At 42.1% G+C, this 72,089-nt stretch overlaps 2 protein-coding genes across 2 annotated transcripts in view; both read left to right on the forward strand.

Moving 5' to 3' along the window:
- The first annotated feature begins 21,683 nt into the window (after nt 1-21,683).
- On the forward strand, nt 21,684-43,328 carry PPP2CA (protein phosphatase 2 catalytic subunit alpha). Its single transcript, XM_082835490.1, has 7 exons — nt 21,684-22,003; nt 34,541-34,750; nt 37,504-37,677; nt 38,256-38,345; nt 38,852-39,013; nt 40,257-40,375; nt 41,162-43,328. Exons 1-7 carry the CDS (start codon nt 21,902-21,904, stop codon nt 41,232-41,234), a joined length of 930 nt encoding a protein of 309 aa, XP_082691616.1. The 5' UTR covers nt 21,684-21,901; the 3' UTR covers nt 41,235-43,328.
- Nucleotides 43,329-60,844: 17,516 nt separating this feature from the next.
- SKP1 (S-phase kinase associated protein 1) overlaps nt 60,845-72,089 on the forward strand; it is a 16,275-nt gene continuing 5,030 nt past the window's right edge. The window contains exons 1-3 of the mRNA XM_082837347.1: nt 60,845-60,990; nt 63,720-63,816; nt 69,624-69,697. Of these exons, the coding sequence (XP_082693473.1) occupies nt 63,720-63,816; nt 69,624-69,697 (171 nt within the window). The 5' untranslated portion in view covers nt 60,845-60,990. The remainder of the gene's footprint in view (nt 60,991-63,719; nt 63,817-69,623; nt 69,698-72,089) is intronic.

Here is a 72,089-nt window from a genome sequence, read left to right on the forward strand (position 1 = left end):
TCCTTTTAATGTGCTGTTGGCGTCTGTTTGCTAGTATTTGGCTGAGAATTTTTCCATCTGTGTTCATCAGTGATATTGGTCTGTAGTGTTCTCTCTTTGTGACATCTTTGTCTGGGTTTTGTATCAGGGTGATGTTAGCCTTGTAGAATGAGTTTGGGAGTGTTCCCCCCTCTGCTATATTTTGGAAGAGTTTGAGAAGGATAGGTGTTAGCTCTTCTCTAAATGTTTGATAGAATTCACCTGTGAAGCCATCTGGTCCTGGGCTTTTGTTTGTTTTGAAGATTTTTAATCACAGTCTGAATTTCAGTGCTTGTGATTGGTCTGTTTATATTTTCTATTTCTCCCTGGTTCAGTCTCTGAAGGTTGTGCTTTTCTAAGAATTTGTCCATTTCTTCCACGTTGTCTATTTTATTGGCATATAGTTGCTTGTTGTAATCTCTAATGAGATTTTATTTTATTTTTATTTCTGCAGTGTCAGTTGTTACTCCTCCTTTTTCATTTCTAATTCTATTGATTTGAGTCTTCTCCCTGTTTTTCTGATGAGTCTGGCTAATGGTTTATCCATTTTGTTTATCTTCTCAATGAGCCAGCTTTTAGTTTTATTGATCTTTGCTATTGTTTCCTTCATTTCTTTTTCATTTATTTCTGATCTGATCTTTCTGATTTCTTTCCTTCTGCTAACTTTGGGGGGGTTTTGTTCTTTCTCTCATTGCTTTAGGTGTAAGTTTAGGTTGTTTATTTGAGATGTTTCTTGTTTCTTGAGGTAGGCTTGTATTGCTATAAACTTCCCTCTTAGAACTGCTTTTGCTGCATCCCATAGGTTTTGGATTGTTGTGTTTTCATTCTAATTTGTCTCTAGGTATGTTCTGATTTCCTCTTTGATTCCTTCAGTGATCTCTTGGTTATTTAGTAACGTATTGTTTAGCCTCCATGTGTTTGTTTTTTTTACATTTTTTTCCCTGTAAATGATTTCTAATCACATAGTGTTGTGGTCAGAAAAGATGCTTGATATGATTTCAGTCTTCTTAATATACTGAGGCTTGATTTGTGACCCAAGATTTGATCTATCCTGGAGAATGTTCCATGTGCACTTGAGGAGACAGTGTAATCTTCTGTTTTTGGATGGAATGTCCTATAAATATCAATTAAATCTATCTGGTCTATTATGTCATTTAAAGCTTGTGTTTCCTTATTAATTTTCTGTCTGGAGGATCTGTCCATTGGTGTAAGTGAGGTGTTAAAGTCCCCCACTATTATTGTGTTACTGTCGATTTCCTCTTGTACAGCTGTTAGCACTTGCCTTATGTATTGAGGTGCTCTTATGTTGGGTGCATATATATTTATAATTTTTATATCCTCTTCTTGGATTGATTCCTTGATCATCATGTAGTGTCCTTCCTTGTCTCTTGTAACATTCTTTATCTTAAAGTCTATTTTATCTGATATGAGTATTGCTACTCCAGCTTTCTTTTGATTTCCACTTGCATGGAATATCTTTCTCCATCCCCTCACTTTCAGTCTGTATGTGTCCTAGGTCTGAAGTGGGTCTCTTGTAGACAGCATATATATGGGTCTTGTTTTTGTATCCATTCAGTGAGCCTGTGTCTTTTGGTTGGAGCATTTAATCCATTAACGTTTAAGTTAATTGTCGATATGTATGTTCCTATTACCATTTTCTTAATTGTTATGGGTTTGTTTTTGTAGGTCCTTTTCTTCTCTTGCATTTCCCACTTAGAGAAGTTCCTTTAGCATTTGTTGTAGAGCTGGTTTGGTGGTGCTGAATTCTCTTAGCTTTTGCTTCTCTGTAAAGCTTTTGATTTCTCCGTCAAATCTGAATGAGATCCTTGCCAGGTAGAGTAATCTTCATTGTAGGTTCTTCCTTTTCATCACTTAAAATATATTGTGCCACTCCCTTCTGGCCTGTAGAGTTTCTGCTGAGAAATCAGTTGTTAATCTTATGGGAGTTCCCTTATATGTTATTTGTTGTTTTTCCCTTGTTGCTTTCAATACTTTTTCTTTGTCTTTAATTTTTGTCAATTTGGTTACTATGTATCTCGGCGTTTATACTGTTGGGACTCTCTGTGCTTCCTGGACTTGGGTGGCTATTTTCTTTCCCATGTTAGGGAAGGTTTTGACTATAATCTCTTCTAATATTTTCTTGGGTTCTCACTCTCTCGTCTCCTTCTGGGACCCCTATAATGTGAATGTTGTTACATTTAATGTCGTCCCAGAGGTCTCTTAGGCTGTCTTCATTTCTTTTCATTCTTTTCTCTTTATTCTGTTCTGCGGCAGTGAATTCCACCATTCTGTCTGCCAGGTCACTTATCCGTTCTTCTGCCTCAGTTATTCAGCTATTGATTCCTTCTAGTGTATCTTTCATTTCAGTTATTGTATTGTTCATCTCTGCTTGTTTGTTCTTTAATTCTTCTAGGTGTTCTTTAATTCTTCTAGGTCTTTGCTAAACATTTCTTGCATCTTCTCGATCTTTGCCTCCATTCTTTTTCTGAGGTCCTGGATCATCTTCACTATCATTATTCTGAAGTCTTTTTCTTGAAGGTTGCCTATCTCCACTTCATTTAGTTGTTTTTCTGGGGTTCTATCTTGTTCCTTCATCTGGTACAAAGTCCTCTGCCTTTTCATTTTGTCTATCTTTCTGTGAATGTGTAAACCACCCTGTATTAATGTAACATTCTTAAAGGAACATTTGTGAATCAATCATTACAAAGAAATATAGGGAATATGTATATATCTCTTAAAACAAACCCCCCTTTTTTTACAGGACTCTGCTTTCTCTTCTAACCCTTATGAATGCCACTAAATGTTATTATATCTCCAATAAATTCCTGAAATATTTCCAAAGAAATAGAAACCAGTAGAATTAGGCATTGGAAAACTCTCTGACTGTTGCTTCTGGGCTGTGCTCTGGATCTACAAGTAATTCTGTGGCTTAAGATGCTTGCTCACATTCCTGAGCTGTATGTGTAGTTCTGAGGCAATGTGTGACACAGTGACATGGGCTAATTACACAGTCTCAACTTGTCCAAAGGGAATCACGCATGAGAAGGCAGGCTCTCTCATCTTCCTTTCAGGAGGATTTCATCCCATGATTCCCCACCCAGAAGTGCCGAGGAAACAAATAACAACAATTAGGTTGACTGTGAGACCTCAACCCACTTTCTGGGTCTTATCAGCAAAGCTAGAAGCATGTCCTATTTAACCACAGAGCCTGTGGCAATGACTATTTCACATCTCTATGGCTATGGGGATATTTCACCTCTCTCCACTGGTCAACATTTTTTACTTGCTCCCTAAAAGATAATCACCTGTACAGTATGGAATTATTAATTTCAAATGTGGGAACAATTATGTTAAAATGAGTTTTTGTCTTTTAGAGATACATAATGAATATTTATTGATGCAACTGTACGATGACTAGAATTTGCTTCAAAATGGCACAGGATGGGGGAAGTCAGTGGGGGGTTGTAGATAAAATAATAATGGCCATGAGTTGATGATTGTCGAAGCTGGATACTGGGTACATGGGGAATCATACTATTCACTATATGTTAGTGAATAATTATTAGCTTTATAAAAGGTCTACTTTTTATATGTTTTAAATTATACGTAACTTTAAAATGAGCACTCTTTAGGTAGAGGGCAGAATTAGCAATGTTTAGATTTTGGGTTGAGTATTGTAGTGAAAAAGGAGAAATGCTGATGAATTGGTTCTAGAAAAATGTGCAAGTCCAGTAATTTCTCTTTGTAATGCATTATACACTATTCTGTCCATCACCTGCCTCCAAGGCTACACTAACTCTGTAGAGCTATGATTAATGTCCTATGCATTTGCCTGCCTTTTATCTGTATTCCTAGAGTTTTTTCACCTTTGCCTTCCCTCTTGCATTAGATAAGTAATCTCATCATGTCAGGACATTCCATGTAATCAGCCCTTCACTCCATAGCACTGAGTACTATGACTTTCCAAGAATGATAAAATTTAAAAGGATAAAATAGGAGATCAAACAGTGTAAGCCAATATTTTTCAAAAGACTTGCAAAAGGATGGTGATTATCTAAATGTTGGTTTATGTGTCAGAAACAGCTGAGTTCACTTAGTCACCAACAGTGACTCTCTTTGAAACTAAGGGGAATACATTATACTTTTTCTTCCTGTAAAACAGAAATAATCTAGTCTCAGAATGGGAAAGGGAGAGGAGGGGAAAAGGAGGGAAACAGGGGTGAGAATGGCAGCAATGTTCTCCAGTCACCCAGTGATTGTTCCAAAATTCATTCCTAAGTGGTAGGGACAATGGACCTGTCCCCAGGTGGCTGTGCCCACAACCCTGGGTCTTGTTTCTTATTGGTATGTCTCCAACACAGCTTTAACTCTTCTGAGTAGGTGAAATTGCTTTCAGAAATCTTCTGTAGCAACTGCAGCCTCTTTTCCTCTTTTAGCATAGAGTTCTAGAAAATTTTACTGCTGTGAAAGGCCATAGCATTATTTTTAAGGTTATCCAAAGACCCTGAATGTGCAGGGTCTTGCGCCAGGTATATACAGCACGGCTGATACCAGAAGCCGGGTCTCAGTTCTACCAGCCAACCTCCCACCTCCACCTAGGTCCTAGAGATCTACCTTGGAGGTTTGTTTTGAAAATTTTAGTCTGATAGGATTCAAGGGATAGATTGAGTGCCCCATTTAAGAGCTATAATCTCTAGTTCTGGCTTTCAAAAGGAAGTTTGAGGAGGGTGACTTTCCTCTTAAGCAATGTGCTAAGATAACGGAGTGAGCTGCTGTGGGGAAGTGGTGATGTTGTCAGCCCTTTCTGGCTTCCACACTGAAACTGCTACTCTTGGTTAGGAAGTAAAGGAGGGAGTGAAGCAGATTCATCATTGCTTAAGGAGCCTGGTATGTGCAGCTAGGATTTCCTAGCTGTTGGCTGAAGCAACAGGGGGAAACTTTTTCATACACTTGCTGGGCCCCAGCTGAGAAGGGCTGGGGAGCCGCTGGCTCTTAGGATGGACCTGCTCATATGTGTTCTCCAAGGAACTCATTAGGAACTGCTGTGATCTCATTTTTTCTGTGTATGACATTGTTCAATACCTCCAGGAAGTTTTCTTTAGGAGAAACCTTTTATAGCAGCTCTACATGGATAATTGGTAAATATGGCTGTGATACAACAGGAAAGCTTCGATTATTTGAAAGTTTCTTCCACTAAATGGACATTAACTTTTAAGATTCCCCTTCCCTTGGCCCTGTAAAAGTGGTTAAGAAAATGAATAGTGACTACGCCCATGCTCCAGGGGTTCCAGAGAGCAGACAGAGCAGGTAGTCTGAGCTCTTGGACTCCTAGCCAGGCTCTCAGCCCTCCTTTATCCTCTAGGAATAGGTTCTTGGTCAGTTGTTAAGAATGAAAAATCCAGCTTGCTAGAGTATCTAGCCACTCTGCAGAAGTGTTAACAGATCTGAAAGGCACCTTGGCCTTCCCCTGCTTGCAGACAGGCATGCCTCGAGTCTAGACTAGGCAAGGTCTCCTGCTCTTTCTGTTCCTTGAAGGACTCTGGAATGAGATGACATTTCCATCTTCCTGCCCATGGCCTAGTCCAGCCTGTGTTTCCTCTTTTGTGAAATACTTCATCAGGAGCCAAATTAAATCTCCCTTGCCTTAATTTGAGCCCATTTCTTCTTCTTTTTTAAAAAAATTAATTAATTTATTTGTTTATTTTTTGGCTGCATTGGGTCTTTGTTGCTGTGCGCGGGCTTTCTCTAGTTGCGGTGAGTGGGGGCTACTCTTCGATGCGGTGTATGGGCTTCTCATTGTGGTGGCTTCTCTTGTTATGGAGCACGGGCTCTAGGCACGTGGGCTTCAGTAGTTCTGGCTCTCGGGCTCTAGAGCACAGGCTCAGTAGTTGTGGCGCGTGAGCTTATTTGCTCTGTGGTATGTGGGATCCTCCCGGACCAGGGCTCAAACCTGTGTCCCCTGCAATGGCAGGCAGATTCTTAACCACTGTGCTACCAGGGAAGTCCCCGGCCCATTTCTTCTTGATTAGTCATCTGAGATGACACAATAACTTCTTTTTTAAAAAAAGTTTATTTTATTGAAGTATAGTTGATTTACAGTGTTGTGTAGTTTCTGCTGTATAGCAAAGTGATTCAGTTATACACATGTATATATTTTCATATTCTTTTCCATTATGATTTATCACAGGATATTGAATATAGTTCCCTGTGCTACACAGTAGGACCTTGTTGTTTATCCATTCTATATATAATAATTTGCATCTGCTAATTCCAAACTCCCAAGTCATTCCTCCCCTACCCGCCTCCCCCTTGCCAACCACAAATCTGTTCTCTATGTCTGTGAGTCTGTTTCTGTTCCATGGAAGTTCATTTATGTCATATTTTAGATTCCACATATAAGTGATATCATATATGTATAATATCTGTCTTTCTCTTTCTGACTTCATTTAGTATGATACTCTCTAGGTCCATCGATGTTGCTGCAAATGGCATTGTTTCATTCTTTTTTGTGGCTGAGTAGTATTCCATTGTTTATATGTACCACATCTTTATCTATTCATCTGTCGATGGACATTTAGGTTGCTACCATGTCTTGGCTATTGTGAATAGTGCTGCTATGAACATAGGGATGCATGTATCTTTCCAAATTATAGTTTTGTCTGGATATATGTCCAGGAGTAGGATTGCTGGATCATATGGCAACTCTATTTTTAGTTTTTTGAGGAACCTCCATACAGTTTTCCATAGTGGCTGGACCAATTTACATTCCCACCAACAGTGTAGGAGGATTCCCTTTTCTCTATGCCCTCTTCAGCAATTGTTATTTGTAGACTTTTTAATGATGGCCATTCTGACCTATGTGAGGTGGTACCTTGTTGTAGTTTTGACTTGCATTTTTCTAATAATTAGTGATGATGAGCATCTTTTCATGTGTCTATTGGCCATCTGTGTGTCTTCCTTGGAAAAATGTCTATTTAGGTCTTCTGCCCAGTTTTTGATTGGTTTTTCTTTCCTAATTAATTAATTAATTAATTTTTGGCTGTGTTGGGTCTTCGTTGCTGTGCATGGGCTTTCTCTAGTTGTGGCGAGCGGGGGCTACTCTTCGATGCGGCGTGTGGGCTTCTCATTGTGGTGGCTTCTCTTGTTGCAGAGCACAGGCTCTAAGCATGCGGGCATCAGTAGTTGTGGCTCACAGGCTCTAGAGCGCAGGCTCAGTAATTGTGGCGCATGGGCTTAGTTGCTCCGCAGCATGTGAGATCTTCCCAGACCAGGGCTCGAACCCATGTCCCTTGCATTGGCAGGCGGATTCTTAACCACTGTGCCACCAGGGAAGCCCTGACCCAGACGTCTTTAAAGGGAACATCAATAAGCCAAAGATATGAGTTAGTAACTCCTAGAATGTAAGGTTGGCGAGCTAACCAAGAGACACTGAGGCAAGAGGCAGGCTCCAGGGCACTGAGGTGGCAGTGTGTCACAGGTTTGAGGTATGGAAGGGGATGAAGCATGCTGGAACCATTTGAGAAGGATAACTGTGTACAGCCCAAGTATACAGTGCTCGAGCAATATGGCACTACTTGGTCACATTAAGTATACACATATCCTATGATGAGATTTCTGCAGTCTGTTAACACCCTCCCCTTCCTGCAACAATCAGGAGTGTTGTTCAAAAGAGTGGAAACCTGGTGGAAGTGAGGATGGGGGAAATGATTTTTGTCGGAGCCACCTCCTACAGTTGTGCAGATTGTGTCCTGAGCAAGGCTTCTACTGAGGGGGCCAGTAGGGGCTGAAACCAAGCCTGAGCTCCACCTTGCCAAGCCTTGTGCAAGGGCTGTGTCCTCCAGGAGGAAGAGGTGCCTTTTCTGATGCATAAAAAGACACCACATGGATGAGAAATTGTCTAAAAAGATTGCCACATGGGTCCAAAATTGGACACACATGAGGCTGCTCATGGCAGCATTGTTTTGGGTGGCACCAGGAGTGCCCATTGCTGGGGAGCAGAGAGGCCACATGCCGTGTGTACATGGTGGAGTCCTCTGCAGCCGTCAGGAATGGTGGACTGGAGTGCACATGGCAGTGTGGATTGGTCTTAAAAACAAAGTGCACAGTGGAAAAAGTAAGACACAGTGAGATCTATATCACAAGGCTATGGATGTAAATTAAAATGCATGCAACCCAGACAACAACACACACTCCCTTGAACACATACAAGCCAAAAAATGGAATTAAAGATTAAAACAGTTGCCTGGGATTTCCCTGGGGGTCCAGTGGTTAAGACTTCATGCTTCTACTGCAGGGGGCACGGGTTTGATCCCTGGTTGGGATCCTGTATGCCGCACAGTGCAGTAAATAAATAAATAAACAAACAAACAAATAAAATAGTTGCTTGTGGAAAGGACAGGAGTGAGGAGTGGTCATAAGAGGAAATACATGCGTACATACATAAAAGCGCAGCATGAACTGAAAAGTGATTAACACTCTGCACCTGAGGCCTAATAAGTAAAAAAATAAATAAATAAAATTAAATTAAGTGCGCTGAGCCTTGCGGTTTGAGGCTTTCTGTGGACCACCAGCATGGCTTGATCAGCATGATCACAGCTTTTTAATTATCTCATTTACAAAGATTTATATCTGGACTTTTGTGAGCTGCCTTATAACACACCTGCCTTTGTCAAACTCAGAGGTGTCTGTTACTGTCCTGGTCCTTAAAGTCCTTGGAAATTCCTTGTCTTACCTATATTATTTTATTTTCCTGTTAGCCATAAACAGAAATGAAAGCATCTACTTCCCTGGGGATTTAATCAAACTATAAAAACTATATGAATGAAGAATAGGGGCTGCAAAGAAGAAAAGAAAATCCTCAGTTCTTTTTGGCCTGGTTCCTTATAAATCCTGCATCCACTTTTTGCATCCAGCGAAGGCTAGCAGCTGATGGGTCAGACTGGGCCCTCAGTCATTGAAATACAGTGTCTTGGCTTCTTCAAAGATAGGTCTAGATCATTCTAGACCAATGCAGTCATAAAGTACCTAGTGCTAAAAACTTTCACCATTTAAAAAATATAATTTTTATTTTTGAGATATTTCTTGGCCAAGTGTGTGTGCAACTTTAACCAAAAGAAGACCTAATATTCTCCAAGTTAGCATGTGTTCAATCAATAGGTACCCAATAAGCATAAGTTAGATTGAATGATCTTTCAAACCTGCACCCTCTGCAGTGAAAGTGCAGAGTCCTAACCACTGGACTGCCAGGGAATTCCTAGGTTGAGTGATCTTTTACCATCCATTCAGGGACACCTCTTCCCCGTATGGAGTCTTATGTGTATTAGAAATGTGCCTCTTCTTCCTGAAGACACAACCCCATAGTCAGGTACAGGTGTGGCAAGTGGAGCTGCGTTGCAGCCCCACTCACCCCCTCTGCTGTTCAGGGCACAATCCACACAATGGTAGGAAGTAGCCCTGCAAACAAATAAACTCCCCTCTTCTCTCTTCCACTAGGTTTCCACTGTTTGTAACATCTTTGCTTGTTGGTCTAGGAAAGGCAGGCCTTACTGACCATCCTAATTGCCAGGTGGAGCAACAGTATCTCCCATCCCACATGCTCTTGTGGAACTTTGCTCCTGCCTCTATAAAGGTGGAGACTAATTCCACTCTCCTTGAGTCTGGGTGAGCTTGTTGACTTACTCTCAACCAACGGGACACAGCAAAAGTTGACACTGTGATTTCTGAGGTTAGGTCATAAAGAGTGATACAGCATCCACCTTGTTGGCTGGAACGCTTACTTGCACTTGAAGCCCTCAGCTGCCATGTAAGAAGTCTGACTATGCTGAGGAAAGCCAGGCTCTGAGGAAGCCATGCCATATGGAGAGGCCGCGTGTGGGTGCCCTGGTCAGCAGTCCTAGTTTTTGAGTGCTCCAGGCTCTGACATCAGACATGTGAGAAAACAATCCTTCGATGCTTCTAGCTCCCAGCTGTGAAGTCATCATCGGACTTTGAATTCTTCCAGCTGAGGCCCCAGACAGCTAAGAGCAGAGAGAAGCCATCCCCACCATGCCCTTTCTGAATTCCTGACACATAGAAGCCATGAGCACAATAAATTGGTGGTGTTCTATGCCACTAAGTCTGGGGTGGTTTGTTACACAGCATTAGTAACTAAAATATCCATTATTTTCAACAACACCAAAATGCAGAGCAGTAAAAGAGGAAGGGAAACTGTTATAAATTAAATATTAAAAAATTATCAACTAAAAGAGACAGAAGAGACATATCAACAAAGACAAATGACATTGCTTGGCTCCTGATTAGAATAAAGTATTACAGAAAGATACTTGGGAAAATCAGGGCAGTTTGACTTTTGACTGGATACTAGATGTATGAAGGAATTATTGATTTTTTAATAAAAGAAGGGATTATTGATAATTTTTAAAATGTGATACAGTAGTTATTGAAAAAAAGTCTTATTTGTTACAGATAAATACAGAAGTATTTAAATATGAAAATATCCGTCATTTGCTTTAAATTGGTTTTAAAATAGAGATGGGAGGTACAGATGAAACGAGATCGCCATATGTTGATAATTGTCGAAGCCAGGTGATAGGTACATGGGGGTTTATTACATTATTATCTCTAGTTTTGTACATATTTGAAAACTCCCATAAGAAAAAGTTTGACAAAAGAGGATGGTAGGTCCTCTGTCCTATTCTTCCAGGCTGTGGTTTTGTGCTAACAGGTGCCTATGGTTTAAATAGATTGCTCCTCTTATAAACATGATCTCTGTGCACTTCTGGGGGCTTCTTGAGACCCAGGACCCTACACTAATGTGGAGGTTTCAGGCAGAGAAACGGACTAGCAGAGGAAAGCATATTCTTAGGTAAATGTTTAGGCTCTCCTCAAATTAGTGTAATTTTTGGTGGCTAGAATTCCCCTTAAAGACAGAATTCTCTTCCCTGACGATACCCAGCGCAGCACTAGGTACACAGAGGAGATCCTATCAAATTGATTTGAATTAAGAAACCTGATTGTTCAGGCTTAATCCATCAGCTTACTCCAAAAGTTAGGTAGTGTTCAATTTTGAACCTTGAAATGTATGTCAGCAGAAAAGCAGGCAACAAGGCTGCATGTTGCTATACAGATGACATATCTTGGAAGGTCCTTCTGTTTGCATGTGAGTTCTCTTCTTGAAGAAAGACTATTAACTCATGCTGCAGCCTGCTGCTCTCTGCTTGGTTTTGGCTATGTCACTAAGCCCATCAAAATAGAAAGTTCTTTTACTGCAAAGCAGGGAAAGAGGTTTAAATTTATCAATTCAAATAACAAAGGGCAGCATTATACTGGCTTTTCTTGGGTGGGGGTGGGGAGAGAGAATGCCTGCTTCATCAAGGAGAAAGAGTGATCTGACACTGGCAGAGGCCGGGACCAGGAGACAAGCATACACTGTGGTGAGTTGGGCTTGTTTCCCATCCTGGCCCCCCTCACTCTTTGCAACTGTGTCACCTCTTTTAGGACATGGGAAAGCAGCTGAGCCACTGGGGATTCAGTCCCAGAAATGTCACTGAAGTTATCAGACTGGAAACAGTTCTCTGAGCCAAACCCCTTCTCTCTCAGCTTTTAGTGGGGTCAGTACCTTGTCACAGAGTTAAACAGCAGGGAGATATTTTTTCTTGTCAAATGGTCAAACATTTTAAATGATCTCTAGGGTTGGAAAGAGTTTGGGGGAAATTGGCATTCTCATACGTTGCTGGAAGGAGGTAGATTGATCCACCCGTCTGGAAAGCAACCTGACAAGATGGATTCATGGTGTAGCAGAGAATATAGACCCAGAGGCTCTCCCACCTACAGCTGGTGGAAGTATAAACCGGCTCCATAGACAAACTCTTGTGCAAGTACAACAGGGGACATTTACAGTAATGTTCATAGCAGCAATGTGAACAAGAGCTAAATCCTAGAAACAATGCAGTTGCCCATGAGTGGAAGAGTGGATGGTAAACTGTGGTGTATTTACGCACTGGGGTATTTTACACCAGTCAAAATGAACTACAGTAAAATGTAATGATATGGATGAATTTTTAGCAAAGTAATATTAAGTGAAAAAAAAATCCTGAAAGATTACATGCAACATGATATCCTTTTTATAAAGCTAAGAACAATTTTAAAAAATTACTCTTTAGGAATATATACAAATACAGTAAAACCATATAAAAGGAAAAGCACAGAAATGAACATCTGATGCAGGTTCCCTTGGTTGGGGAGTGCAGGGAAATGAGGGGGAAGCCCTTATGGGTTAAATATTGGTTATTGTTGAAGTCCTAGCTTTTGTTTGAGGTTGTGGATTCACAGGTACTGGTTACATTATTGAAATGAATTTACCACCTAAATTAACAAAATCAGGCCATCCAGTAACAATTATGATAATGTCATGAACCAAAGATTGTGGTTAATTCAATTCTGAGAACCTGACATTAAAACAAAACAAAATAAAATAAAAACAGTCCCAGAAATGTCACTGAAGTTATTGATACTTGGCACAGTTATTCTATTTCTAAACATTTATCTTAAGGAATAAACAGAGATGCACACAAAAATTTATGAACAAGGACATTTATCACGGTATTTACAAATATAAAAATAGGAAACAATCTAACTACCAAACTAAGGGATTAGTTACCTAAGTTGGGTTACATCGATACGCTTGAAAAAAAGGTAGTCTTTTTAAAATATTCTAAGAGTATTTAAGTACCAATGTATGGAAAATACTATATATCAGTTGAATAAAATGGGTTACAGAACAGACGTACACAATATGAACCCAGTTTTTTTATTTCCTGTAAGTATATGTATATACACACACAGAATAACTGGGAAGACTATACATCAGAATGATTATATCACTCTTGCCTAGATGTTATGATTATTTTTTCCTTAAACTCTTCAGTAGTTCACAAATTTTCTACAGTGATCATTAATTCTTTTACAATCAGAAATAATTTTATTATAAAATTAGATGTTAATAGTAGTAGCTAATGTAGATGCAGTATTTGTCATGTGCTAAGAGCTTTACTTGGGTTAATTTATTTAACGCTTAAAATAACCCAGTGAGGATGGTACTATTATGATCCCTATCTTACAGATGAAGATACTGAAGTTTAGCTTAAATAACTTGCATGAGGACACAGAAGTCCTAAGAAATGGTGCCTTGAATCAGGCTTCTAGGGGGCTCTTCAAAGAGTAGGCCTGATGGAAGGGTCTTGGTCTCCCTGGCTCAGGGATGGCTCCACCAGAGAGAATGAGCTTCTGAAAATAGCACTGGGAACTAAACAGCCTGATGTGGACCTGAAATCCACACAGAGAAAGAGACCCCAAGGGATGCCTGAGCCAGAGCCCATACAAGGGAGCCAAACATTGAACGTGGGGAGGGCAGACATGGGGGAACCAGGGCACCCAGCCCTGAGGATTTCTGATGAGCCCTTGTGGAAAAGGAGATCCCATTTATTGAAGAATTGACTGGAGAGCAGAGATGTTTTTACTCATGGTTCTGGCCAGCTCTAACTCCCACCAGCCATTGCACTAGGATTGGTATCCGGAGCCTTCGGTAGAGAGAAGAGGGTGCTCTAGGCATGGGACAGAGCCAGGGACTTGGCTGCGGTCTCTTCTCATCACTCATGCTTTAAATATAAGCTCTGATGTGATCAAGGCGTCAGAGATAAAATGCCTTTCTCAAGCTCAGTCAGCAGGATATGGTATCCAATTTGGACAAGACAGTGGAAAGTAGACTCAGGGGGAAAAAATCCCTTGGTCTCAACACCAACACACGGGAGCTGAAGAATTTGACACCTTAACATTGTAGAATAAACAAATGTAGGCATGTTTTCTTCAAAACAGCTAGAACAGATATGATTTAAGAGGAATGAATTTTAACAGTTAGTTCTTCTCTTCTCAGCTGAAGAATTCTGGACTATCTTTCAAGATGTAGCTCAAGCATCAGCTTCTGTGGAAATACTTCCCAAGCTGCCTGAAGCAACAAGGCCATCCCTCTTCTATAAATGTTTAATAAATGACTTGTTTACCTGTCGGACTGTCTGTCTTCCCCTGCTGTAGCATAGCTCAGTGGACTGTGTTATACACCTCTAGGTTTTCCCTGCTTTCCCTGTATCTCTTTCCATCAACTCTCCCCCCCAAGCATCCCTGTGCATGCCATGTGGTAAGTGCTAATTAGCAATTTTTTGGGAATTTTTTTTTTTTTTAGGCCGCGCCATGCAGCATGCGGGATCTTAGTTCCCCACCAGGGATCGAACCCGTGCCCCTTGCATTGGGAGCTCAGAGTCTTAACCACTGGACCGCCAGGGAAGTCCCTGGTAAGTGCTAATTAAATATTGCTGTTGGAACAGAGAGCTGTAGAGGTTTGTGGTGTGGTCTTCTAGAATTCTCAGAGCTGGGATCCAATCCCCTTTTTGCATCTCTGATACTGGAGAGAATCTGATGAAGGCTAAGAACCCTTTCCCAGAAAACACATGCAAAAGAAAATTCCCAATTGTATAGCAGTAAATACACACACACACACACACACACACACACACACACCCCAACAAATACACAAATGAGTGCGTGTAAAACTGGGGAAATCTGAATAAAATAGGTGGATTTTACCAATATCAGTATCCCAGTTGTGTACTGCTATAGTGCAAGATGTTACCACTGGGAAATTGGGATCTCTATTATTTCTTACAACTGCATATGAATCTAAAATTATCTCAATAAAATTTTCAATAAAAAAGAAAAATCCTGTACATTATCCTTTAGGAATTGATATATCCCCTTGAATTCACCCATGGTTCCTAATTTGAGAGCTCTCCAATATAGTCTAATCTCTACATCGTTGGAGGGGAAACTGATGGGAAATGATGTGCTCAAAGTCATACAGATTGTTGGAGGCAGAAGAGGAAATGAGCCCAGCTTTCTTTTCCTTACACTACAGCTGGCTCCTGAGAGGAAGAGAGTGCTGTCCACATTGTGCTATTTTCTTGACTTAAAGGCAAGACAAACCAATCAGGGCAACTGATATTCCCTGACATGGGGGCAAGCTGGGTAATTCGTTTGCAGAATTATTTGGTCTTTTTCTTCTTCTCATTGCTTTTTAGGCTGCCTGTACTCAGCCTATGGATGGGAAGGATCTCATTCCCAAAGAAGGTGGCTTGGAAAGGTGTGGCTTAGGGACCAGCAGCCTTTTTGATTCTGAGTGCCATAAGGGGAGCCAAACTGTGCCTATGGGTTATCCCAATAGGGTAGCAAGGGAGGAGTAGGAGAGAAAAAAAGAGGGGACATCAGGAGGAAAGAGAGCAGAAAGGCACGGTAGGAGGAGAAGACAGTGGAGGAGGGGATGCGATAGGTGTATTTAGGGAGTAGGATTGATGGGGTGGGTTGGACCACAGGCCACTCATTAAGCTGCAGCCTTTAAGGGCACCAGTTATTGTTCTATTCTTGGAGATTGCTAGGCATTGAAAGTGTCAGATGGTCAAGATATTCCTTTTATGAAAATCGCTTGTGATCTGATGCTAAAGGCTCTCCAGTAGTTAAGAGTTCAGGTACTCTGTACTAGTTATTTTACAAGTTACTTAATCCCTTTGTGCCTCAGTTTCATCATCTGTAAAAGGAGGATAATAATGGTACCTACCTCATGAGTGGTGAGGAATAAATTATATAAAAATGTAAAGCATTTAGAAGAGTACCTGACACATAGTAAGTACTTAATTAGTGCTGGCCTTATAATTGTTACTACTTGACAGAGGCTCATTTCCTCTTGCTTGTTCCTCCAAAGACAGAGACAGTGATTAGCATCTTTCCTCTAAGAAACAACCATCAACATGTAGGCACTAAATTATCCACCGGTTCTCTCTTTTCTACACACACTGTTCCTTCTTCTGTTTGTGGACCCAATTCCACTATCATCCACCACAATGAGCACTTAAAGAGGAGCACATAAGTACCTGGTAATCAAGGGGTCTCCCTGTCTGGTGTTCCCTCTAATGGCTTAGGGAACAAACACTCTGGTGAGGGGAAAGTTTGTTTCTTTCCATCTGACAGGAGTGCAGTATGGTCCTATCTTTCTATTTTTACAAATGAACTTCAAAGCACTGTTTAAATGCCTCTGTGCTTGCAAATTCACCTTCTTTGGGGGATCTGATTTTTAAACCTTTCCTAGCATCAAGTTAGAGCAGTGGTGAACTGATTAATCTGGAAAATAAAGAACAAAATATGAACAGATTTTTCACTCCCGCCTCCGGCAAAATGTCCCCCTCCTCAGCAGTGTTTCTGGGAGTCTTTAGGGAACACCTCTCATGGGTTCACCAGTAAGTCCTCCATTCATAGCTCTCTGCTCTGACAAGTGCCAGGTCTCTCTGAGGTTCCACTAGATTCTGGGGCTAGGCGCTCCCAATCAGGAGAGAACTAGAGTCATCAGGGAAGACTGTTCAGAGGGTGTGGGGCTTGAATGACAAGTAGGGTTCATGTAGATACAAGGGGCTATCTGGGAAGCAGGGACAGGCTGAGCAAAGAGGTGAAAGGAGGAATGGAACGGATGAGGATAGCTTTGGTCTGGGAGATTTAGGGGCCCACTGAGCTGAGTGGAAGAGCTTTTAGTGAGAGGTAAGGCAGGAGAAAAGGCCATATTGAAATGCTTTGTGAGGAGACCGTTTGAGAAGACCACAGGAGAGGTGAGACTTCTTTTCTCAAGAAAGTGAGGGCCCTTGAGTAATATTCCAGGGCATGGTGGAATATTTACTAGACCTGTTGGCTACATGTTCTTTGGGCCTGTGACTCCCCTAAAATGTGCCGTGTCATATTTACTTAGGTATTCTGAAGATTTTTTTTTCCCAATAATAAAAGCAGTCAATTATAAAAGCAATATGTTTTGTTACAGAAGTAAAAAGAAAATAAAAAACAATCCCACTCACCAGAAGCAACTGCTGTCAACACCTCACTGTGTATCTTTCTAAAGTCTCTTATAAACATATATTTTATAATATATAATTAATAAAATTAGGGTTATATCATACATGCTGTTTTGTTTTTTTTTTTTTTGCAGTATGCGGGCCTCTCACTGTTGTGGCCTCTCCCGTTGCGGAGCACAGGCTCTGTATGCGCAGGCTCAGCGGCCATAGCTCACGGGCCCAGCCGCTCCGCGGCATCATACATGCTGTTTTTTAAGGCCTGTAGTAATTTTTACAATTACTTTATCACATAAATGATAACATTCCAAATTTCAGTTAATACAAGATCACCGAAGGAATTTTTGCCCAACTACTTAATATAGATGTTAGCTCATACATGTTTAAAACTTCCTATATAGTTCCACAGAGAAGTTCCCATTGGTGGCACTGCGTTGAGCCTAGCACAAGCCCAGGAAGACAAGAAGAACAGAAAATTCCAGGCGTTTTGTTTGTCCAGGTGTTTTCATTGTTGGAACGTAGGACTCCCCTTACAATGCAAATGATTTTTTTTCCTTGTCTATAAATAATGTTTTATTGAAACACAATTGTACTCCTTTATTTACATTTTACTGTGGCTGCTTTTTGGCTACAATGACTGAGCTGAGTAGATACAACAGAGATCATATGGCAAATCTAAAATATTTACTCTCTGTCCCTTTACACAAGTTTGCCAACCCCAGTGCAAATGATTTTTTTAAACCCCATGTTATAATAAGATTCTGCTGCAATAAATTTATATCTCGATATACATAATATCTTTAAAACTGAAGGTAAAGTTTCTGTCTGTGCTCCCCATCACCGCTCCATACCCCAGCCACTACTATTGGCTCCCAACTTTCCTGTGTCATCTGCCCCATAAACTAGGAGTATCTCCAGCCTAACCACTGTACATTCATAGTTTGAATTACACTGGGATTAATGGAATATTTATATTCACTAAGAGGCCTCATTTGGAGAGTGTACAGTTAGGTGATGTATGCATGAGCTTGCTGCCACACGGTACAAGTTTATTATGTTAAAGTCACATCTAAATTGGAATAATCTGACCCAGTGAAGTTTGGATGGGGTAAAAGAGCCAACTTTCTGAAGTTGTAAAACCACTCTTAGATGATGCCAGCATTTAAATCGAATTAAAACTGTGGTTAAAGTTTGGGAACTTGACCTTATCTCTTTAACTGTGGTACATAACTGAGTGATTCCAGTACCTAATTTCTATAAACACCTGCTCTCAGTTTTTAGTACTACTTCATACATGCTGTTTTATAAAGGTATTTTTTTCACTTAAAATATATTGCAAATAGGGCTTCCCTGGTGGCGCAGTGGTTGAGAGTCCCCCTGCCGATGCAGGGGACACGGGATCGTGCCCCGGTCTGGGAAGATCCCACATGCCGTGGAGCGGCTGGGCCTGTGAGCCATGGCCACTGAGCCTGCGTGTCCGGAGCCTGTGCTCCGCAACGGGAGAGGCCACAGCGGTGAGAGGGCCGCATACCGCAAAACAAACAAACAAAACACACACACACATATATATATACATATATATATATATGTATATATTGCAAATAATGTTCTATGTCATAAACATATTTCTATGATAAGATTTTTAACAGCTGCACAGTTGGTGACAATATTCTTTTTTTTTTTTGCAGTACACGGGCCTCTCACTGCTGTGGCCTCTCCGGACGCGCAGGCTCAGCGGTCACGGCTCACGGGCCCAGCCTCTCTGCGGCATGTGGGATCTTCCCGGACCAGGGCACGAACCCGTGTCTCCTGCATTGGCAGGTGGATTCTTAACTACTGCACCACCAGGGAAGCCCAAAAAAGAACAATTCTTTTTGGCTTGCTTTTAACTTTTTTTTTTTTTTAATTTATCTATCTTTTTGGCTGCATTGGGTGTTCACCGCTGCGCGCAGGCCCTCTCCAGTTGCGGCGAGCAGGGGCCACTCTCTGCCATGGTGCATGGGCCTCTCACTGCGGTGGCCTCTCCTGCTGTGGAGCACAGGCTCCAGGCACATAGGCTTCAACAGTTGTGGCCCCCGGGCCCCAGAGAACAGGCTCAGCAGCTGCGGCGCACAGGCCTGTCCCCCGCATCGGCAGGCGAACTCCCAACCACCCGTGCCACCAGGGAAGTCCCACTTTTAACTTTTTGTTCCAGGTATTCCTCAGCTCTAGAATTGAGACAGTCAGGTCTAATTAGCCAAGACCAGATAAATCAAACTGAATTTTCAGATCCGTTGGTTATTTTGGGTTCTACAGAGTAAAAAAAAATTCTAGATTTTTTCTAAAGGAAACTATATTCTGATTTAGTTCTGTACTGTTTATAATCATATATGCTTTACTTCACGGCTTGAATGCTAATAAGAGCTTCCTAGAATTCATTCCTTAAGAAGTTAAGTCATGGCATCTAATTATTTGGCAGGATGTTTTAAGTATATATAATTATATCTTCCATTTTTGTGGTGGTAGAGAGCCAAGTCATCTGCATCAAGAGAAAATAATACCTGCATTAATGCTACCAGCTAGGATCTCACAGCATTTTGGAAAAACCCACTCATTATAATCTAGGAGTATACTGAGTACTCAATACTTTTTAATCTGCCAAACTAACATCACCCCCACCTTTTTAGATAAGAGAACTCAGGCAAAGGGAAATTATACTGAGCCTACTCCATATTTCAGTCCTTTGAGGTCAGTTGTGTGAGTATGGCTGAGACCTTGCACTTGCGAGTATGAAGTTTTAAATCCTGACTACTACCTTGGGCAACTCCCTTCTCTTTTCTCCTTCTCCCTTCTCTGTCTGCTTCTTGCCTGATGAGAAAGGACCACTTCTCACAGGTACAGGGCAATGGTGAATAAGATAGCACACTGGGCATAGCTTTATTTGTCTTTTTTTTTTTGGCAGTACGCGGGCCTCTCACTGCTGTGGCCTCTCCCGTTGCGGAGCACAGGCTCCAGACGCGCAGGCCCGGCGGCCATGGTTCATGGGCCCAGCCGCTCCGCGGCACATGGGATCCTCCCGGACCGGGGCACGAACCTGTGTCCCCTGCATCGGCAGGCGGACTCTCAACCACTGCGCCACCAGGGAAGCCCTGGGCATAGCTTTATAATGACGGGCACCAAGTGATGATTTTCTTCCTCATTGATTCCACATAGTCTTAACTCTTATTCCTCTGTGTTTGGGGACGTTAACTGCAAAACATAGTCAGAAATTGAGAAAGTAGAATTGCAATTTCCAGCCCGGGTAGACCACGCCAGTCAGCCTCGTCAAGCAGGTTGTCTTGGATGAAGGAGAATTTTCAGTCCCACCATTGGCTTATTCTGGCCTCTAGGGCCTTCTTCAGCCTGTTGGTCAGGATGATGTGGCCAAGGCTGCAGAGTGAGAGCTCTCCTCCAGCAAACTACTGAGTAGTTGGGTTGGCTGCTATTGCGGGTAAGGAGTCTAGAAGACAGGGACCAGGTTCACCTCTTGCCTTGCCCTTTAAGGTTTAATGTCTTTTGTAAAGCTTCTATCTCTCAGGTCCTGTGGACATCATAATCGCTCTTCTGCCTACATATCCGCAGACCATCCTAGGAAGTACCGTTGGGAGAATACAAGCTCCACCAGGGTAGGGTACCGTGTCTGTTTGGATGCCCCTTCTGTCTCCTAGTCATGGATCTAGCACATAGTTGGCACTCTGCGGAGCCAAATATTTCTGTGAAGGGAAGGACGACGAAATGTGAAAACAGTTCACAAACCTCAAAGAGATTCACAGCCAGACAGAGGTCCGATCCTAGGGTATCCGAGCTTTATTTAAAGCGCGGACCACTGCCGCTTCTAACACGACCGGGTCCCGGGCAAGACGGGTGCATCTATCTCCTTGCGGCCTTCCCTTGAGAAAGTAGGCCCGAGTGGGCAGGGGTTGGGGGAGGAGAGCGTTTCTCCCCAGGAGGAACCGGAGTAGGAGGAAGGCGCACACCTTGGGTACAAGGGGTGAGGCTGCGCAGGGCGTGCGCAAGCCAGGAGAGATACGAGGCCCCAGCCATCGCGCCGGAAGAGACATCTAGGCCTGGGGACAGGTGTGTGCCGGGTGAGTCAGGTGCACTGCGCGGCCCTCCCCCGACAGGTACACCCTCCTCCGCCTACGAGTGACCTAATTACAAGGTGCCGGCCGCGCCCGGAGGCGAAGGTGGCCACTCCAACCAGGCTACCACTCGGCGCCCGTTCTTGCCCCCAAGATGCAGGAATCCCACACAATTCCAGTGTTGTATCACGGAGGAGGCATAGGGCCGCATTTCTAATTTCCGTGATTTGATTTCAGTCGCCACGTGAAGAGCCGAAGCGTATCGCCTTAGAGAAAAAGTCTCCAGCAGCAAGGAGCCACGCTCCCACCCCGAGTGCGCCTGCGCCACGTCCGCGCCTCATCCGCGCAGGACGTACTGCTCTGGGATTAGCCTACTTCCCAGCTGCAAGCCTGGCCCCTGCTCGGTCTCGGTCTTCCCTTCCCCCTCGGCCTCTCCCTTCTGGAGGACAACGCCCTGAAGGCTAAGGTGTCTGTTACCAGCCTGCTACGTTGCGCCTGCGCCTCGGTCCCTAGCACTCCAGCCTGGCGGCTGATCCGGGCTGGCGCTGCAGTTGCGCAGCTCTGGTCCCGGCCCATCTACCCCGCCGCCTCCTGACGCCGGGCGTGACGTCACCACGCCGGCGGCCGCCATTACAGAGAGCAGAGCTTTGGGGCTAGAGTGAGCGGAGGACGGCCGCGGCCGGTGGCCGAGTACGGAGGGGCGAGCCAGCGGGCCAGCGCTAGTGCCGAGCAACCGCCAGTACCCGCACAAGTACCCCGGGAACCGGCGGCGGTGTGTGTGTGTGGCCCGTGTGCGGGCGGCGGCGCGGGAGGAGCGCGGAGCGGCAGCCGTTTCGGGCGGGTGGCATCATGGACGAGAAGGTGTTCACCAAGGAGCTGGACCAGTGGGTCGAGCAGCTGAACGAGTGCAAGCAGCTCTCCGAGTCCCAGGTCAAGAGCCTCTGCGAGAAGGTGAGCTGCACCTCGGATGCGGAAGCCGCGGCGGGCCGAGCCCGCAAAGAAGAAGGCGGCCATGGGGAGGGTGCAACATGGCGGAGGCCCCGGCCCCCCGAGCCTCCCAGACCGGCGCCCGGCGCGGCCCGGCGGCGGCTCCCGGGCGACCCGGCGCCCTCTGCCTCTCGCGCAGGGATTGGTTGTCGTTACCACCGCCGCCTAAAATGGCGCCGTTGCCCCAACTCCGGGGCTTCAGAGCTTCGCGGTCTTGGCGCGGGGCGAGGTGGCTGTGGGGAGCGGAGACCCTGTGGGTCAGGGTTGGGGACGGTTTTGAGATGTGGGTAAGAGGACTTGAGTTCTATGGCCTGGGAGTGGGGCCTGGGACTCAGGTGAGTAAGAGGCTTTTTACTTGTACTCAGACCTAATTCTTAGGTCCAAAGCTGTCCAGAAGCTCCCCGAACGGCCCTTGTAGACCAGATCCTAGGACCTCTCTAAAGGTCACACAGCTTTAGCACTATCTTGGGTGGTTTGTGTTAAATTCACCGAGATATCTTTTCCAGAGACTTATTTGAAGCGTGTTTTTAAAGAATGTTAAAATGAATTTCTAACCTAGTTTCTACGAATGTCATGGTGGTAGTCATAGGGAGGAGTATAACTTATTTATCATAGTTGGAAGAATGGAGAATTTGGTGAGTCATACTACATAAGGAGCTTTGGGATTGGAAATCAAGTGTCGGTTTATGATTTATATGCCGACTCAAATTGGGTAGTGTGAAACGCTTCTCTAAGTCTAACGTACTTGGCATTTTGCCATTTCTTTTTAAAACGAGCAGCAAACTGTAAGCAAATTTTGTATCCTGGCTTTTCCTTGGAAAAGTTGTTTGTATATTTGTGACTTTAAATAGTGGTAGTAATGATAAGAATAGCTGTCGATTGAGCTTTTACAGTATCCCAGATATTGTGCTTAGTGTTTAAATAATTTATCTCACAGGTGTTGAAAATGGAATGTTGTAGTCTATTTTAGTAAGGCCGTTTTAAATTACGTATTTCTGATTTGTTTTTTCCAAGGAGTTGGGGAAACAGATAGCCTGTTGGGTTTGTCTTATAATTCAGTTTCCTAAGTAGAGAAAATGATGAGCTCCACCATGAATGTTTCAATTTACCTTTTCAAAATTAACTTTGCAGCATTTCTTTTTAGTTCCACAGAATTGTGGAATATCATATTAGCATTTTGTATTAGTGAAGAGTTATTAGAAAGCAATTATGCTGACTTGTTTGTGGCTTGATGTGAAAATTATGTTCATGAGTTTGATGTATATGCCCTAAAACCGGCTTTTTCAGAAACTGTTCTGTGAATAATTGCAATTTAAGTGAGTCTAACTCAGATTTATTTATCCCATGCTTCGACAAAACTCTCCTATTAGTTGATGAGGTGGCACATAATCTCTTGGAGCTGAATTTTAATGGTAGCATTGTAGTCTTTTGTTGCTTCTTGATCCTTAATTTGCTTCCATCAAATGAGGATAATATTTGTTTTAAAGGTTTAGAAATAGGCTTTTAAAAATTATTTAATGTATAGTGTTAGGTCTTAGTTTCTAGGTACTATAAGTGATGATTTTAATGACTTTTAAGGTTGAGTTTTTACTCTGTATAAGACTTTGAGTCAGTAGTTGGCTAGATGACTAGTCATTTGTGTAGAAAACATCGCAAGAGAGCAGTGATGTAATTGGAAGACCACTGGACTGTGAGTTAGAACGGGACACTAGTCCTCTTTCTGCCACTAACTAATTGTGATTGACCTTGAGGCAACCACTTCACTTGGTCCACATTTTCCTGTCTATAAACTAAAATTAAAATAGATGTTCCAAGTTTCCTTCTAATCTTAGATTATACAGTTCCATTTTAAATTAGTACTCTGTGTTTAAATATTGAATGCTTACTGGATATCCAAGATTGCTTACTTTTATGAGATGAATGAAAAGCAATCATGCTTATTCTCAAGGAGCCTGAATCTAGTTGGAAGTCAGTAGTAGATGGAACACAGAAGTAGAGGGTTTGTGTTGGAGACAATAGAAGATAATACTGGAGTTACAGTGGGGTGGCTGAAGCTTGATCCATCTGGTAAATGGTCGTTGTTTGCCACCTGTTTGTAAAACTAAGATGTAGTGAGGTTAATCAATTTATGCTTAAATCTCCCTTGCTCATCTACTGTGTCAAGATTTTAATTCTTAGAGCCAAAAAAAGGGAGAAAATATTTGAAGCTAGATTTCTAAAACATGAATCCTTTTGGGGGGCTATCACACAGCCTTCAAACTTTTTAACTTGTAAGTATTCCAACTTTTGGAGCATTATTAACCGTCCAGACTAAGTTAATTTGAAGGCAGCTCTTTAGGTTTATGGGATAAGATAGGGTGCATGACTTGAAACATCTTTTGTACAAATCTTTTTAGTGAAGCAAAAGTTCTCATTAGTATAATAGGTTTTTTTTCTTTCTTTTGTTCCTTTTAAAGAAATGATACTTGGTGGAGATAGCTATTTGATAATAGTTGATTATTTTTTGATTATAAGAAGGAAAGTGTGTTTATAGACAAGGGTGAATATGGTTTTTATGTTATTAATTAGTTAAGCTTTTTTCCCCCCAAGATGTGATGAAAGTCTATATCAAAGACAGGGTTGTTGTGTGTGCGATATACCTTGTCATTTTGGGGATCATAATTTGTTGGTTGTTTAAAAATTTGCTGTGAGTGAAGCAGTTTTGCCTATAGTCACAGGTCTGTAGTCATTTACTACACCTGTATAACTGGACTGGTATGTTTCCATCTACCTATTGGAAGAAGTAAATAGTATCAGCTTGCTTTTGCTTTAACTATAGTAAACAGTCTTTTGTTATGTTCAGCAGTGGTTTCATTTAGGTATGATTTTTGGCTTTGTGCTTTCTTGTCTTACCAAACTTGTGGAGAATGTTGTTTGATAGCCAGGTTTTTTTTCCAAAGGAGTTCTACCTAGGTATGCTGTTTTCCATTGCTGTACAAGCACTATAAATAAAATGCAGCATGAGTCTTCCTGCTAGTTGGATGACCTGCAAGTACTTGGCCAAGGTTAAATTCCTATATGAAATGGGTAATATATTTTTGTGAGTCTGTATGTGTGTTTAATTTAAAAGGTGGTTTGGCTTATTTCCATAAAGGTAATTTGAATATTGAGAACAAGCAGTTGTGGGGGGAGCATGATACAGAATATTGTTGTCATCATACTTTCACATACACAGTTCTCTTAACAGGTTTATGAGACAGTTATCCTCAGTTAGAGATGGAAACCACAGCTCAGAAAGATAAAGTGACTTGACTACAGGGGTTAAATTGAGATTGCCTAGGTTTATGGTTTGTAAGCCCAATGTTTTAGTCTTGCTTCACAGCCCCCTTCTCTTTTCTGAGGTAGTGTTAATAATGAAGACACAGATGAATTGGGGCCAGACTGGATTGTAGAATTAACAGCTCTGTAAAAGAAAGCATAATTTTTGTTCTTTAAAGCTTCCTATTCATGTCACATACTGTTGTCCCACTCTCTCCTGGAGGAGGAAACAGTAATTATTTTTCAATTTGGACGTGGCTAACTGCATTTGCCTCGCAGATAAGATTAGTGAGATGAAAACCCCAGTTAATTTTCTATGTATTCTCAGATAGTGTAAATCATGATCCAGAGACCAAGCTCTAAAATACTCTAATAAAATGTAACTGATATTTAAATTTTTCATTAAGCTTGTTAAAATGCCTTTCTTTTTATCCTCATAGCTTCCACAGTCAAGGCTGTTTGCCTGTGTGTATTCTGTGATCTCCCAGGCATGAAGCGGTAGTGCAGTTGGTTTTGAGTTGACTTAATGAGGAAACACCAAAAAGGTGAACAGTTCTTCTCTTCAGACACACAAGTTCCCCCCACCCCCTGTCCCATTCTGCCTTTGTTTTCTCTATCAGAGCCAAGAGTTCTGTGTCTGCAAATATGGGCAGTAGGACTAAGGTGAAACTCATGCTATAGAAAGAATGATGGGCACTGGGACAGCATTTGAGTTAACAGTAGTCTGGTGTTCTTTTTTTCCCTATCTCATTGTAAGTCAGGTTTGTCAGTTACCTGTGGAGTATTGCTTGTTTAGTTTGGAGGAGATAAGCTAGGAAAACCAGGAGACATTGGGTTTGGGTTGACGCATGGTAGAGAGGGTTGGTGTTTTTTGTTTCTTTGTTTTTGTAAATTTATTTATTTATTTTTGGCTGCGTTGGGTCTTTGCTGCTACACGTGGGCTTTCTCTAGTTGCGGCGAGTGGGGGCTACTCTTTGTTGTGGTGCGCGGGCTTCTCATTGCGGTGGCTTCTCTTGTTGCAGAGCATGGGCTTTGGACGCGCGGGCTTCAGTAGTTGTGGCGCACTCACAGGCTTAGTTACTCCGCGGCATGTGGGATCTTCCCAGACCAGGGCTCGAACTTGTGTCCCCTGCAGTGGCAGGTGAATTCTTAACCACTGCGCCACCAGAGAAGTCCCAGAGAGGGGTCTTTTTTGAGGGCGCTGAGGAGAGGTAGGAAAAGTTATGTGAGGCATAGAACCACCCCCCACCCCTTATGTTTTCTTTATACTTTGACCTGTTTCTCTTATTTTCACCTTTTTCCTTACCCATTTCACATTACCATCCTTTTCTGAAAAAACCCTCAACCTGCCCTCTCCTACACAAGTGAGATCTGAAATGAACTAGAACTGGGAAGGGGAAAGATTTTGTTTGTTGTTTAAAATAGGTTTTCTTTCAGCTTCTGGAGCAGAAGTTGTAGAAGAGGCTGACAGAGAGAGGTCTGGTTGCCAGTAAATGGCTGGGGGTGGGGGTGGGGTCTGAAAAAACTGTGAAGAGCAGTCTGGGATTAACAGCTTAATTTCTTCACAATACAAGGTTGCTATTGCCACTGATATATTGGTATTGTGGTTTGGAATGGATAGACAAAGCAGTGACAGAGACGTATGTATCTGCATCTGGGTGTTTTCTAAACTGTACATGACCAGCTGGCCAGTCACTCTGGCACACCCTGTCCCCACCTCTGCCTTAGTCATTTAGTTACTACCACCAATGGGAATTTTTACCTTTCTGTTGTTGAGGGGCCTGAAAGAAGGTTGAGAACCTTTGTTCTAGAGTGCACCTGGAAGACAAACATTACCTAGATAGTCATGCAAAGTGTAGTTCACACACAGGTTATGGAGTGTCAGTATTATTAACTGTGACAGTGTGCATTTGTTTTTGGAATACATTCAACCAAAAATTTTTTATATATATAAATTTATTTATTTTTGCAGTACGCGGGCTTCTCACTGTTGTGGCCTCTCCCATTGCGGAGCACAGGCTCTGAACGCGCAGGCTCAGCGGCCATGGCTCACGGGCCCAGCTGCTCCACGGCATGTGGGATCTTCCCGGACCGGGGCACGAACCCGTGTCCCCTGCATCGGCAGGTGGACTCTCAACCACTGTGCCACCAGGGAAGCCCTAAATTTATTTTTTATTTATTTCTCTTTGGCTGTGTTGGGTCTTCGTTGCTGCGCACGGGCTTTCTCTAGTTGCGGCGAGCAGGGGCTACTCTTCGTTGCAGTGTGCGGGCTTCTCGTTGCGGGTCACGGGCTTCTCATTGCGGTGGCTTCTCTTGTTGTGGAGCATGGGCTCTAGGCACATGGGCTTCAGTAGTTGTGGCTCGCGGGCTCTAGAGCACAGGCTCGGTAGTTGTGGCACATGGGCTTAGTTGCTCCGTGGCATGTGGGATCTTCCCAGACCAGGGCTTGACGCCGTGTCCCCTGCCTTGGCAGGCAGGTTCTTAATCACTGCGCCACCAGGGAAGTCCATTCAAGCAAAATTTATTATGCTTCCTTTATATGTACTATTTTCACTATTTGTTGAGCTTTGTCTAAATAGTATAATTGTAGGGATCTGTTAGTTGTTTTGCTCTAGTAGCAGGGTTTTGGATTAGTCAGGAGGTTGAACTTGTAGTAAACTCCAGATAGGAAAGATTTTAGAATTTTTGTGCTAGTGGTGATCAAGTTAATTGTCTTTCTCTGGTACCCATCGTCTGTAAACTAGCAGTAATGCCTGCTATCTCTGTTGGGTGGCTTTGATTTTCATTAAAAAGGCTTAAGAAGTGAAGTGCTTTAGGATGTGTAGAATTTTAGTAATGAAAAAAACCTCAAAGATCCTCTAGGCCAAGTCACCTTTCACAGATGAGGGAGGAGACTGAGACCCAGAGTGGTTGAATCTCATTAAACATGGATTGTAATGGTGAAAATTTTTAAACAACTGTGTATATAGCAACATTTCTCAGTTCAGTAGATTAACGTTTTTTCCCTATGCAGGAATGATTGAGACTGTTTAATTCATGCACATGGGTATGTTCGTTGGTAAAGATGGAGGCCAGTCTGTTGCACGTGAGACACACAGCTTTAAAGAAAGCAGTCATTCATTTTGGTCAGAGGTGAAGATGGTTGTTTTACAGAAACAGATGGGAAAACATCACCTTACATATTTTCTCTTAATATAAATTTAGAATTATCCCTCATCCCTGACCTTTTCTTTCCATTAGGCCCTAAACCAAATAGTAGATACTTGTTTGCAGAACATTATGTGGAGGGTTATGATACTTTGAAAGTATTATAATCATACAGATTTTAATCAAAGAAGACAAATATTTCATAAAATATTAGAGGCATCTGATCAGTATAATTAATGAAAGACAAGTGGTATGAAGAAAGATTTGATAGTTGAAGACAATTAACTAAAGATTCATTTGCTTCCAGGGCTAGTAATATGTCCTACCCTATGTATCACACCAAAATAAAAATCTAGCCACATACACTAATTTATCATGAACCTTAAATTTTTTTCCACAGTTATGAAAATCAAAGAAACCTACCATTGATTCATAAAAGCAGTATGAAGCAAAATGAAATTCTCTTAGGATATTGAAAAGCTTGATTCTTGCTTGCAAATTTAATTATTTTGCTTTTTATTTTATTTTAAAAAATATTTTTCCATGCCTGATCAGGATGTGTGTCATGGTTGCTTGACCCTACAGGTATTTTATATTTTTTGGCTGTGCCATGCGGCATGTGGGATCTCAATTCCCTGACCAGGGATGGAATCTGTGCCCCCTGAAGTGGAAGCACGGAGTCTTAACTCCTGGACTGCCAGGGAAGTCCCAATTATTTTGCTTTTTAAAAAAGTTTTCAAATGTCTTCAGTTTTTACTTGAACTGAGAAGTAAAATTCAAAGATTAATTATTGCTTTTTTTTGTTTTTTGTTTCTCATCTCTTATGTCTTTATGGCTCTATTGGTAGAAGATGTATTCAACTGGGATTAGAGTATGAAATGTTAAATTTACTTAACTAGAGTTCTAATGAACATTATAATTAGTAATCAGATTTTTAATAGAAAAATATCTAAGAACATTTGGCTCCCTATGAATACTCAAAGAATGTGTGTGGACACGTTATACAAGAGGAGAAATAACTGATACTGTATAAACATGGAATAAAAAGTTCAAACTCTGAAATTAAAAGTTCCAGTTAAATTAGAAGATAACACTTTATATCTGAAATAGCTGAGAATGGATACAGTCTTAAATTTATTACTGCACAAGTTAGGCATAGGTCCAGCGGTACATAGGGGACAAAAATTGTTAATATTGTTTTGCTCTGTAAGCCCACAATTGAAATTTTCCTGAAAGAAAATAATTCAAATAAACAGTAATACGTGTGTAGATCTGTTCAGGAGCATATTATATAGTGGTTTACAATGATCACTGTAATGCTATAGGAAATTGGGTCAGTGAATATGAAAATTTAGGACACAGAATGAGATGTTGACCAGTTGTAAACTGTAAGGGAATACAAAGAAATGAGAATAGTTTTTGCTGGTGTGGCAGAATTGAGAAAGCATTCTTACAGTCTCACCGCTGAAATAAACAATCTGTTAATTAAGACTTCATTGTTTTCCAGTCATTTTACACAAAGAATTTTTACCTTGTAATCATTTTGTATTTTAAAATGGTTCCTTGATTTAATAAAAATGCATAAATACGTTTTGTTTTTCTTTTAATAATTAAAAATGCATAAATGCATTGCGTGGCTTTTTCTACTGTGTAAGTTATGTAGGAATGATATCAATATTGTATATCCTTAAGGAAATTAATAGATATATATAAGTGGTTGGTAAATCTGTTGTTGGTTCATGTTTTTTTCTTTTACTTGTCTTCCTTGAAAAATCTTGGATTGGATGATCTGTTGGTCTTTTGGTCTGTTTTAAATCTGATTTGTTTGTAATTTCATGTTATTATGGTGGTTAGGTATGGTCCATATCTAAGACTTACTTAAGTCTACAGGTCATTGGCCTTATTACCTGATGTTTTTATAGGAGGTTGAAAATAGAGTGAGATTTCTGAATCCGAACTCAGAATGCTGAGAGGATGTTAATAATAAATTAATGCTCCTGAAGGTTGCTGGTCTTTGGGTGAATCTAAATTTTTAAATTTCAGGAAGGTGTAAAAATTTTTAACTTTCCACAGTTACTTGTGATAAGCTCTCATTAATGGAATTGCTTGTTCCAGTTTTAACCTTGTTCTAGGAAGGTTCTTCCCTTGAATTCATTCATTTCAATCTGTATCATTTGACTGAATTTCAGTAGGGTTCCAATAAATAAATCCGTATGGTGCTAGTTACACTGTTTCTTAAAACTTGATCTTAATTCTTTTTTCAAATATGAATTATATTAGCTGAGACATTTGAAGTCCCTGAAAAATGTTTTAGGGGAAACAAAAGTCTGAGGTGTGTGTGTTACTTTTGCTTCTCTGCATGGTTCAGGTGACATGAGGCTTTAAATTATGGGAGTCAGAATACCAGAGAGTGAAAAGGTAGTTATTAAAAATTTTTTAGTCTCTAATGTTAACTAAGTTACCTTGAGAGTCTGGTTGTACCATTTACTTTGAGTATTAAACCAGAGATTTGAAGTTGTATAGCTATCTTTGAAACTGATGGTTGGTGAAGGCCTGGAGGCACTAAAGGTGACTCATTAGAGGTCCTATTGGGTGACCCATAGAGGGGGGTTCTATTAGGTGCTTCTGGGATTTATAAGGCCTGACTCCTGTGATAGAAAAAGAGATGTCTGAGAGAAGCTATGCTATGATTAGTTTTCCTGACTAGAATAATCTTTAACAAGGACGTCTACAGTCTTCTTTGTTGTGGTGTTCTGGGACTAGTGTATTTTGTGTAGTGATCATCTGAGAGCTGATAAGTTGAGACAAACCCCCCAAAAGTACGTTTTTAAAAAAAAATTTTTTTTAATAAACTTATTTATTTTATTTTTACTTTTGGCTGTGTTGGGTCTTTGTTGCTGCGTGCGGGCTCTCTCTAGTTGTGGCGAGCGGGAGCTACTCTTGGTTGCGGTGCGTGGGCTTCTCATTGCGGGGGCTTCTCGTTGTGGAGCACAGGCTTAGTTGCTCCATGGCATGTGGGATCTTCCTGGACCAGAGCTCGAACCCGTGTCCCCTGTATTGACAGGTGGATTCTTAACCACTGAGCCACCAGGGGAGTCCTGCAAATTTCTTTTAAGTAGGACCTATCATTTCATTCATAGCTGTTTTCATTAGTATGCACTAGGTGCTGAAAACATCAGTCCTGGTATTAATTCCAAACAGGTTTAGTAATGGAATATGCCTAGTGAACTTCCACTTTTTAGTAATAATAAATTGGGAAGTTGGAATTACTGTAGGGAGATGGATTATATGTATTTCTTAAGAAATATCTCTTTTTGAAACACAGTGGAATTTTTTTCTAAATTTAAAAATGTTAGATGAAATTAATAACTAACTTTGTGATGTCAGTGGTTGGTAAATGTCCTGAAATAGGCTTCCCAAAATGTTTGGAGACTTGAAAATAGTGGTTCTTAAACTTGGCAGCACCTAAGAAAGCACTAGTGTAGGGTAGGGAGGGGAGACTTAAAAAAATTATTGACGCTTGGATCCCACAGACAAAGATTCTGACTTAATTGGGAGAGGAGTAGTTTGGGCATCTGTATATTTTTAAAGAGCTTCCCAGGTCATTTTTTAATGTGCCGCTAAGGTTGCATACCACTACCTTAAAACCAGTCCTTGACATCCTTGGTTGTCACTCAAAATGTAATGAGCAATGGCTCATTAGCAACAATTCTCTTATGATAGTTTCACCCGCATATTGCAGTGTGTTGCTTTCCCTTGACCCAGCCTCCCACTGTACACTCTGGGACACCATTCCATACTGCTGATCCCAAATAGAAGATGCTCAATAAATGTTGATTGGGTATATGAAGTAAAACACTTTAAACCCATTCTCAGAACAAATTACTTTTACCTTCTTGGCTTAACTGACTCTCCCTGAGGAAGTCTTGTACCTTCTCTAGTAGCCCTCCCAGGTGGATGGGTTCTGCATCCTTCTATTTGAGGATAAAATTCCCTGTGTTTTTCAGGCTTCTGTCCTCTACCTAGATACCTGGACATTTTTCCTTGCGGTTATTACCTGCTATTTCTTCATTCTCCAGAGAACTTGGTACCACTTTCCAGGTTTGTACTTATGCTGTTGTCCTGGCAGACATCCATGGCTCTCCCTAAAGATGACCTGTCTCAGTTTAAGTTCTTGATTCCCTCAAAATATATATTAAGCGCGTGGGGCATTGTTCTAGTGAGGTGCTGTGTAGACAATGGTGGATAAAATGAATCTGGTGATAATTTTTTAAACTGTCACTTTGATTGTTGCATGGAAATTAAATTGGAGGCAGGAAGACTAGAAACAGGGAGTTTTTTGTGGAGGCTAGCACAGTAATCCAGGTTAGTTGATGGTGTCTTGGACCAGGATATTGGCAAAAAAGATAGAAGCATATGGATTGAGATGTTTTGGAAGGAGACTAGGCAAGACTTGTCAGTGGGTTGGTCCCTGAATACTGGTGGGTGGCCTTTAAGCTCTACTACACCTCAGATATCCATATCCACAGCCCTACCTCTGAAATCCTTAATTCACTAATCAAATTTTCTGCCAGTGGATCTTTGTTTTAATACTACTTTGATTAGACTTGTTTTCAGTCCATATCCATGCTCCATTCTCCTCCTACATTTCCTAGCTGGGTGACCAACTGTCATCATGTTTTGCCTGGGTACAACTGAGGCGTTTCCTGGGAAGCAGGACTATCGGTGCTAAAAACCAGGGTAGTTTGTCAACCTGACCCCACCCCAGTCTGCTCTCTTCTCTACTCTTGCGTGCTATGCTTTAGCCATGTTAACCTTTTCTGCTTAACTCCTTGGACTTTATACGCATGATTGCATCTGCCGCTGTTTGATGTCCTCCAGTTTCCTATTCCCATCCCATTTCTGTAGCTCCCGCCCATTATTTGCACCTCAGGCAGTTTTCATAGCTCTCAGTTTTTGTGAGCCCGGAACACTGCTGCTTACTCTAGCATGTCTTAGCACTTGGCCCTTTCTTTTGTAATGATCTTTTATTTATTGTCTGCCTCTCCTGCTCCACTGTGTGTGTTTATGGGCTGTCTTGTTTGTTGTGATATCTTAAAAAGTGGCCTCCACCAGTTACTCTCTCCCTTTCTTCCATGGCACTTAATACAGTCTGTACTTTGTTAATTGATTACTTGTTTGTGGTCGTTCCCCTATACCCCCTCCCCAGCCCTGGTGTGGGAATGATCTATCTTTATCTTGTTCACTATACCTCCAGGGGCTAGCACAGGGCCTGGCACAGAGTATCACTCATGGTTGAGCAAATGAATGATTATCTCCCAGTTCTCTTCACAGTTTTTGGCATACAATAAATGATCAATAAATGTGTGTTGAAATGAATAAAAGAGTGTCTACTGAGTGGAATATTATGTTGCTCTTAAAAGTGATGTTTGAATTTGTGGTTACATGGGGGAATGCATAGGATGCCAAACGGTTTTCTGAAAGCAGCATAAAAACCATGTATATTGAATAGTCACAGTTGTAAAATGAGAAGTTTATGTTTTGATATAAAGAGGATAAAAAACCCAAAATACAGACAAAATTTTAATGTCTTCCAAAAGTCTTTTTTTTAAAGTAGGACTAAGAAACCTCTCCTCGTAGCCTGGAATCATAGAGTGCATTGTAGTTAGAACTCTAAAGCTCAGGAACTAGGTACCTGAGTGTCTTGCTCCATTTTCATTTATTGTATATGGCTGCTAATCATGATCTCTTTAGCACTTAGATGGCAACTGATAGCACTAAAACTCATGATACTGATGAGAGGAATGGGACTATGTATCTTGATACATTTTTTTTTTTTCTAGGTATCAGAGGTGAGATAGCTGGTGGATAGGTTCCAGGCATGTCTTGCCCCCTTATTTTAATGGGATCGTAATTGTCTGCAGTTTCATCTTATGCTGAGTCTGCCCTTTAAAGCTATATTAAGGGTAACTTAAACATATCTTATGTGTAATTAAACGTATCTTTGTTAATGTTTTTTAATGTGAAATGTCTTGGTTTATTTTTCTCTATCTGTAGGCTAAAGAAATTCTGACAAAAGAATCCAATGTGCAAGAAGTTCGATGTCCAGTCACTGTCTGTGGAGATGTGCATGGGCAATTTCATGATCTCATGGAACTGTTTAGAATTGGTGGCAAATCACCAGATACAAATTACTTGTTTATGGGAGATTATGTTGACAGAGGATATTACTCAGTTGAAACAGTTACTCTGCTTGTAGCTCTTAAGGTAATTTCAATTTTATGTTTGAGCATTTTGAACTGGGTATGGCAGTCCTCTTGAATGTCCTTTTTTACCCAGTGATTTGTGGTTTTCTCCATCTGCGTGTTAGCTTTTAGAATAAATCCCCACATTTAGGAATTTAGATATTCAGGTTTGGGACTTAATAAATCATAGGTCTATCTTCATTCTGAATGAGGGAATGGTACAGAATAAAAACAAGAAGGTTATTTTCTAAGGAAGAAAATGCCTCATGATTTAAAAATGCTAGAAGGCTGATTAAATAGAAATTTTAGTTCAGTAATTTGGGATATGAGAGGTAATATAATTACCTTTCTAGGTATTTTTGAAGTATTTTAAAGGAGCAAAGTATTTCAAATATTGGCATGTTTATATCCGTTGACACAGTAATCATATAATTAAAATTGTACAGAGGAAGAAGTTTAAGAGGAAAAGAGCTTTACTTCCATGAAAACATAAATTGTAGCATCTTAAATGTCAGAAAGAATTGATATAAATATCTAATGGTAAGTGAATTTCTAAATTATGGCTTACCTCAATGGAATAGTTTGCAGCCATTAAACATGACATAATCTAGAACAATAGAAATGATAATTAAAGCATGTTGTTTTATACCAGTTGTAGCTTTGGGAAATATACAGAGATCTGAAGGTGAAACACAAAATGGTAAAAAGCTTTTTTGAGATGACCTTTCTCCCTTAAAAGAAATTATTTGACTTTACTTTTGGGGAGATGATTTTATTTTAAAGAATATGTAGAATGGTAAGATGGCTGCCAGCGTCTTCTAGTACTGGAGAAGCAGTGAGATGTGGTTTTGGCAAGAGCTGAAGTTTAGGCAATTAACAAAGTGTAAGTGTTCATGAAGCTACAGGTCTGAATCATGTAAAGTGCTACAAAACATTTTTGGAGGTCATTATGTTCTGCATCTGTAAATTGAAGGAGTTGAATTAAATGATGGAAAGTTTCTGCAGTGACTCTAGATGCCATGAAAGTAGCCTTGCAAGCTAACCTGCACTTAAAGCCCAGGATGAATCCCAGTGCTCAGAGGAGGAATAAATATGCTACCTTTAAGAGTTCATGTTTGTGTTATGCGCTGAATTGTGCCACCACCACCCCTTCCCCAAATTCATATGTTGCAGTCCTAACTCCCAGTACCTCAGAATGTGACTGTATTGGAGGTAGGGCCTTTAAAGAGGTAATTAAGGTAAAATGAGGTCATACAGGTGACCCCTAATCCAATATGACTGGTGTCCTTATAAGAAGAGATTAGGACACATACAGAGGGAAGATGAGAAGACACATGGAGAAGATGGCCGTTATCTAGCCAAAGAAGAGAGGCCTTCAGAAGGAACCAACCCTGCTGACACCTTGATCTTGATCTTGGACTTCTAGCCTCTAGAACTGTGAGGAAATAAATTTCTGTTCCTTAAGCCTTCCATTCTGTGGTACCTCATATGGTAGCCCTAGCAGACTTAATACAGGGGAAAGGAAACTTAAGCAAATAGTGCTGGAACAGTTGGGCATCCATATGCAAAAAATGAACTTAGCTACCTCATACCTTACAAATGGATCAACGTCAGTCATAGATCTAAATATGAGTGCTAAAACTGTGAAACTTCTAAAATAAAACATAGAAAATCTTTGTAACCTTGGGTTTGGCAAAGATGTCTTAGATATGATACCAAAAACACAAGCCATTAAAAAACTGATAAATTGGACTTCATAAAAATTGATTTTTTGTTCTTCAAAAGACATCACTAAGAAAAAAGTACTTGTATTCATATATATATTTTTAAAACCTATAAGAAGACATAAGTTTTAAGTGGACAAAATATTTGAATAGATGTTTCACCCAAGAAGATATATAAATGGTCATTAAGCACATGAAAAGATGCTCAAACCTTAGTCATCAGGGAAATGCAAATTAAAGTCAGAATCAGGCCCATTAGAATGGCTTTTATCAATAAGGCTAGTAATACCGTATGTTAGTGAGTTTGTTGGAGAGATTAGAAACTTAGGAATCTCTCCGAGAAAAATGAAAGCATATATGCGTACAGAAACTTCTTGTATGTGGTATGATCATAAGAACATTATTCATAATAGCCCAAAACTGCAGACAATCCAAATGTTCAGTCTACTGGTGAATAAAAAACCAAAATATGGCTATATATGGTATAGCCATACAATGGAATACTGTGCAGAGCAGTAAAATGAGACAAACCACTGATCCATTCACAGATGAGTCTAAAAAATATTCCGCTAAGTGAAAGAAGCCAGACACACAAAAAAACTACATATTGTATTGATTCCATTTATATGAAATTTCTAGAGAAAGCAAATCTCAAGAGACAAAGTATCGGTAGTTGCTGAGAGTGGGAGTCGGGAGTGATTGCAGACAGGCACGAGGGATCTTTTTGGGTTAATGGAACGGTTCTAAAACTGGATTGCAATGGTGGTTGTATAATGTAATAAAAAAAACTCATGGATGGAGTTTTGCAGCTGGTGACTATGCGTGGGATAAAGTTAGTGGTAGTGAGAGTTTGATTTTAGTTGAAATGGGGTTGGCAGATACCCCATGGGATAAATGATCTGTAGGTGTGATTTCACTTTTGTGTGATGTAGGGGTGTGGGATGTTTTTTCCAGCAAAGTTGGAATTCTGTTTCCCTGTAGAATGTTTGCTGGATTTTTATTTGGTTTTTGAAGGAGCCAGCCGTTCATGATTTCACATTTGTTGTTTCAGGTTCGTTACCGTGAACGCATCACCATTCTTCGAGGAAATCATGAGAGCAGACAGATCACACAAGTATATGGTTTCTATGATGAGTGTTTACGGAAGTATGGAAATGCAAATGTTTGGAAATATTTTACAGATCTTTTTGACTATCTTCCTCTCACTGCCTTGGTGGATGGGCAGGTATGTAGGTCTTCTTGAAACTTACATTGGTGATTATTTTCAAGAATCTGCTTTCTTACATTTAGGTGCCAGTAACTTGTTTTTCCATCCTCACATCCCTTTGGGATTTTTCTTTGAAGTGCAGTTTTTGTGAGGGGCACTGAACTATATGTTGGGACCACAGGGGGATGGAAGATGTAGCCCGTCCATCCTTTTGGGCTGTTTCTGGACATGTCGGGGAGATGTAATTAGCTATTTACTGGTCCCAGTAGAGCAGCAGTGCACAGAAGAAACTGCAAGAAAATTCTGTGAGAAGGAAGATAATTGTCTATGAGGGAGGGTAAGGTCAGAGAAATGTTTTCTTAGAAGAGCTGATTGGGGTTTGGGTGCAGTAGGGATGGTTTATCAGGAAGAAAGGGAGTGTATTCCATAGTTTAGAGTGGGAGGCAAGAAAGAAAGATCTGCAGAAACAAGCCTGGTTCTGGCAGAACACAGAAACACCAACAGGGCCGAGTGATGTGGGCTACAGCCTGCAGCTTAGTCCACAATGTTTGTAGTTTATTTTAAATGAGGGTAATGTTGTAAACCACTCTTTTCAGATCTTCTGTCTACATGGTGGCCTCTCACCATCCATAGATACACTGGATCACATCAGAGCACTTGATCGCCTACAAGAAGTTCCCCATGAGGTATTGACCTTATTTTTGGTAATAAAATCTTTTCAAAAAACTTTTTAGAGAGAGGAAATATTTAATTGTAACTTAGTTCATTGTATGTATTTTCTTGTTTAATTCTCAAAAATGATCATGTGATATGAGCACTGTTGTTGACCCCATTCTTAAGAAGCTAAGGTTAAGAAACCTACCAAGATCACAACAGCTCTGGGACTGGTGTTGGTTGTCTTAAGAGCTTCTGCCTTAGTTACTAAACTCTACTGCCTAACATTGAAATTTGCATACACTAGGCAGATTAATTAGTTAGGGCTTGTTGCTATTGGGACTCATTGATGTAGGCGCTGCCTCTTAAAGACACCTGGAAGTAGTTTATTTATTTGACTCTATCTGCAAAACCTTTTACCATTTTCAGCAAACACCATTCAAAAAGTGACGTAGTAGGTGCTGCTTCTGGTGAATTACTCAGATCACATATTAACCAATTTTGCAAAAGGCAATCTAAAATATAACTTGCTTTTTAGGGTCCAATGTGTGACTTGCTATGGTCAGATCCAGATGACCGTGGAGGTTGGGGTATATCTCCTCGAGGAGCTGGTTACACCTTTGGGCAAGATATTTCTGAGACATTTAATCATGCCAATGGCCTCACGTTGGTGTCTAGAGCTCATCAGCTGGTGATGGAGGTATGTTCTGTTCTTTGATTTGATTTTTAAGTAAACTTAATGAAGGAAGATCTTAGGAAATTTTAAATTATATGATATAGTGAGAACATGCCATGCATTCTTCTGATGAATTTGCCATTATAGCCTTAGCCTTTTCAGTAGATGCACACTAGAATTAAAATCTCAAACTTTTGATCCAAATGAAATTCATAGGTAAAATGTTTTCAGAGAATTCTTAATGACTGAGTAGTGCTTGGGGTTTAAGGCTGGGAAAGTAAGATGGGAGAGAGTGAAAAATAATATTTTATGGTCTCAGTTTTATTTCATGTATTTAACATGTGTATGTATGGAAGAGAGTTTGGGAAGAAATACACCAAAATGTTTAAGTGGTCCTTTGGATGATAGGATTACAGGTGATTTGAAAGAAGAAGCTAAAGGGAAATGGGCTAAATTCTTAGCATAGGACATTGATTAGCATACTTATAAAATTAAGGTCCTATTTAGATTAATACTAATACAGCTGTATTGTGATTATCAATAAAGTCTGACTTTGCTAGAGATAGGGAAAGAAATTTGTGATTAATACTTGAAAAGTAACTCATGCGTTCAGATGGGCTTTGAGACAATGAGGCTGGAGTTCCGAGAGGCGCCTCTCCTTTATACCTTGGGCAGTACAGGTAATACCTGTACTGACTGAGGACAGAATTAATAAGGTTCTGGTCTCCAGGAGTATGTGTCTGCCTCTACAAGGAATGGCCATATACTCATTCTTGTATCATGTTTAGGGCTACTGCAATAAGAGAGGCTGAAGAAATGCTGTTATTTACTGAAAGTCGGGTATATAAGAAGTAGCTTATCCTTTTCTGATCGGTGATTTTTTTTAGGGATTTTCTTTTTATAGTAGACAACTTTTATACTTTTGGGAAAAAATAAATACGTTTGGTTCTTTTTTAAGTTGGGCAGAAGGAGTTCCCTGGTGGTCTAGTGGTTAGGATTCGGTGCTTTCACTGCCATGGCCTGGGTTCATTCCCTGGTCGGGGAACTGAGATCTGAGATCCCACAAGCTGCACGGCACAGCAAAAAGAAATAAAAAGTTGTGTGGAGTACAGAAAATTATTGAATCATCCAGAAACAAAGCAATACTTTTTAAAAAGCCTTTTGGGCAGAAGGGGAGATATTTTTTTCCCCTCTTGAGAGAAGTCACATTTAGTTGTGTAAATAAGGGAGTAAAATAGGGGATTATTTTCTGTTCTTTTCCTTGTAGGGATATAACTGGTGCCATGACCGAAATGTAGTAACGATTTTCAGTGCTCCAAACTATTGTTATCGTTGCGGTAACCAAGCTGCAATCATGGAACTTGATGATACTCTAAAATACTCTTTGTAAGTATATACACTTGAGTCGTTGGTTACCATTACTTGAATATATTAGTTTTAATGTGAAGTTGAACAGTTCAAGAGCTTATGCTAAATCCAGATTCCAATTGGATTTTTTTAAGTTTCCTTTGAAACACATCAAGAGAAACCTAGATCCTAATATGAATTATTAGGGATTTAACTTTTAAATCCATGTTTTTATTGTAGAGTTAATAAAATATATCCTAAGGATGAGATAATAGATAACAGTACCTTAGGCTCTTTAAACTTTATTTATTTAGTAGAATCCTTCTTTCAAATGGTCTTAGAAGGAACTACAGATATACAGAAGCATATCCTCTAGCTGAAGTTGCCTTGGTTCTTTGAGGAGGCGTGCAGCCAGAAGACCCTTATTAAATGCATGATTAGGTTTTTCTTAATACATTAAGTTATTGGATGGGGGGAAAATGTGTAAAAATCTGCACGGGGATGAAATGTACAACATGGGGAATATAGTAATATTGTAATAACTGTATGGTAACAGGTGGTAACTAGACTTATCTAGATCATATAATTAATGTATAGAAATGTATAGAATTAATTGTATAGAATTAATGTATAGAAATGTATAGAAATTTCAAAACACTGTTGTACTTTTGGAACTAAAGCAGTGCTGTAAGTCAGTTATACTTCAGTTTTTAAAAAAACAAACTGTTAAAAAAATGTGTAGAGTCAAAGACTAATATTCTTGATTTTAATTGTCAGTACTTTGATGTCTTGGAGTATGAACAACAAATATGTCTTGTTTTTCAGCTTGCAGTTTGACCCAGCACCTCGCAGAGGCGAGCCACATGTTACTCGTCGTACCCCAGACTACTTCCTGTAACGAAATTTTAAACTTGTACAGTATTGCCATGAACCATATATTGACCTAACGGAAATGGGAAGAGCAACAGTAACTCCACAAAGTGTCAGAGAATAGTTAACATTCAAAAAACTTGTTTTCACACGGACCAAAAAGATGTGCCATATAAAAATACAAAGCCTCTTGTCATCAACAGCCATGACCACTTTAGAATGAACCAGTTCATTGCATGCTGAAGCGACATTGTTGGTCAAGAAACCAGTTTCTGGCATAGCGCTATTTGTAGTTACTTTGCTTTCTCTGAGAGACTGCAGATAATAAGATGTAAACATTAACACCTCGTGAATACAATTTAACTTCCATTTAGCTATAGCTTTACTCAGCATGACTGTAGATAAGAATAGCAGCAAACAATCATTGGAGCTTAATGAACATTTTTAAAATTAAGTACCAAGGCCTCCCCTCTACTTGTGAGTTTTGAAATCGTTTTGTTTATTTTCAGGGATACTGTTTAATTTAATTGTATGATTTGTCTGCACTCAGTTTTTTTCCCCTTCTCAAATCTCAGCCTCATGTTGTTCTTTGTTACTGTCAGATCCTGGTGAGTTGTTTTGAACAGAACTGTTTTTTTTTTTCCTCCCTCCTGTAAGACGATGTTACTGCACAAGAGCACTGCAGTGTTTTTCATAATAAACTTGTGAACTAAGAACTGAGAAAGTCAAATTTTAATTGTATCAATGGGCAAGACTGGTGCTGTTTATTTAAAAGATACATCAATTGATAAATTTTAGAATTTGTAGAATTCTAGGTAAAGAAAAATAAAAATCAAGGCCACTACATAATCTCTCGTAACTCCTTGACATTCTTCAAATGAATTTCAGGACTTATTTGTAGTCCAGATAGTACAATATGTCAGATTGCCAGCATGCTCTTTGTGGGTTCTTCTTCCTGCATATTGTCTGCAAGAAAGGAAATGAAGTCTCTGCTGCTTCAGTAAGACCTGATTGTAAAACCATATAAATCGAGATTTATGTTTTTCGGGTTTTGTTTTTTAATGAAAAAAGCATGTTTTCAGGTAGAGGTTAACAAACTAAATAATGTATCTACTTATCAGTCACTGCAGTTTCTGGTTATAAATATTGCTATGTAATGTGGACACTGTAAGATGATTGACAGAGTGGTAAGTGCTTAACGAATATTTGTACATTACTTGTCACGTGATCTTAAAGTTAAATTTGTCTCAGATAAGATATAGCTGTTAAAGCATTATCCTGTATTATGCTCTTTAAATGATACTAGTTAAACCAAATAGAAAACTGTTGCTGGATCATGGCTTAGTGTTATGTACATTCACCCAAGGACAAAAATGGCATTTGAAATGAAGTGGCGGTGATAAGCACATACTGAGTTTTTCCCCTCCCTTTTATTCTTTGAATAGGATTAGAAAGTTAAAACAGGTTTTCTATGGAAACTAATACTTCATTGTCTTAAGCTACCAGGGTAGACTTCAAGACACTTAATCATTAATTGTGTGGGTATAGTAATAAAAGTTTCTTTGCTTTGTACTGTGTTGAACTTGGAACTGATGAGGAAATTTTTGCATTTCTCTTTCTAAGATGCTTGAAGAAAATACATACACAATATATATATTTTTTAAGTGGTCCACTTTCTATTTTTTTGGTAGCTCGTGGAGTTGATTGTCCAAAAGCCCTTAGTTTTCCCGCATTTCTCCCTTTCAATTTTACTCTTTTATGCTTTCATAAGAAATACGTCCCTTTGTCTCTTTTTTGTTTTGTCAGTTTATGCGTTTTCTTTCTGACCGAACAAATAGTTTATTAATGTGCAGTACATAATCCAGTTTCCAACTGATCTATTGATACCAAGCAGTGATTTTTCAGGTCCTGTGATCAAAATTGACTCCAAAAGAACGAGTATCTTGTAATTGGTGTGTTATTGTCATCCAGGTACAACCTCTCTAAAGTAGACCTTGCGGTTAACAGAAAAGGGCTTGTCGGGACTTCCCTGGTGGTCCAGTGGTTAAGACTCTGAACTTCCACTGCAGGGGGTAGGGGTTCAGTCCCTGGTTGGGGAAGTAAGATAATGCATGCCATGTGGCATGACCAAAAAAAAAGGGGGTGGGGTGGGGCTTGTGGCCAGACTGGCTTGGGTTTAGAATGATTACCAGGGTTTAAATGAATTGGCTAATTGTAGAGAATAATTGGACTTTGGCCATCTAAGCTAGAAAGTGTTAGTAACCTACCTGATTATGAAATGGGTAAAGAAAATGCATTGGTGTAACATTGTAAATCAACTATACTTCAATAAAAAATAAATTTTTTAAAAAAGAAAGAAAGTGCATTGGTAAGTATAGTAATTTCCTTTAAAAATATATAATTGCTGTTGCTGATTTCTCAATTAGTAACAGATTAAAATAGAATTTTCAGTTTTACAAAGCTTGTTCAAAAAAAATGAATGTTTTTGAGTGTTCTAGACTGAGGACTTGGAGAAATTTGCTTTGGAACTTAATTTTTTAAGGATAAAATGAATTGATAAAATTATGTGCTCATTTCTTAGGTTGAATATCCTAGGCAAACATAGATGACTCTTCCTTTTCTTGGTTGCAGTAGGTGTGTTTTAAATAGAAGTGTAGCGTGTCAGTATTGGATAATTTTTCAGAAAGACCTAGCTTTAGCTTAATAGGGAAAGGATTTTCTTTTACTGTGGTTCTTAACGTTGATGCCCACAGCGGTTATGATTTAAATTATTTGGAGGAAGGCCCAGGCGTAAGTATTTTTAAGTTTCCCAAGTGGTTTTAATTTACGTCTAGATTTAAGAACCGCTGCTCAGTTTCCCAACTACAAACTTAAGAATATTGGCTTTTGTGCTAATTGATGGTTGTTGTGGGTTTTAGTGAACAATTAAAATATGCCACGTGATTATTTTCTTTCAGTAGTGACTTTTACCTGTCCTGTATAGTAAGTAGTCCCTTACTTTCAACTGTAATGTGTCACTAGAAATGGACCTTAAAGTTTAATAATAGGCTTGTTTGTTATGAGGTAGATTGTGTTCCCATGAGCTAAAACTTTTTTTCATTAAAGCCTTAATCTGTTCTCACATGTTCTTTGACATACTTCTAGCTTTTATGAACTTTTTGTGTGGGGGGAGGAGATGGGGGGAGCGCCTTGTAGCTTGTGGGATCTTAGTTCCCGACCAAGGATTGAACCGGAGTCCTAACCTCTGGACCGTCAGGGAATATGAACTTTTTTAAGTTAGGTCTTTTCCCTTTCACAGTTATATATTCTGTTGAATAACGTTATGCAGGTCATAGATGTATTATTTAGGACACACCTAATGTTCTCCATATTTGTTTCAATTATAGTTTAAGCCTTATGTCTTAGGGCTGTAAGTACATTATACTTCTGTTTCTTATAATATATTTTTAATTGCACAGGCTACTGCCATGTAGACAGAAGTAGAATGTTGCAGAAACAGTAGTACTGGCTTGAAGTCCTAGTGCTATCCAGTAAATAGGTTACAGTGTTCACTTATCAGCTGGTATATAAATTTGAGGGAAGGAAATGGATTATGGATATTTATAATATACAAATTTGTTTGAAAGTTGAACATACAAAGATGATAACTAAGAGTAAGTGGACTGGATGACAAACCCCAGATTCAAGGTTCCTGTCATACCTGGATGAGAATTCCTCTCCCAGGAATTGATAAGGGAGGAGGTTATAGCTCGTGATTGAATGCTAAAAAAAAGGCTGTGGTTGTGTTTTGGTTATTTTTGTTTCATTTTTTCATTTGTTGTTTTTATTTTTTCTTTAGGCAAAACACAGATTTTCATGGCTGCAATTTAATTGTAAGTAGTTTGTATCCTCAATAGGTTTGGGATAAGTGGGTGGGCTGTTAAGTTTTCTCTGCCTAAAATGCTGCTAATGGAGCAGACCACTTCATATGAATATTAGCCACCTTAGGAGTCGCTTCAGATAGCCTCAGCCATCCAGATATTGTCATTTGGAAAGTCCATTTAGGCTTTAATGGACAATACCAGGTACGTTCTTCCAAGAGATGATATAGCAGACTTTTTTTTTTTTTTTTTTTGGCTGCGCTGAGCGGCTTGTGGAATCTTAGTTCCCCAACCAGGGATTGAATCTGCACCGCCTGCATTGAAACTGCAGAAGTCTTAACCACTGGTCCGCCAGGGAAGTTCTTAGCTGACTTATTAGTGTAGTGGTAGGTTATGGCCACCATCCAGTCTGTTGCCCATTGGTGGAAGTGAAAGACCAGAATTGTGTGATAGAAAAGGAAGTTAAGAGTGCTTGCTCTGCAGACGCTAGGAAGACCAAAGTGAAAGGTCTAATTAAAGTTTTTGGAAATGCCAGAGTCTGTTGAGCACTTCTGCTTCAAGGCTTAGCATGTCTTCTGAGCTGTAAGGAGATTCCATGGTCTATTATGGTTAAGGTTTTCGCAGTAGATCAAACAGCAGTGTTACCTCCAGGGCAGGGGCAAGGACTAGTAGTTAGGTTTTGTAAAGCCTGGTCAAGGGTGGGCCTTATAAGGTCAGGTATGTCCAAGAGTGTTTCAGGAAAGAGCCAGTTTACAAGGTGTGGTGAAATATGCCAGATGTAAAAATGTGTGTAGAATTACCCTTGCTGTTAGGTCCAGCTTTCGTTTCAAGGTAAGTCCCTTGCCAGCAGCAGTGAGGATCTCAGTGTGTGTTGAATGTAGCAAGCAAGAGGAATGGGAGGAGAAGCTATATGATGTATTTGGTCTTGAGCAATCTTTGTTTCCCATAATCACGTGCAAAAGAAGAGTGATCTCTGCATTGCTTCAAATAAAACTACCTCTTTAATTTTAATCCTTTCAATGACCTGTGATTAAAAGACCACAAAGACAATAAGCCCTAGCTCACTACTCCCTCCCCATAGCTACACCAGAGCTGGTTGTAGAGAAAAGGGCTGGAGGGACTTCCCTGGTGGCGCAGTGCTTAAGAATCTGCCTGCCAATGCAGGGGACATGGGTTCGAGCCCTGGTCTGCGAAGATCCCACATGCTGTGGAGCACCTAAGCCCGTGCGCCACAACTACAGTAGCCCGCACACTCCAGGGCCCGAATGTAGGAACTACTGAAGCCCGCATCCCTAGATCCTGTGCTCCACAACAAGAGAAGTCACCGCAATGAGAAGCCCGTGTGCAGCAATGCAGACCCAATGCAGCCAAGGAAGGAAAGGGAAGGGGGAGGGGAGGGGAGGGAAGGGATGGAGAGAGAGGATGATCAAATACGGACCAAGGTCTTTGGGGTGGTAGTGCAGTAGCTCTCGTGTCCTCTGAAAAGCTCAAGGTGATAAGGGATCTGGTGATGGCCTCTTCTGGTGCCACTGCTGCATATTTTGTCCTTTGCTCTGGATTTTTTTTTAATTGATTTACAATATTGCATTAGTTTCAGGTGTTGGATTTCTTCAAAGCAGAATCTTAATGATTGCACTGTAGGCCTGTGGGTATTTCCAACTTCACCTCAGATCCTAGGGAAAATGCCCTACTGCAGCAATCAGGAGGCAGGATTTTAAAAGTAGGGCTGGGAACCTGGATAGATGACTTGGGTGAGAGTATCTGTTTAAGCCATCTCTTGGAAGCACTTTGACATTTCCGCTTTCAACCTGAAATGGCAGATGGCCTGCATCATTAGGTATGTTTGAAGAGTGCAGAGTAAGTAGTCTGTGGCTTCTGAAATACATAATTTTGATGCTGCAGTCCTCAGAGCAGTAGCTGTTGTTCTGAACTAAGGGTTCTGGTGTCATTTGTGAATAAGGAGAATAGAGTGCTGAAATGACCATTACTGTAAAGGGGTTAGTTGAATTCAGAGTGGTCAGGAGAGCATTAGGCATTGGACCTTCAGGCCTTAAAAATGGCAGAAATAGCTAATAGTGAATAATGTCTAACACAGCATTTCCCATGTGTCAGACATTTTACATGGATTATTTTATTGAGTTGTCTCAACAGTTTAGGAGGGGTGGGAAGGTAAAGCTATTCAGGCAGTGTTACCCCAGAGTCCCCGACTTTCAGAAAGTATTGCCAGAATCTTGGCTGTGCAACAATGCCAAACATAAAGAAGGAGACAGTTATGGAGAAAAAAGAAAAAGTGGCTTAGAGAGGGAACACAGTAGGCTAGCGCCCCACTAGTAGGCTAGCTGGAACTGTGCCCCACTCCCTGGGGAATAGGGAGAGGTTATATAATCAGGACTGTGGTCAGAGGTATGTAATAAAGGAATAGGCAGTAACAGTCTTGCATTCTCCTTCTGCAAAGTGTCAGAAGGGTGGGTTGCTGACAAGATTAGGGTGTGTGTGGGGGGGTCTCAGATGGACCCTTTAATCTTGCCTCAGGTGGTTTCTGGCTGCTCCTCCCTTGATTAGCAACTGTTCAGATCTGCCCTTTGGAACTCAGGAAAGGTCCTTTGGAGGCTGGACTCTTGCCTACAAGAAATGGGCAAAAATCCTCCATGCCCAGGAGACCCACAGGGCCCTGCTCGGCATCAAAAGCATTAGAGTTCGGTTTCCTTTGCTGAAATTTGTATTTAGTGTCCTTTGAAGTGTGGGTAAGAGCCTACACAGCTTTTGGGTCTAGAGAAAGTGACGTGTGTGTGTGCCTGACCCTGCTTCAGGTAAGCCAAATATGTGGCAGGCCCTTTGGGAAGCATAGTCAAGGAGGTTTGGCCCTCTTGAGTGTTGGCCCAAGTCAAGTATCCTGGTCACTGTGCTCCTGAAGCTTATGGAATGACTTGACTGTGTGTCTCAAAGACACTTATATGGACTAGATTATGGAAGAGCTGAGTCTGACCAAGAAAATTATTTTTGACTCACCACCTGCCACCACAGCCTAATTGTTATTCCTGAGGATAAAGGAACTTTCACAGTGGACTTAGCTTGACAAATATATTAAAAATGAAAAGGAAAACCTATGGTTTATTTTAAGGAGGTATATATGGAATGGGATATTCCATCCAATTTTTTTTTTAAGATTTAAAAAACAAATTTTGGGGTTCACAGCAAAATTGAGAAAGTACAGAGGTTTCCTATATGTCCCCTACCCCCAAATATGCATAACCTCCCGCATTGTCAGCAAGCCCTACCAGAGTGGTACATTTGTTAAAATTGATGAACCTACATTGACATAATCATCTGGAGTCTACATTAGGGTACACTCTGGTGTCCATTCTGTGGTTTTGGACATGTATAATGACATGTATCCACCATTGTATACAGAGTATTCTCACTGCCCTAAAAATCCTCTGCTCCACCTATTCACCACTCCCTCACCCCACCCCAGTCTGTTGCATCTGAGTGAAATAATTCCTCCTTTTCTCCCTGATAGCCGGAAATGATTTTTGAGTATTTCTGTATGTGAGAAATGCCCCTGGTATTTTACTCTTTGATTAAACATACGGTATTTTGTATAAGACTTGGAAACTAGTCAGTTGTTTAGGCTTTAACAACGAGAGTAAATGGAAGCTTCTGCTAGCTTTTCATCACCTGACAATCTCCCCACCTTTCTGAAGACCATTAGTTTGTCATCTTTGGGAGGAGCCAGAAGCCAAGAGCAAATTACTTTCTTGTCTGGTCTCCTGGTGCCAGTTAACCATCTACAAATTCTGATAGGGAAGACCTGGCTCTACAAATGCTGCCCACCTCTGATCTGTATGGGTGCTCCGGCTTGTTTTTTTTTTTTAATTGATCTTTTATTTTATTATAAAATAATACTTGTAGTAAAGTCAAGCAATAGAGATGTATACAAAAAAATGATCTCCCCCACCTTATGCCTGTGAAGTTCTGTTAATGATTTGTGGATACTTCACAGTCATACATACCAGCACATAAAGCATGCCTTTGGTATGGTGGTCATGCTCTATCATACTTACCTCATGATGATCATGAAAAGTAAATTGCCTCCCTGGGAGCAACCTAGGTTAATTTTACATGTGTCAGCACATAGGTACTCTGTGTGTGTGTTACTCCTGGCCCCTTTACAACAAATGATAGCGACACTGTTCTGTACATGGTTGGCACGGTATCCAGGCATCTTGGATACCATGCCAACCAGTATGAGCTTTTAATTATTTTACAAATAACAGCAGTGAGTTGGCGAAAGTTTGCTGGGCCCCTAAAGTAGCTAAATTTTAAACAGGGAGGCAAAACGAAGTTAACTCACAGGGTTGTTTGAGTGCGGTCATAGTTGTGCACAGCTCCAACGTGGGGTGACGATCGTCTCGGCTCGCCAAGTACTTAAGGGTTTCCCAGGAAGCAGAGCTTTCAATTCTCAAACTGGGACAGTTAGTCCCCCCAGCATGGGGTTCTGTGCCTTCCTCTTGTAGGTACAGAAAGCCTTTCCCACCCTCACCAACTTGGCAGAATCGATGCTCTGCTTTGGCTCTCATCTGAGTTTTTGGTGGAGGAGTGCCCGAGGTGGTAGCTGGATGAATCGATTCACACCTGAGTCCTAAGTCCTTCTGTTGCTTGGACTGGTCAGCAGGAACCAGTCTGCATTGAAAAGCCTATGACTCAGGACTTCCCTGGTGGCGCAGTGTTTAAGAATCCGCCTGCCAGTGCAGGGGTCATGGGTTCGATCCCTGGTCCGGGAAGATCCCATATGCCGCGGAGCATCTAAGCCCATGCGCCACAACTACTGAGCCTGTGCTCTAGAGCCCGCGAGCCACAACTACTGAAGGCCGCGTACCTAGAGTCCGTGCTCTGCAACAAGAGAAGCCACCGCAGTGAGAAGCCTGCGCACTGCAATGAAGAGTAGTCCCCACTCGCCCCAACCAGAGAAAGCCTGCGTGCAGCAACAAAGACCCAACACAGCCAAAAATAAATAAATTTATATATTTTTTAAAAGTTTAAAAAAAAAAGCTTATGACTCTATTATTTGTAGTGAGGTGTTTGGACCTAGAATCTGTTGTACAGAGTGAAGTAAGAAAGAAAAACAAATACTGTATGCTAACGCATGTATATGGAATCTAAAAAATCGATACTGGTGAACCTAGTGGCAAGGCAGGGATAAAGATGCAGATGCGGAGAACGGAGAACGGACTTGAGGACACAGTGGGGGGAAGGGGAAGCTGGGACGAAGTGACAGAGTGGCATGGACATATATACACTACCAAATGTAAAATAGTGGGAAGCAGCCACATAGCACAGGGAGATCAGCTTGGTGCTTTGTGACCACCTAGAGAGGTGGGATAGGGAGGGTGGGAGGGAGATGCAAGACCGAGGGGATATGGGGATATATGTATGCATATAGCTGATTCACTTTGTTGTACAGCAGAAACTAACACAACATTGTAAAGCATTTATACTTCAATGAAGATGTGGGGAAAGAAAAAAGGCCTGTGACTCTAGGGCTTGCTGACTCCCCAACATTCCAAGCCTTGTGCTTTATTGATGCTCTTGTTTTATAAGAGAATTTCAAGGCTTTCCAAGTCTTGAGGCAAAGGACAGAGATATTTGTCTAAGGGGGAGATCAGAGGTAGGAATAAATCGACAAAAATGGGAAGAAAGGGGGAAAGCAAGGATGAGTGTGTGCTGTGGGGTGGAATAAGGTATATTGATTCTAGCAAGAGGGTTTCCTTCTCTCAGAGTGTAGTAAGGGGTTGCTGCCATTTGGGGGAGCATAGCAATGGGGAGTGAAACAAAAAGAGATTTTGCCATAGTGTTTGAGTAAAGCTCACGGGGTAGGTAAGCCACTGCCAAACACTAGCTGAACTGAGTGGTCTGGTAGTGTGCGGCTAGTGGCTGGTTCAGGTGGTGTATCACAGGTACCTTGGGTGAGACAAGTGACAGGATGGCCTGGGTGGGCTTGGGACCCATTTTGACTTTGTTGCAGCACTGGGCTGTGTCCTATCCTCATAAGACAACTGCATGGTGAAGGAAGTGGAAGGGTATAGTGAGGACCCCGATGCTAGGTGTGTTGTCTTGGGTAACTGCAGCTTTGAAGTTTCTTCATTAGATACTTCTCAGTGTTAGGAGCCTTTTAAAATGGAACAACATTTGAAAGGGCAAGCAGAAGGAAAGAGATTTAAACACTCATTCAGTAATGAGTTCAGTAGTGCTTACATGCCAGGTGTTATTAGGCACTGAGAATAAATAAAGTGGTGCACAACACCAAGTGTCTATCCTCGGAAGCTTACACTTAATGAGAGACAAATATCAAAGTCAGATAGGATGCATGTGCTATGAAGAGAAATAAAGGGGACAGGAGGGTAAAAACAGGTGCCCTTTTAGCCAGAGCCTGCATATACTTTTGTGCAGGTTGTCTGTTGCCCGACTCAAGTTTATGAATTATGACAGTTTTCCTTGTATTAAGACATTCTGATGTAGTGGCTTTTAAATTTTTTGATGTAGATAAATTTTCATTAAATTTAACTGCATTGATTGGGCTAGTAATGAGGCTGGTGGTTTCTGAGGAAGTGACTGAGCTGAGACCTAAAGGATGGCAGGAACTATCCCTTCTTACCAGTCTGTATTAGACACTATCTCAAGATGACACTTATTTTAAATAAGAAAACTGCAGTGTGGTTTGTAGAGCAGCACTGCCCGTGACCCGACAACATCCCCAGAAATTTCTCTCTTCACCTGCTGGGGCGGGGAGGTCGGGGGCAGCAGGCGGGAAGCTGCTGGATGGGAACCTGTTGTAGTCTAGCCTGGGATTTTCTGACCAGAGCCTGGGGCTGCACCTGAGCAGCAGGACATGGCTAGAGAAATTGACACAACTATACTGGTAGGGACCATAGTTGCCACCAGACAATCCCCTTCGCTTCCTGAGATTTTGTTCTCAGCCGTCAAAAGGACTCATGCAGATTGCCAGCATGTCCCTTCCAGAACTCTGATGACCTTGCCTATTAACACTGCAGAGTCCAGTCAGACAAAATCAATCTCTTCCTCCTGCTACCACCTCCATCAACCTCTCTGTCTCTCATGTTGATCTCCTCAATTGGATTATTCCCAGCAGCATAAACAAACATGGCTCCAGTATCTTCAATCCTAAAAACAAACTTCTTTGACCTCATAGCCCCCTTAAGTGTCTCCCCCTTTTCTATACTCTTCTTAGCAAAACTCCTTAAAAGAACTGTTCTCTATTCTGTCCACCTTTTCATATTACATTGCCTTCTCAGCACACCACTCCACTGAAATCATTGGCTTTATTAAGATTATTTTCATATTGCCAAGTATAGTAGATATTTTTTGAATATTAAATTCCAGTTTCTAGCATTTGAAGCAATTGACCAAAACAATTTCCTGGAAATAATTTATTCTTCCACCATTGCTAGCATAGGGCAAATCTAGTGATTTGCTTGTTTTCCTATATTTTTGCTACTTCCCAGGTTCCTTTGCAATTTCTTCCTGTGCTCTAAACGTTAGGATGATTAAATGCTTAGGTTTCTGTTTCTCCTCTACCTAGGTGATCTTATCTAGTCCCATCTATATGCGGAAGAGCCCTAAATTTATATCCTTAGCCCAGCTTCTCCCCTGAGCTCCAGAGTTACATTTCCAATCGCCTCCTTGATGTGACTCAATCTCTAACATACATCTCAAGCTGAATTCCTGATCTCCTCCCACACCAACTCCTGGTGTTCCCTTACCTCAGTAAACAGTACCACCATTCATGCAGCTATCCCTCACATGTACTTCATTAGCTATACCTGCAAATACATCTTTCTCCTCAACTCCATTGCCCCTGCGCTAGTTCAAGCCTGCTAAAAAATCTTACTACTTCCCTTCTTTCCCCCACTACAATCCATCCTCCGTATAGTCACAAGAGTGATCTTTTTGGGGCTTCCCTGGTGGCGCAGTGGTTAAGAATGCCTGCCAATGCCGGGGACACGGGTTGGATCGCTGGTCTGGGAAGATCCCACATGCCGCGGAGCAACTGGGCCCGTGCGCCACAACTACTGAGCCTGCGCTCTAGAGCCCGCGAGCCACAGCTACTGAGCCCACGTGCCTCAACTACTGAGCCCACGCGCCTAGAGCCCGTGCTCTGCAGCAAGAGAAGCCACTGCAATGAGAAGCCTGTGCACTGCAACGAAGAGTAGCCCCTGCTCCCTGCAGCTGGAGAAAGCCCGCGCACAGCAACGAAGACCCAACACAGCCAAAAAAAAAAAAGTGATCTTTGTAAACTGTAGATCCCATCATGCCACTTGCTGCTTACCCTCCCTCCCCTGAGATTGCTAAATGCAAATAGAAGAAAATCCAACTTTCTTATAATGTCTTCCCTGCAAAGCTCTTCATGTTCTGGCCCTTCTCTGCCTTCATCTCTTTGCACTCTCCCCCCATTCATTAAGCTCTAAGGATGCTGGCCTTGTTGTTCCTGGAATATGCCAAACTCAGTCTTACCTTAGAGCCTTTGCGCATGCTCTACTTGAACACTTCTCCCACTTTTTTCCATAGCTGGTACTTTCTTCAGCAGGTTTCTGCTTAAATGTATCGCTGCCCCCCCCTCTCCCCAACTTCAACTCTTATTTTCTTCACAGTACTTATCTATTTAACATTCCCTTAATTGTGCTGGTCACATCTAACCCATTAGAAGAGAAACTCCCTGAGGGCAGAAATCCTTTATCTTTCTTGTTTACCACTGCCTGCTGATGACATGGGGGTGGGGGGGGGTGGTTGAAGAGAGAGGGTACTAGATAAATACTCATTGATTAATTGACGGACACAGTCCACACACTGGCAGCTTTCTGGGCCAGTTAGTGAGTGGCTCAGTCATTGACTGAGTCAGAGATTCTCCTGGGGAAATCCTTGCTACTCACTCAGTGGCCCCTTGGCTGACTGGCCTTCCTGCCTGGGCACTCAGTAGTCACAAACTGACACTTGCCTTGCAGGACATAATCAAGCTGCACTTGGCTTCACCTCACTGATGTCTCCCTGAGTCTGGCTCCTGGAATGTTCAGCATCTCAGGGCCTGGCCTGGAGCTCCACGGGCAGACAGCTGGCAGGCTAGGCTGCACACCTTTCGGACAGATTACCCTGCCTGGTGGTCTCTGCCCCGGTGTGCTGGCTCCAGATGTGCCACGTTGGTACTGGGGTCTTCTGATCTCCTACGGAGGCAGACAGTGGGAAGACACAGCTGGAGATTATAGGTCATACCTGTCATGGTTTTGTCGTCTGCAAAAGAGCCCTCGATGCACTGCACTGCCCTGCTCCTCACTGAGCCTACTTGACTCCTGCTGCCAGGACTTCCTGTGTGTGAATTCGATTTCACAGAAGGACGCTGTGGCCCACAGGGTTGGAGTCTGCAACCACGGTGTGTGTGAAAAATCTGCACTGGCATTCATTCTCTGATGGCCAGACCAGGGATCTGGACAGGATTCTGGGTCCTGGAGAGGAGAGAGGGCAGCTTCTGGAGGCATCTCAGTGAGAGGGCAGGGCAAAGAGGGCAAACCTGGGAGGGGGAAGGCCTCCTTGGACAGCCATCTGGCCCTCTGGCACCATCTGCTGGCTGAAACCGATCAGTGTTGGTAGTTCTTGGGGATTGGCCAGGACTAGCCTGTAGGGCAACCCCATACCTGTGCCTGCCTTTGCTGGGTCCATCCTGGCCACTCTGAGCCCACAGGGGGCACCCATGTATCTCCATAGACTTTCCTTCTGGGAGAGGGGGTGGAACAGAGAATAGCCCAAGTTCTTCTGGGAAGCTTTGATTCTTCCGTCGGTGACTTTGAGTCGGTCAGATCTAGGTTCAAATCCCACCTCCCCACTTCCCTGCTATGTGGCTGGGGCAGGTTGCATAACCCATCTCCATCTCGTGGGCAGGTCACTCTGGCTTGACAACCCTCCAGTCTAGCCTGGGCCCACAGCTGTCTGATGGTGCTGGGTATAGATATGGGTCAGGAAGTTTTCTCCTGCACCGTTTAGGTTGGATGCCCCTTCTGCCTAGAGCTTCCATGGCAGCTTTCAGAGGGTGGGTCCATAGCCCACCAAGGGTGGTGGGTGCAGTGCACTGGCTGGCTGTGATAGAAGCAAGGAAGCTGATGAGGGGCCCTTTCTGCAGTGTTGTCTAAGGCCTCAGTTAGACTCTTCTTCCCTGAGCAGATAAGGCTCAGGGGCCTTGCAACAATCCCCCGCCTTCCCTCCCAATGTCTTTCTTTACTCCTGCAGCCTTGGCTGTGGAGGGTTGGGCAGCCATGTGAAGCAGAGGCTACAGGGGCTCAAAGTTCCTTCTGGAATTGACCCTGGAATCATGCTAATTAAGTAACATCCATTTTTACACTCCCTGCTTTTTTTTTTTTTTTTTTTTTTTTTTGCGGTACGCGGGCCTCTCACTGTTGTGGCCTCTCCCGTTGCGGAGTACAGGCTCCGGACGCGCAGGCTCAGCGGCCATGGCTCACGGGCCCAGCCGCTCCGCGGCATGTGGGATCTTCCCGAACCGGGGCATGAACCCGTGCATCGGCAGGTGGACTCTCAACCACTGCGCCACCAGGGAAGCCCTACACTCCCTGCTTTTTAAACTGAGTTATGACTTGTAGGCAGTATACAAATATGATTATAGCTCAGTGAATTTTTATATGTGCATACACCCGTGAAACTACCACCTGGATCAAGATAGGGAATCGCCAGCATCCCAGAGCTTCCCTCTTTGATACCTGCCTCCCTGGCAAAGGGAACTATTATTCTATCTTCTCTAACCTACACTAGTTTTTGGTCTTAATTTCAATGGACTCATAAGTACTCTTGTGTCTACCTTCTTTCACTCAACATTGTGAGATACATCCATGGTCATATCCATAGTTTCCTTTTCATTGCTGTTTAGTATGCCATTGTATGAATATATGACAATTTATTTTTTCATTTTACATTTGATGGATTTGTTCTAGTTTTTTTCTCTTATGAATAAAGTTACTGGGAACATTCTTAAACATATTTTATGGACATGAGGACTTATCCCTGTTGGGGATTAGTCCAGAGTTGGGATTACTGAGCCACTGGGTATATGCATGTTTAGTTTTAGTAGATACTGTCAATTTTCTGAAATATACCAATTTGTACTCCCACCAGCAACATGTGAGAGTTTCAGTTGTTCCACATCCTTGTCAACACTTGGTTTTGTCACTCTTAAGTTTAGCCATTCTAGTGATTGAAATAATTTTCACAAAAATCCTGTGAGGTAGGTATTGCTATAAGCCCCATTCTACAGACAAGGAGACTGGGGTTAGAGAGGGGAAGCCACACATCCCACCCAGATCACACAGATGTGAGCAGCAAGTGGGCAGCAGCAGGTCTATATGATTCCTTTGTACCATGGCTGTATGAAATTTTAAAGTCAGAAAATTCGGGTGTGCGAAAATTATAGCTCTTTTACTTTCTATAGTACCTATTTCCAGATGATAGCAAAAATATAATCTGGTCACTTCAGTCAAGTGGTTATGATCACTGTCATTTCAGGGGTACACTCAGTCAAGTTGAGGGTTTTGTCCCTCTTCTGCTATCCAGGGTCAAAACTACAGTCTGAGCTTATATGATCATGGCATGGAGTGGGAGTTGAGGGGGCTGGAGATTGTCTGGCTCTTGGTCATCATCCATCTTCCTCTACTGCTCAGGAAGGCAGGTAGACTTGACCCCTGCCAGTTGTGAACTGTCATCCTTGATTTCTGCTGTGCCCACGGATGTCCGTGTTTGTGCCATAGTTTCTGGCTTGGACTGTCCAGATTCTTCTAGGTTCATTTGATTCCGTTTATTACATCCCACAAGCCCCTTGCTGCTTATCTAGCCCCTCTTTGAGCAACTTCCATGCTGTTTTAGGGTCTCAGGACATACTTCAATGCTCCTCACCAGCCTGAGATGCTCCCAGGCCCACTTGCCTAGGCACACCCAGGTGCCATTTCTGCTTCACTGCTGCCATACTTTCTCATCATGGAAGACTTTAGACCTTACTCACAGACCAAGGCACAGATTCTTTTCACTCTCAGAGCTCCCAACCTTTCTGGAGGTCCTAATCTCTCCCTATTCCTGGGTAGAGGGGATCGGGGGAGGGAGTGAGAGAGAGTCCCTTCTAAGAGGCCCACCGCAGTAGCTAACTGCAATGCTCACTTTGCCTTGATTTTTTCCCCACCCCCAGTGTTTTAGAAAACTAGCTCTGGTGTCATCATACCTTCTTCCTGACTATGCTGTTGCTGATGTAAAATTTAAGATACGAGTCCTTCAGCCTCTTGGACTTTCATTGCTCAAAAAAACTTCTTGCATTAAAAATCTTTGGGGGACCTCCCTGGTGGTGCAGTGGTTAAGAATCCGCCTGCCAATGCAGTGGACACGGGTTTGATCCCTGGTCTGGGAAGAGCCCACATGCCACGGAGCAACAAAGCCCATGTGCCACAACTACTGAGCCTGCGCTCTAGAGCCCGCGAACCACAACTACTGAGCCTGTGTGCTACAACTACTGAAGCCCGCGCACCTAGAGCCTGTGCTCCCCAACAAGAGAAGCCACCGCAATGAGAAGCCCATGCACCGCAACGAAGAGTAGCCCCCTCTTGCCACAACTAGAGAAAGTCCGCGTGCAGCAATGAAGACCCAATGCAGCCAAGATAAATAAAATAAATAAATTTATTTAAAAAAAAAAAGCTTTGGGTTTCAAGAGAGCATTTTGCTAATCAAGATCCAAGAATTTCACTCTTTATTCTTTGCATTCAGCACTCTCTCCTCTGGAGTAATAGGTAGTCTGATTTTAGACGGAAGGCTTAGAGTTTGACAAAAGGGAAGAAGGAGTGGCTAAGCAGAAGAACGTGAGGCTCAGAGAGGTGAAATAAGTTGCCCAAGATCATATAACAGTCACTGTGCTTACCACTGTATCAGGGGAGAAAGACTGAGAAAGTTGACACAGCAGGAGAGTACAGCCAGGAGATCTCTGACCATGTAGACTGGATTACTTCTTAGCTTACATGCTGTCCTGGAACACACATCCAGAGCCTGAGGTCTTTTCCATGGGTAAGCGCCTGACAAACAGAGTGTGACTGAATTCTGGGCAGCAAAATTTGATTTTAGATCCACCGAGAGGGCCGGTCCTCACAGGAATGCTCCTGTGAGCCCTTTACATCAGTGAAACTCTATTTACAAAGGGTGATCATCTCTGGAAATGAATTCACCATAAAAACCAGATTTTCCCACCTGGACTGCTTGAATCCCGGGAGTTTAGCTCCCCTGGAGGTAGTATGCTGGGAATAGTTAATCAGAAAATATTCCTGGCATTTGAGGGATGGGGCTAAAATTCAGTATCTGGGCTGTGGTTGCAGAAGCAGAGCTGGGGCTGGAACCTCAGCCCTGCTCTGCAATGGCTTTGTGACACTGGAAAAGTCCCTTCTCTTTGGTTTTATTTTCTTCCTCTATAGCACAAGGAGTTTGATCACATGGTGTGTGGAGTGACTGAAGTAAGGATGAGACCTCAGCCTTCTTAGGGCTAGCTCCAGGATCAGTAGAACCACCGCCTCCCCACCCCCTCAAAAAACACACCCACACCCACATACCAAGGGGACTCTGTTGGGGCCAGTCCTTTTTGACCTGGGCTGGTGATTACGGATAAATGAGTGGGGATGCATGTTCCCCAGCCCGCACCCTGCAGTCTTGCAACTGTCTTGTGTCTCCTGAGTGGAGGGTATGGTGGATTCAGAAAATGTGAATCTAAATGAGTCACCTTTGACAGACACTGCTGGCCCCTTCTTGGCAGTGCTACTATAGTGGTTTCTCAACTTACCCTGGGTTTAAGAATCACTTGGGGGAACCTGTTCAAAGGCAGAAAAGCCTGCCCCCAGGGAGTCTGATTCATTACATCAAGAGCGGACCCGGGAATCTGTATTTTTCTTGACCTGATGCCAATTTTTTTGAAGTAAAGAACATTTTGAATAGGTAATACATACATATGGATCAAAATCCAAAAGGTAGAAAGGGTATAAAGTGAAAAATCACCCCAACCCTCTTCTCCAGTCACCTAGTTCCCCTCCCCTGAGGCCAAAAATTACTTGTGTATCTTTCCTGAGATAATCTATGCATACAATAGCTGCATGAGTAAATAAAATGTGCTTTTTGAAAACAAGAAGCTCTTGGTGACTCTAATATTGGGGGACCACAGACGTGTGGAAAAAACATACACCTAGTTTATGCCAGGCCCCGTGCTAGACCCTCAGGCTAGATGTGTGATGTGGCGCTGCTTACGATGCTCAGCAAGACTTTACAAGGTGCCACCTTGTATGCCACAGGCTGGGGAGCAAAGGGTCTCCAGTGGGTCTTGAGGAGGAGACCTGAAGCTTGAGCTGCTGAGGGCAGGGCGGTGTTGTGAGACCAAGTCTGAGAGCTGTAGGTCCTTTCATCTTCCTGTCATCAGCTGTGGCACCTGGCAGACACTGGATACCACAGCTAGTAGACAAAGACCTGGTAACCCAAGGAGCTGCTTGGCCTCCCTGCCCAGTCCCTTCCCAGAAGAGCTGTAGGCCTCTGATTTCTTTAGGGGGCCCTCTGTGGAAGTGTCTTTTGTTTCTTTGGCGTCAGGAATACCATCACGTGCCTGTTGGTTAGCTGAGCCTGGCGCCTTCGTCTCCTAGGGAGGGGTGGCGATGTTCCCTAAGCAGAGCAGGGTAGAGCTGGTCAGTCTCTGACTGGAGAGGATGGGGCGGGGGAGGGCGGGGTCGGAATTTTCAGACTAACCCCTTTCCCTTAATGGTTGGCTTCATCCTAGGGAGACTATCACACAGCCCTCGGGAAGCATCCCATACAAGAGTTCTGTGCAGGCTGGATCCTGGCTGCCTGGTTCGCTGCAGGATCTCGCCCGGTGGCTCTTCACCGCCCCGCTCCCCTCCACGCCCCCACCCCACTTCTGCTGAATGAATGGATATTCACTGGCTGAGAGAGGCCTCCTCTATACACTTGGGGTTTCTCTGCAACAATAGTTACTTTGGACTGGAGGCCTCTTCAGAAGTCAACGATAGGCAATAGGGGTTAAGAGGATCAAAAAATCCTTGCTCTGCCACTGAACCGTTCTGAACCTGTTCCCTTACAAATAAAAAAGGGTAACGATACTTCACCGCATGGATTATTGTGGAGAGTGAGCTAACGCCTATTAGGTTCAGGGGAGGATACTGAGACCCTGAGCAGAATCGCACAGCGCTGACTGGAAAGGCCAACTCCCATTCTTTCTCGGAGTCCCAGTTTCCCCGTCCTGAAAGGGAGCCGTAGCCCCTCCCAAACAGCATCCTCAACACACACGCGGGAGAACACCTCTCTCCCCCTCCCCTCCCTCCCCCTCCCTCCCCCTCCCTCCCCCTCCCTCCCCCTTCCTCCTCCTTCCTCCCCCTTCCTCCTCCTCCCCCTGCGCTCGCGGCTTCCAGGCTTTTCAGGTCTGGGGTCTTTAGTTCAGCTTAGGACAGCCCCCGCCTGAAGGACCCTCGCAGGCCGTGAAGTACCACAGCCAGTCCTCCGTTCCCGCTTTGAGGAGACCGAGCCTAGCTTTCGAGGGAGGGGGTGAGGATCAAGGCCCGCCGCGCCTCGCCTCGCCCCGCTCTGCCGCGTCTCCGCCTGGCCCGCCCGGCCTGCCTCCGCCTGTCGTCAGGCGATCTCGGCGGCCAGCCCCGCCGGCTCTGTGACGTGACGGGCGCAAGGGTCCTCGGCGCCTGCGCCCGCTCATATATAGGTAGACGCCGCGCCGCTCCGCAGTGTTGGCCTTGTTCTCCGCTTTCCTGTGTTTTTTTTTGCAGACGCCGCCCTGCTCTCCTCAGCCTCTGGCCCGCCATCTCCTTGAATCCTAACACTGTGAGTAGCCGCCGACGGAGCTGGGAGGGGCGGTGGCGCCGCGGGTTGCGAGCTGGTGGCAGCACCGCCGGTGCTTTGGCCCTGCTGGAGGCGGGAGGCACCTGGGCCTGGCCTTCCCTCAGGCTCTTTGGAACCCGTTGTCGGCCTTGTTCTCCCACCCCGCCCCTCGACTCGGCGAGGCCTCCTCTAGCCTCGCGTCTTCGCGGCGCCCCGTGGGTGCCCGGGCGGGCGGGCGGGAGGGAGAAGGTGCGAGCCGAACCCGAGATTAGGCCTTCTCTTCACGGGGCGACCGTCAGCCGTGGCGGAGCTCGACTGAGGGCCCAGGCCGGGGCCGGGGGCCTCGCTCGGCGTTGAGGCTGCCAGCCACTGGCAGCCAGGGCGAGGGTGGCGGCGGGGCTTTTAATGGAGTTCCCGGGGCTGTCGTGAGCGTGGGCGTGTGTCCGTGTTTGTTGTTTTGGTGTCCGGAGGAAGCGTGGCGGTGGTAGTCCGGGAGCGCAGGATTCTTGGCACCCATCCTTTTCTCGCCTCTGTATCTAGCGTCGCTAGTCACCGGTCCTGGCTGACTGTGCTGGGTCCGAATCTTGGCAGAGAGCCGCCTGCTCCTTCGGAATATTTCTCTCCCATTACTTTGCCACAGCCTGGGCTTGCTGAAACCATTGTTGTAATAGCAGATGCCATCGTCATAGTGGTGTGGCTTTTAGGTGCTCTAAGTCCTAACTCGAGGTGCCTGGTTTTTGGAGGGGTAGGACATTCACCTGCTTCGGTTTACTTTTTAATGGAGACTTCAGGTTTAGGTTTTGGGTCATGATTTTTTTCATCAGAGCGTTACAGTAGAATGTTTTTGTGTCATAGAGCAACGCAGATTTCACTCTACCCTCTAAAAAGGTGTCAGAATTTCGGGTCACTTAAAACAGGTTTTTTTCCTTTATGGTGTTGATAGAACCCACTCAGAGTGATTTACAAGTACTGGAGCATAAGGAATTGAAGGAATGGTCTTGAAAGCATGTCAAACAAAATTTCACCCATCATTATACGAAAATTTGCTCTGAATTCCAGCTGTATAACACTAAAAAAGTTGTCTTTGAGTACCAAGTTTAGCGTTACAAAGTGCATCGAATTACAGATTAACCGATGGTTTCTCTGCTATTTATTAAGATCTCAGCTCCCGTAGGAGTAACCTAATAGACGAATTTGACTATGACTAAGCAGATCTTGCTGTTTATCAAAAGTTATTTGAAATATGAAATGTTCGTCTTGCTTAAAAGTAATTTTATCAACTGTGTTGCCAGACTCTTGATTCTATAATGTTCGCTCCAGTACTGTGGAACATAAAAAGATCATAGAATGTTTCGTAATTAAAAATTGAGCTCACGTTAAAATATTTCTTTTGGGGATACCTTTTGTTATTGCCTTGTCACAGAGAAGGTTCTCTGCTCTGGGTCTTTCTCCATAGAGCAGGACAACTGCATTATTGGCAAGTACTGAGCAACACGGAAAAGCAGACATATTTGTGAACTGTAAAATGAAATCTGATTCTCTCCACCCATGGATGGGTGAGAGCTGGATATTTAAATGGCTGCTTTTAAAACAGCTTTACCTTTTTGCTTCCTTGCCTTAACAACTTGTTGTTTGGGAAATGGAGACAGTTGTCTGGGGAAAGCAGAATGAATATTTTAGCTGATTTAATGGGTCTTAAGTCTTGGGACCTAAAAAGGTTCGATCAGTGTTTTAAATGCCAAATTCTATGTTTTTAAGTTATAACGACATCGCAGGATTATGATGGACCTTTAAAAAATCTATACTTGAAATTTAAAGAGGTTTTGAATTTTTACAGTCAGGTATTGTTGCCATTCCCCCCTCCCCTGCGCCACTCCCCCAAGAATCTGAATATGGTAAGAAATTGCTGGCTTAGAAGCTTAGAACTTTTAATTTTAAAGAGGTGTTTTTTTGTTTTGGTTTTTTTGCCAAAAAAGTCTTTTGAAGTTAATTGCTTAATTAACTTTTATGTAAGAGGTGTCTTTTTCCTAATGACTCATAATTAATCTGAGTTAATAAATACATTTTTGGCGCAAGTAATAGGTTATTACTATGAGGACTTTGGCAGGAGATCTCAAACTTGGACACCTGGACAGTCAGTAATGAAAGGTAAAAAGGACTCTGAAATTTACTAGGTTTACAACATGTGCTTATCCTTAAAATATTTTATTCTTTTGTGTATGGTCTTGCATTGATCCAAACATAAATAAGTATATCCTGATCTACTCTTTGGATTTGAACTCATTTTTCACTGGTAAGTCTCACTGTGGGAAAATTACTATCTTATCTGGGTAGCTTTGTTTATTTTGGACTCACCTCCCGCAGGTTTGCAGGTGGAGTAGTCAGTGTTCAGTGAGAGCAGAAAGGTGGGCAAAGAATAAGTCCATTTTAGATACATTTTGCATCAAAAATATAAAGTGTTAATTCTAAAACTTACACTAGTAATGAATTCAGTAGGGCAGGCTTTAAAAGCTTCTGTTCCTAGGAGTTATACTTTCACAAAATTTTTATAGAAACACTTCTGTGCTAGCATGTGAATAATCACTTAGTGTTTTATAGGGTTATATACTATAGGTCCTTAGGGTTTTACGGTTAATAAGTTAGAAGGTGTCTAACAGACTGTAGTTTGAAATGTAGTTTGTATAGAAGTAATATCTCTTAAATTTCAAATTCAATATAATACCTTTTTTTAGATGCCTTCAATTAAGTTGCAGAGTTCTGATGGAGAGATATTTGAAGTTGATGTTGAAATTGCGAAACAATCTGTGACTATTAAGACCATGTTGGAAGGTAAGTTTATTAGAAAACGTGGGTCAGAGGGAAGGGAAAGAAATGAGTAGCTTGATATAACCTGTGAACATCAAATCTACAGAAGTAACAGTGTCAGAAAACTCTCAGGGGTATGAAGGGGTAAAGTTTACTTTTTTTCTTTAAAGTATTAACTGCATTGTTTTTGGTACAGGTCAGTTTTTTCTGCATTTTCTGAATTACTGAGTTTTTTCCCTTATTAGGTAGATAATACCATAAGCTAATACTGAAATGACTTCCAAACCTCAGACAATGGCCCATTTCTCTTTCAAGTAAATTTGCGTTCGTAATTTCTAATGACAAAAAGTAAAGCCTTTGGAAAAGAGATACCTTATATATGGTAGCTAAATAGAACACCTTGTTTCAACAGCCGGAGTAAGCTGAGTAGATTGTAAACTGAGTAGATGTCTCTTTCTTTTTTTTTTTTTTAACCAAGTCTTCCCTTTTGTCTGTTTTGTCATTCCTCTGAAACTGCTGCAAAGCATGTATGCAGTGCATCAAAGAAGGAAGGCAAGAAAACAGGTCCTGAAACGTTTTGAAACTTTTACTAGTTAACATGGATCTCTCTCTTCTTTTTTTAAAATTAATTAATTAGTTTTTGGCTCAGTTGGGTCTTCGTTGCTGCGCGCGGGCTTTCTCTAGTTGCGGCGAGTGGGGGCTACTTTTCCTTGTGGTGCGCGGGCTTCTCATTGCGGTGGCTTCTCTTGTTGCAGAGCACAGACTCTCGGCGCACAGGCTTCAGAAGTTGTGGCTCGTGGGCTCTAGAGCGCAGGCTCAGTGGTTGTGGCGCACGGGCTTAGTTGCTCCGCGGCATGTGGGATCTTTCTGGACCAGGGCTCAAACCCACGTCCCCTGCGTTGACAGGTGGATTCTTAACCACTGCACCACCAGGGAAGCCCTGGATCTCTAATTAGTATTATCAGTGGGTTGGTAGACATTAACAGTATATGGAGACTTACAAATCAGTTTCTAGAATTGGTGGAAAAAAAACAGTAGTAATAAGAATGTTCTTCAGTACATTTGTCTCCATATCTGCAGGGGATTGGTTCCAGGACCCCCTATGGATACCAAAATCCATGGATACTCAAATAACATAAAATGGGGTGGTATTTGCATATAACCTACATACATTCTCCCTTATACTTTAAATTATCTCTAGATTTTTATACCTAATAACACCATAAATGCTATGTAAATTCAAATTTTAGCTTTTTGGAACTTTCTGGAATTTAAAAATTTTTATTTTTTAATACTTTCTATCCACGGTTTGAATCCAAGGATGTGGGACCTGCAGATACGGAGGGCTGAGTGCATTCAAATATCAAAAGTTTTTGTTTATCTGTAGCTTATAGATATTTAATTAAAGAGTTGTATGCCAAGCATTAGCAGGAGATATAGTAGTCAGTATTCAGTGAGAGCAGAAAGGCAGGCAAAGAATAAGTCCTGGTGCCGGTGAAAAGAAGGTAAGTGAGAAGTGGTCTTTGCTCTTGAAGGATTTATAAACTAGGCAGGGAGATAGACACCAAACAAGGCTAATGGTCACATGGTATAATTAGTGCATTAATAAAATTGTGCCAAGTGGTGCTATGGGAACTTGTTGGCTGATGTTATTCTTTAGGCTTGTGGAGAGTGCAGTGTGTAGTACTAGTGAGGTGATATTTCAAATCTAGTAAAATAAAGATGTTTTGGGAGATCATTCTGAGGTAAAGTAGACAGGATGTGTTTAAAAGAAATTGAGGTTTTTAATTGGGGTTGTGATTGTGATACTTGTAGTTGATAGAGCTGAGCAACAAGTTTGAGGGGAATGGAAAGAAAATGACTTTGAGCTTGAACATGTTGTGCATGTTAGAGATTCTCTCAAAAGATCTTTGTAATAAGCTACTAGTCAGTTGAGTATGTGGATCTTGGTCCCTGAGTTGTAGGCTGCTGGGGATAGACTGACTTCGTATGGTGGGTTATAGGAGTATATATATATATATATATGGAAGTAAATGAGCTTGGCAGGTGGCCATGTTGGGGCAGGATGGGCTGTTACGAGTGAAGTCAGAAGTAGAGAATATGTGGAGTAGGAAGCCAAGGGAAGAGGGAGGCATTTTGAAGTGACCAGAGTGATTATCAGATTCATATACTGCAGACTGGTCACTTAGGATTTCAGGGATAATAAGTTAGAAGACTTCTAACAGCAAGTATTAGGTGTGGTAGAGGCAGAAGCTGAGCTGCAGGTTTGTCTTCTGTTTTCTAATAGAAAATAAAAGCTGAACATATTCTTTTCGGTTTTCTTTTTAGTTATTTTCCTGGTTTCTAATAGAAAATAAAAGCTGAACATAAAGTTGTTTTGGGTAATTGACACCAGTTATGTGGCACTTACAGTCCTGCACCCTGGTGACTTACATAGATTACTTTTATTAAGTTGTAAACCCCTTGGTACAACCCACAGTCACTGTTCATCAAGTACGTGTTGAATGAAGAACTATAGTATGGTCACTGATAAAAGAGTGTGAAAGTTATCCAGGTGTCCCTAAAGGCAGGTGAGTAAGGCTTTATCTAGAAGATGTAGAAACTGATAACAAAATTGCTGCCTGAATACTTGCTTTATTTCATCTTAGTTGGTGCCTGGCACACTAATCTCTCCTGTGCTGCTTCAAAGAAGCATTTGCCAGTGTAGGAACATAGGGCTGCTTGAAGGTTTTCTGCCAACTTTGATCACTGAAGCAAGTGGATGATAGATAGCAACAATTAAAATGTTTCTTTCCTTTCATAGCTTTGGGCATCAGAGGTGAATGGCTTTATCTTAAGTACCAGTGGTTTATATAGAATTCTAGCCTCTTGAAGACTGGAGTGTATTGAAATAAAATCTTCTAATCAGTGGACAATCAGAAGTGAAAATCTTGGCATGTGTACACATGGATTGACTCATTTCTTCAGGTCCAGGTTGTGGTATCAGGATACAGGTGTCTTTCAGAAGTCCTTGAAACTAAATAGCTTAAAGGAATGACTGTTCGTACTTGTGCATTTAGTCTAAAAGCAAAAACCATTTCAAATCCTCGGTTTAAATGCTGGAGAAGTGATCCTTTACAACTGTAAGGCCCTTATTTTTAATGTGACTTAAGCCTTCTTCCAAATAACATTTGTATCTAAACAAGCTGGTCTTCTGTATTTCATTTCCTCTAATCTGTTCATTTCCCCAAACACATGTATTTTCCATAGTATAACTTCTTTTTCTGCCCTCTGAGTTAAAAATACTTCATACTAGTTCAAGAAAAGCATAAGTGGCTTGATCCAAATTGAAATATTGTCATTTTATAGTTTTACTCTCAGCAAAGATGGGATCAGGTAAAGGCATTGGTGGGGAGGAATAGAGGGGAGATGAGTGAATGTACCCATACAGGAAAATAGAATACTTTTTGAATATACTCTCATCTTTACCACTTCACTGGAGAAGCTTGTTAAACTCATTGATCTCCATGTTGTCAAGTGCATTGTTTCATTTCTCATCTAGACTTACTGATAGCCTTTGACAGTAGATCAGTCCCTTCTACATTTGGCTTTCAGAATACTTAATACTTAGCTCACTGACAACCTGTCTCCCCATCTTTAAAGCCTTCTCCCCATCTTTAAAGCCTTCAGTTCCCGGGAGTTTGCGTAATCATTGTACCTCTTCACTGTATCAATACTCAGTCAGTCCCTCAGCTAGAATCATAGTGTTATAAATCATTTATACATCATTTCCCAAACTTACCTACAGTTCTAATCTCTTCTTTTGATTTTTAGACTTGCATATTTAACTTCTTGGTCAACCATTGAATATCTAATAGATATCTCAAACTTATTAAACTAGAATTGTTTTCTTTTTTAAATTTATTTTTGGCTGCGTTGGGTCTTCGTTGCTGCGTACGAGCTTTCTCTAGTTGCAGCGAGCGGGGGCTACTCTTCTTTGTGGTGCACAGGCTTCTCATTGCAGTGGCTTCTCGTTGCAGAGCACGGGCTCTAGGTGTGTGGGCTTCAGTAGTTGGGGCGCGCGGGCTCAGTAGTTGTGGCGCATGGGCTTAGTTGCTCCGCGGCATGTGGGATCTTCCTGGACCAGGGCTTGAACCTGTGTTCCCTGCACTGGCAGGTGGATTCTTAACCACTGTGCCACTAAGGAAGTCCCCAAACTAGAATTCTTGATTCCCTGCCCTCTAAAACAAGTTCTCTGTCAACTTTCCCCATATCAATTAGTGGCAACTCCAATGGCAGCTCCATCCGTCTGGTTCCTCATGTTATAAGCCTTAGCCGTCGCTAACTCCTTTCACATTCTGCTTTCCATCTGTTGGCAAATCCTGTTGCCTCTCACTTCAAAATGCATACAGAATTGGACTATTTCTTCTTCCATAGCTATATACCTTGTACAAGCCACTTGTACTTGCCTGGGTCATTGCTAGCCTCATAATTGGTTTCCCTCTTTCCCCTCCTGCTCTCTGCTATCTCTTACCAATATAGTAGCCAAATTGCAGAAGGCCCTATTAGGGCCCTGTCTTCTCCTTTCAACCTGGCTAACTCTGCTCTTGTAACACTAGATTCCTTAGTGTTTTTAGGACACTATCAGAAGGCCTTTGCATTTGTCATTTCCTCTGCTTAGGTGTTCTCTCCTTTAGAATTTTAATTAAAATGTCATCTTCTCTGTGAGGCATCCTGAGCAACTCTATCTAAAGTTGCAACAGTTCCTCCCATCCTCCTGTATTCATTGCTGATTCTTCCCTGCCTAGCACAGCTATATATTAGGGACTCAAATGTATGCCTCAGCACTTAACCATGTCAATGTAACTGGTGCTGTGCTACAACCAGTATAGCAATGCAGTACTTTTGACCCCTGATCTTAGTACTTCTGTTACATAAGTGTCTTTGGCAGCTCTTTTTTAGTCCTGTAGAAACTGAAGGATGGACCCATTTGGTTTGAAAAATACTCTTATTTAGAATCTTTAAGTAACATGCGGATTTTAAGTTTTCTCTTTGGAGCTCAGCAACCACTTTGATAGTCTAAAAGTTAGGACTTTTTATTAGAGAAACCTATATATTCAAAATTATAAGTAGTATGTATGTGATGAATAACACTAAAGGGTACATGTTGAAACTACGTCTCTCAACCCATGTTCTCATTAACTACCTTGGACATAATATTAACAATTCCTTGTATATCCTTTTGAAGATATTTTAAATATAAATATATTCCCATTTTTATTCAGGTAACACTTATCTTTTATACTTGGCTTTTAAAATCTTTAATCTTGAAATCATACCAGTATGTATGGAGCTGCCTGCCTTGTTTTTTGTCAGTGGCTGCACGATCTGTTGTGTGTGTCTGTGTGTGTATATATACATTTTTGGGCTTCAAATTTTAATAGATTGAGATTCTGTTACTTCTGCAATACCTCACATTGTTTTATTTTCCTGAGTGCAGTCCATTTAGAGTTTGGTATAAAGAGTAAGGGTAAGCGTCTAGCTTTAATTTTTTCCCAGGTGGTTGCCCAGTTATCTCAATCCCACTTATTAAATCACTTTTCCTCCTAATTAAGAAAACTCTTTTTATATAATCCTGTATTTGTCTTCTCACACATTTTTATATAGTTTTGGGTGGTTCATGGAGCTGTTGCTAGGAACTGCCGGTTTTAAATACTTTCAAGAGAACTATTCTTAGTAAAGTACTTTTTATAGTCTTTCAGATAACATGTCTTACAAGTTACTTGTTTGAAACAGCCTGGTTGTTATAATGGGGCTAGAAAATAATGGCAACTCTCTTCTGGTTTACTTAGATTTGGGAATGGATGATGAAGGAGATGATGATCCAGTCCCCTTGCCAAATGTTAATGCAGCAATATTAAAAAAGGTAAGGTAGCAACTATACCCTTATATATATATATATGTATATATCCTTTTTCTCATTAACAATATCCTGGTGATATTTCTAATTGATATATAGATAGCTTCCTTAAAAACAAAACAAAACAAAAACAGTAACTATATAGTAAGATTATGACTAAGATATTTATTTTAGTTTAACCAGGCCCTGTGAATATTTAAGTTGTCTAGTCTTTTTCATTAACACATTTAAATTATTGAAATATAATGGTATGTGCTTAGCAAAAAGGGGAGTTTTTTTGTATTGCTTGTCTACTGAATGGTATGCCTCAAAAGGAGTTTGAGGGACTTCCCTGGTGGTCAGTGGTTAAGAATCCGCCTGCCAATGCAGGGGACACGGGTTCGAGCCCTGGTCCAGGAAGATCCCACATGCCATGGAGCAACTAAGCCCGTGCACCACAACTACTGAGACTGTGCTCTAGAGCTCGCGAGCCACAACTACTGAGCTCGCGCACCTAGAGCCCGTGCTCCACAACAAGAGAAGCCACCATAATGAGAAGCCTGCGCACCACAACGAAGAGTAGCCCCTGCTCGCCGCAAGTAGAGAAAGCCCACACACAGCGACGAAGACCCAATGCAGCCAAAAATGAAAATAATGTAAAAAAAAGGAGTTTGAGAACAAGATATGTGCTTTTTTTGGTTTGTTTCTTTTTTTTTTAGTTGATCACCTTACCCTGTGTCTAAGCATAAACAGCCCTCTACATATTATTATTTTTTTGGCTGCACTGTGCGCGGCTTGCAGGGATCTTAGTTCCCCGACCAGGGATTGAACCTGGGCCCGTGGCAGTGAAAGCACCGAGTCCTAACCATTGGACCACCTGGGAATTCCCCAGCCCTCTACATTGAATAGGATTTTAGTGTTTCAGAGCATATGGCTCCTTAATAGAGCCAGCTGTTTAACTGAATGCTCTTCTGAAGAAACAGCAGCCAGTTTCCACATTGTGGGGAAGACTGGCTAGGCTTAGAGATGGGAATGGTCGTTTCCAGTTGGCCCCTTCCTGAGGAATTTTCAGAGTCATTGACCATATGCAGTTGCATTTTATGCTTTCTCTTGACCCTGGCATGAGATACAGCTGCATTGCATATTTTTCCATATTCTTACCATGATTGGCTATTACCAGTCTTTTTAATATCCCTAGTCCGGGTAAAAAGCCCCTTGTAACCACTATGCTGTATTCTGTCTCTGTGACTTTGACTATACTGGGCTATCTTATAAAAAATGGGATCATAGGATATTCTTTTGTGTCTGGCTTATTTCGCTTAGCGTAATGTTTTCAAGGTTCATCCATTTTGTAGTCTTAATAGGCTTTTTATACGAGTTCTTTATGTAGTTTTTACCACTTTGCTTGTCTTAGGTCAATTCACAGCTTTATATTTTTATCTAGTTAGATCTCCTTTTTTTATTACTATTTTTTATTTATTTTTGGCTGCATTGGGTCTTCGTTGCTGCACGCGGGCTTTCTCTAGTTGTGACGAGCAGGGGCTACTCTTCCTTGCGGTGCACGGGCTTCTCATTGCGGTGGCTTCTCTTGTTGCAGAGCACGGGCTCCAGGCAGGCAGGCTTCGGTAGTTGTGGCTCACGGGCTTCAGTAGGTGTGGCACACGGGCTCAGTAGTTGTGGCATGTGGGCTCTCTAGGTGTGTGGGCTCAGTAGTTGTGGCACACCAGCTTAGTTGCTCCGCGGCATGTGGGATCTTCCTGGACCAGGGCTCTAGCCCATGTCCCGTGCATTGGCAGGCGGATTCTTAACCACTGCACCACCAGGGAAACCCTATATAGCCTTTTAAGACTTTTTAAATGCCATATGTTACTCATAGGTTTCTTTTTTTCTTTTTTTTTTTTTTGCGGTACGCGGGCCTCTCACTGTTGTGGCCTCTCCCGTTGTGGAGCACAGGCTCCAGACGCGCAGGCTCAGCAGCCATGGCTCACAGGCCAAGCCGCTCTGCGGCATGTGGGATCTTCCTGGACCAGGGCACAAACCCGTGTCCACCGCATCGGCAGGCGGACTCTCAACCACTGCGCCACCAGGGAAGCCCTGGTTTCTTTCTTATACTACTGGAATACTACTTCTTTTTTTTTTGCGGTACGCGGGCCTCTCACTGATGTGGCTTCTCTGGTTGCGGAGCACAGGCTCCAGACGTGCAGGCCTAGCGACCATGGCTTACGGGCCTATCCACTCCGCGACATGTGGGATCTTCCCGGACCAGGGTACGAACCCGTGTCCCCTGCATCGGCAGGCGAACTCTCAACCACTGCACCACCAGGGAAGCCCTGGAATACTTCTTAAAAAGCTATTTAATTAAAGCCCTTTATGCTTGGCTTTTTCTTCTAGAAGTAGTTCTTTCCCTTTTTTGTATCCT

This window comes from Leucopleurus acutus (genome assembly GCF_964270905.1).
Source record: "Leucopleurus acutus genome assembly, chromosome: 3".
NCBI lineage: Eukaryota > Metazoa > Chordata > Mammalia > Artiodactyla > Delphinidae > Leucopleurus > Leucopleurus acutus.

Excerpts from the sequence above, each read along its gene's own strand:
- PPP2CA (XM_082835490.1), top strand. The coding sequence starts at position 21,902 with ATGGACGAGAAGGTGTTCACCAAGGAGCTGGACCAGTGGGTCGAGCAG. Across the intron at positions 22,004-34,540 it reads TCAAGAGCCTCTGCGAGAAG|GCTAAAGAAATTCTGACAAA; the intron begins GTGAGCTGCACC and ends CTCTATCTGTAG. Across the intron at positions 34,751-37,503 it reads CTCTGCTTGTAGCTCTTAAG|GTTCGTTACCGTGAACGCAT; the intron begins GTAATTTCAATT and ends TTGTTGTTTCAG.